The sequence below is a fragment of the Arachis hypogaea genome, chromosome 3, assembly GCF_003086295.3.
Source record: "Arachis hypogaea cultivar Tifrunner chromosome 3, arahy.Tifrunner.gnm2.J5K5, whole genome shotgun sequence".
In the NCBI taxonomy this organism is placed as follows: Eukaryota; Viridiplantae; Streptophyta; class Magnoliopsida; order Fabales; family Fabaceae; genus Arachis; species Arachis hypogaea.
Window position 1 is genome coordinate 120514473 of NC_092038.1, and position 72089 is coordinate 120586561.

The 72089-nt window shown below is 34.4% G+C and overlaps 1 protein-coding gene across 1 annotated transcript; it reads left to right on the forward strand.

The window, feature by feature from the left end:
* Nucleotides 1-2404: 2404 nt before the first annotated feature.
* LOC112780692 (callose synthase 5) lies at nucleotides 2405-33285 on the forward strand. Its single transcript, XM_025824522.3, has 42 exons — nucleotides 2405-2591; nucleotides 2699-2799; nucleotides 5989-6110; nucleotides 6293-6389; nucleotides 9110-9220; nucleotides 9298-9426; nucleotides 9537-9629; nucleotides 9735-9826; nucleotides 9923-10049; nucleotides 10192-10329; nucleotides 10418-10494; nucleotides 10694-10766; nucleotides 10866-10991; nucleotides 12409-12523; nucleotides 12637-12971; nucleotides 13432-13484; nucleotides 13573-13633; nucleotides 13730-13811; nucleotides 13920-13969; nucleotides 14073-14159; nucleotides 14742-14864; nucleotides 14944-15038; nucleotides 15151-15235; nucleotides 15300-15460; nucleotides 15603-15726; nucleotides 16078-16169; nucleotides 27708-27825; nucleotides 27912-28063; nucleotides 28377-28486; nucleotides 28658-28783; nucleotides 28857-28925; nucleotides 29031-29220; nucleotides 29339-29450; nucleotides 29536-29655; nucleotides 29738-29853; nucleotides 29930-30013; nucleotides 30446-30558; nucleotides 30697-30926; nucleotides 31141-31938; nucleotides 32214-32264; nucleotides 32418-32603; nucleotides 32787-33285. The coding sequence occupies exons 1-42, from the start codon at nucleotides 2405-2407 to the stop codon at nucleotides 33015-33017; spliced, it is 5742 nt and encodes a 1913-aa protein (XP_025680307.2). The 3' UTR covers nucleotides 33018-33285.
* The last annotated feature ends 38804 nt before the right edge of the window (nucleotides 33286-72089 follow it).

Here is a 72089-nt window from a genome sequence, read left to right on the forward strand (position 1 = left end):
AATTTATTAAAATTAAGCTCATGCTGAAAGATAACACTTTTAATATATAAAAAAAGGTTTACTAACTAGAATTTCTCTTTGTTGGTGATTGGTGAACCAAAATATATACAAAAAATATTAAAGACACACGGAGTCCAAACGATAGCGGTGCATATTGCATGACTGAAGGTTTATAATTTAGAATAAAGTTCTTCGTTTAAGTAAAATATCTATTTAAGTTTATCGAAATTGGTATAATAATTTTTTAAATTATGTGTTTTTTTTATTTATATTTCTTTTTTTTCTTCCTCTGATATTTTTTTTAATTTGTACAAATTCTTTTTTTTCTCTTTTTTTTCTTTTTCTTTTCTTCCAGCAAGCATACGCAGACTTCTTTTTTTTTTTCTAAATTTGTATATGTAAGTTTTTTTTCTTTTCTTTTTTTATCCTTTTTTTTATCGTCATGATCGATAACACCAACATTTCTAAACGTTTTTATTAACATTAATATCTTTTAATTTATTTCGGTTCATTTGTGTGTTAATTGTCTGTTCATTTGTATGTTAATTTCAGTTCATTTAATACTGCTTATAAGTTTGACCAAATTTTTTATTCATAAATGAACCAAAATTAACACACAAATGAACTGAAATTAATTCACAAATGAACCAAAATAAATTAAAAAATGAACTGAAATTATTTAATGATGGCACTAGAAAAAATCAGAACTAATAAAAATGTTAGCAAAATATTGATGTTGTTGGTGATAACGATAACGAAAGAGAAGAAAAAAAAGAATCTACATAAATTTAAAACAATAAAAAAAGAAGTGCGTATAATGACGTTCCTTTAATGAGAGTGATTTTTGTTAATGTTGAACCTATTTAAATAAATTTGAATGAAAAAATATTTGAATGTATAATAATTATATATAATTTATATATAAATAAATAATAAATAATAAATATTAAGAATTTATTATTTTTTGATATTATGTAGTCTAACTTAATTCTTTTAGAAAGTGTAGTTTTTAAATTCCTGAAAATCTTACATTGTAAAATAACATAATAAAAATTTGGTGTGTAAAGATTCCTATGAATGTAAACATTTTTTTAACCACACCTTCTCTTAGACATTTAATAATCTAATAATATATTTTATCTCAATTTTTAAATATTAATAATTTAAAAATAATAAAAAATAATAAATTTTAATAATTTTTTAATATTTTTGATAAATAAATAAAATGAACATCACCCATGATCGAACCCCTAACCTTTTGGATTTTGAATTCTAATATCATATCATGAAATCACTCATCCCAAAAGCGTAACTTAATAGAACAATGTAACACTAATAATTATATCTCTAATACTTTCTGAACCTCTATTGTACGCTTAAGCCATTGGCTCCCTGTACTTTCCTATTAGTAATAATTTATACTCATATTTATAAATATTTTACATACAAAAATATATAATTTTATCTATATTTATCAAAATTTGATATATATATATATATAAATTAATACAATTTATAACTATAATTTTTAAAATTTATACAAACGAATTAATAAAATTTATTTATTAAAAATACTAAAAGAAGCTGAATTTTTTCACGAATAATATTGGAGCAAAGAGTGACCAGTGACGTGAAGAATAACAGGATAACCGAACGTGGGATGGGTTGGCGTGTTAAGAGGAAAACGGATTTCCATTGAAATTGAAGTCCTTCCCTAAGACTAAGGGTTCAAACTCTTGTCAACGCGCGCTCACTCACTCTCTCACACTCTTCTCTCTCTCTTACCCTTGACCTCCGGAAACGGTGCTCTATCTTCCAATCATTCTCACTCTCACATCTATCTCACCGCACTTCTCTCTATACTCACCTCTATATTTCTGCTTCTTGCAGATTATTTTTCCTCTTTTCTCTTTCTTTCGGATTTCTGTTCTTGCGTCTTAGATCTCGCTTCAAAATATATAATGCGCGTACAGAGACTCTACCATCATCCAAAATCCACAATGTGATTCTCCGATCCCTTACCTTTGATCACAGGTACGAACAATAACGTGTGAATTTCTACAATAATCAATCCGAGATTTTATAAACATATTCAAACATTCTCACGTTCTTGGACGGTAGTAACCATTTCTTGCAATATAATGCATATTGATTGATATATGAGTCTCATTCCTATTATTAAAGGATAATAATTTGTGTTTAATTTGATTTTCCACATGAGGATCGGAGTTGAATTTTCCTAGATCGTATCTAGCTAGAGATTGTTAATTTAACTTGGATTTTGTGTTGGAGAAGCGAATTAATTAACTGAGTGGTTGAGTGAGAACTGCAGGAAGAAGAGGATACGGAATAGAGAGAGATATCTTTACGGTATAGACAGAGCGAGTCACGTACGTAAAGAAGAATGTCGCAACTAGACGGAGTAATGCCGCCGACCACGTTGGTGAGGCGGGGTTCAAGGAGTGCCTCCACCACCTTCAACATGGAGGTTTTCGACAACGAAGTGGTGCCGTCCTCACTCGCCTCCATTTCTCCCATTCTCCGTGTCGCCAACGAGATCGAAGCCGAGCGTCCCAGGGTTGCCTATCTATGTACGTAACGGATCGATCTTGATAATAATAATAGTGATTTTGTGTTATTGAATTTTGAAATATGATGTGCAAATTAATGTTGCTGAGCGCGTAATGATGATTGGCAGGTAGGTTCTATGCCTTCGAGAAAGCGCACAGGCTGGATCAGACCTCCACCGGCCGTGGCGTTAGGCAGTTCAAGACGCTGCTGCTGCAGCGATTAGAGAGGGTAAGCCTGTAGTTTCATTTGTTTCGATTTTCTCAACTAACTCTGCATTATGTATTTCATGCGTGAATGAGGACTGCTGAAGCCTGAGTGTGAGTATATATACCGTGCGTGAAACAAACACAGCACATGATAATGCTCTAATCTCCCTTCATGCAAGAAGTTCATGCATGCTCAATATTAGATTAATGGACTTTAATGATTTTTGTGAATAATACGAAGAATGAAGTTTAAAATTGGTTCAATAAAGTAAAAATATATTATATTTTTAAATTATTTATTTAAATATTAATATTAGAATAATTATATATACATTTAATAAATTGAACATCTAATATATTTATTGTTCACATTATTTAATAATTTTATTGTTTATCTATACTTTTACTAGATTAAATTGTGTGTTGTTCTCTAGTTTCAGTAGCTTTGTTGCATTTTTATTGTTGTTTTAAGTTACTATTTCTCTAATATTACCGTATAAAAAAACTTTTACCTTTTTCTAATTGAAAAAAAAGTTTATTCTATTAGTGATTAATAATGGTCTACTGGTGATCTTCCTCTCGCCCAAATTTTCACGGCTGTGGTGATAAATTTTCAACTAAAATCTCGTAGATGAGAGGTTTTTGTAACGAGCAATGCTAGGGGCCAGCAATTTTTGTGATTGTTAGCCATCAACTAGCCATCAATGATGATTTGATGGTGTGAGATTGGTGTAAGATTTCATCCAATGGCTCACCTTTCTCTGCTGGTTAAATGCTGGCCAAAATTCAACAAAACTGCTGGCTCCCTAGACTTTTCCTTTTGCAATGCTAGGGGGCCAGCAATTTTTGTGATTGTTAGTCATCAACTAGCCATCAATGATGATTTGATGGTGTGAGATTGGTGTAAGATTCTCACCTTTGTAATTATTATTATTATTATTTAACTAATACGCGTTCAAAAATTTGATTATATTAGAATTATTAATTAATTTAAAAAATAAGTAACATTTAAAATTTTAATATATTTATTATATTTTTATTAAAATAAAATTCTTAATAAATTTATTAATATTATGTTTATTATATACTTTTACTTATATTATTATTATTATTATTATTATTATTATTATTATTATTATTATTATTATTATTATGTGTTGTCTCTAATCGGCGGTGGCCATGGTTTTATCGTGGCTATGGTGGTCGAATGACGTGACATGCAGAAAAAGATGACATTTTGATGTATGTAATTAAATTGACCGCAATTATGATTTGCGGTTAATTAGCTAAGTACGGTAAATTTCACATGCTACTATAACAGTGGACAAGGGCTAGTAGAGGAAATTGAATTTTGATTGAGGAAGAAATTGTTGGAGATAAATAAAAAATTAGAGAAATTAGAATTAGAGTTTGAGGAAGAAAAAATTGTCAAAGGTTGGAGATGACAAGCAATGGTAGATGAATCTAGGAAATCGTCGCAATGGACGGAGTCCGTTAACTCATAACTGAGGTTGATTCGTGAGTTTCGACGGCACCAGACGGTATTTACCGGCCGTCATTTATTGCCGGAGTAAGATCTGGAGAGAAGTCATAGACGCTATTTCCACCCCCTCCTTATTGGCATGGTTGAGACTTGAGAGAAAGTCGTATTTACTATATTAGTGGGACTATGTGTACCAACCATCATCAAACTACCTTCTCCTATTTATCTTATTAATTTGTCAATCCTCTAATCCACCCTCACAAGACTCACCATTCATAACGTAAGATTAAACTTGCCATTTTAAGTTGAGATCTCTATCCCACCATATTTTCCAATTACAACTTACAAGTTTAACACCTTTCTTTTAATTCGGAGAACACATAACATAATATGGCATTACTCAAACAACATATTCATGATAAAACTAACAATATTCTTAGTAGCTTCCACCGTTCAAAGCAACCGACTCATAAGTGCTTATTTTTATTTTTATTTTTTTATTTTTTGTTATGCCTCGGAGAATTCATTAGCACGGGGTTTTATTGTCCTAGCCCTATCAACTTGGACTAATATTAATTTTTATTAGATGGGAAAGTATGAGAAGCCAATGAAATATTTATACAATATGTACAATGGAGGTTTATGGAGTATTAGAGATATAATCATTAGTGTTATATTTTTTTATCAGCTGAAGTTTTTGGAATGAGTGGTATCATAACATGATATTAGAATATTAGATCTGAAAAGTCAAGAGTTCGATCCTTTGTGAACTTAAATAATATATCCCTAGTTTCATTTTCACTCTTCTGGATTTTATTATCCGGTTGACCGGTTCCACCTGAGCTCAGACCATGTACACATCGTTTTCGGCCTTCAATTTTCAACTATGCCCTGCGAGGCTGCGATAATGACGCCAAATTTACCGCACCTGAAAACAGCCTAATTAGTAATTACCCATAACTCCATAAGTGCTTCTGATTACTAACGTAGTACAACCATGTGGTCAGGTGTCGTCAGACCTGTCAGCACTTAGCCATGGTTAGCCACCATAAGTTTGACGACCCAGCCTATTATTATTATTATTATTATTATTATTATTATTATTATTATTATTATTATTATTATGATGGGTGCAAATGTTGCGCATTATATATTTATGACATCTTATTTTAAAAGAATAATTACATTAAAAATTAGTTATTAAAATTAATTATCGATATAATATATATTAAAATATAAAATATATATTAAAAATTAATTAAATAAATATATTTTTATATATAAATATATAATAACTAATTTAATAATTAATTTTTTTATGTGTAAATAATATTTTGTTAAAAATATATATGATGGTAAATGTTATTTATATGAAGTCTAACTAAACATATCCACCACTCTAATATTTTATTTGTAGATATTAGTAGGTATCGTGTATTTTTAATCTATTTTACAAAAAACACATTATATAATTTATGAAAAACGATCTTACCTCTTCGAAGAATTTGTTTCGTGATAGCGATGGGATTCAGGAATTCCATCGGGTTTTTTGGGAAAATTCTTTTGGAATAGGGGAGGTCTTCTTAAGGAGTTGAAGCAATCAATTACTCTATTCCATGAATTGAAAATGGGAAAGGAAAATATTTGTAACGAGCAGCATTTCTTTTTCCGCGGAGAAGAGCTGCCATTTTATTATTACTGTAACTTACATAATTTCTCCAACATTAGGACAATGCAACTAGTCTTCCCTCTCGAGTTAAGAAGACAGATGCAAGAGAAATCCAGGCTTTCTATCAGCAATACTATGAACATTATGTCAGAACCCTTGATCAGGCTGATCAGGCAGACAGGTACATACATATAAGCCTTAGGAGTTTTCGTAGTTCTTATAATGAAGTATTAATTGTGCCTCTCTAATTGTTGCTTGTGGCGGATTTTGTAAGTCGCGTCTGATATCATGTTAGCTTTTACCTCCCCCTCCATAGTAAATAATTACTTCCCCATTGCCACTGAAATTGAAATTGTTTTGCAGAGCCCAGCTCAGTAAAGCTTATCAGACTGCCGGGGTGCTTTTTGAAGTGCTTTGTGCTGTTAATAAGACTGAGAAGGTCGAAGAAGTAGCTCCTGAGGTTGGTCTAGGTTCATATCCTTCGAATTTTTATGGATTATATATTACTAATTTTACAAAATGTGTTATATGTCATCTACCTGTTATAATTAAAATCAAATATTTTTTTTTAAAATAAAAGAATTTTTATTTTCTCTTTATTCTTTTATCTCTCTTATTTCTTTATTCACTCTATCTCTTATATATCATTATCAATGACTAATTACAAATTTCACAATCAAAATATACAATATAACATTCTCTAATTACATTTAAATTAAATTAAAATATAAAAATTGAAATATAGCTATATTATATACTATATTTATATATTATTAACTAATTTAATAACTAAAATATTCACATGACACTATTTTCTTAAAATTTAAAAGAAATAATAGTATTTTACCCGAAATTATAAAAATATAATTAGATATTAGCATGAAAATAATTATATTGAGTGTTATAAAATTAATTTAAAATTAATTTTTTTTAAACAATTGAATTTTGATTTTAACTTTTAATCATAACATTAGTATTCTCTTTAAATTATATTTAATAAATATTTTAAAAAAGAAAAAAAATATATATTAAAAAGATAAATAGTAAAAGTTTAAAACTAAATAAAAAAACTAAAATAATGTGTATATAAGAATAATAATATTTTTTATTTGAATTATATTATTTTGTTAATTTTATTTTTTGTAGAATATAAAGATAGAAAAAATAAAAAATGAGAGAAGAGAGAGAGAGAAAGATAAAGATGAAGACTGAGAGAGGAAATTTATTAATGTTGAAAGAAAAAATTTTATTTTAATTATAATAAAAAAATATTTGATGATATATTTTTATTTGTCAAATTATTAATATAAAATATAAATTATAAATTATATATAGAGTAGGAAGAGTAGAGAGAAACAGAAAGAGAGATAGTCACCAAAAGAAAAAAAAAAGAAAGAGAGAGACAGATGAGAGAATTTAAGAAGAGAGTTTATTAATTTTAGAAAAAAATATTTTTTTCTCAATTTGAATAAGAGAATGTTATGTACACATTTGATTATTAAATTAGATAATAATATATAGAGTGAGAATGGCAGAGAGAAATAGAAAAAAAGAGGAAAGATGTAGATGAGAGAATTTAAAAAGAAAGTTTAATTTTAGGAGAATTATTTTCTCTCAAATTTAATAAGAGTATCATGTGACCCATTTTGTTATTAGATTAGATAATAATATATAATATAATATATAATATAGCTATATTTTAATTTTAATATTTTAATTTTAATTTTGATATAATTAAAAAATTTCACGTTGCACATTTTGATTGTCAAATTTTTAATTATTCATTGATAATGATATATAAAAGAGATAGAGTGGTTGAAGGAATGAGAGGAATAGATAAAAGAAGAGACAGTTAGAGGAAAACTCTTTAATTTTGGAGGAAAAGATTTGATTTCAATTATAATGAAAAAATAACATCTGACATATTTTGGTTGTAAAATTAGTAGGGATAAAGGAAGAACTCTTTAATTTTGGAGGGAAAGATTTGATTTTAATTGTAATGTGGGAGTGACATGTGACATATTTTAGTTGTAAAATTAGTAGAAAAGAGGACAAGACTCTTTAATTTTGGTAGAAAAAATTTGATTTCAATTACAATGAAAAAATAACATGTGGCATATTTTAGTTGTAAAATTATATATATATATATATATATATATATATATATATATATATATATATATATATATAATAGAATATATAATAGATTTTTTTTTCAAAATTAGTAAATTATCTTTTTACCTTCTCTTATTTATCTCTCTCTTTTTCTATTTCTCTTTATCTTTCTCACTCTATATATAATTTATAATTTATAATTTATATTAATAGTTTGAAAAATCAAAATGTGTCACCAAATATTTTTTCATTATAATTAAATAATTTTTTTAACTTTCAAAATTAATAAACTATGATCCTTTTCTCATTCTTCTTCTTTATCTTTCTCTCTCTTTTATTTTATTCTCTATTTTTCTCTACCTATCTGTTCTACAAAAAAAAAAAAAATTAACAACATAATATAATTTAAATAAAAATATTATTATATGCATATTTTTTATTTAGTTTTAATTTTATTATTTATCTTTTTAATCTATATTTTTATTTTAAATATTTATTATATATAATTTAGAAAAAATACTTATGATTAAAAATTAGAATTAATATTCAATTATTTAAAAAAAATTGAGTTAATTTTACAACTATCATTATAAATTTTTTATGTTAATATCTAATTATATATTTATATATAAAAAAATATTATTTTTAAATAATAAACATAAAAATTAATTATTTTTATTTGTACAATAAATTTAACATCTAATCAAATATAAAAATATACACGTTAAATTCTTTTAAATTTTAGATAACAAATATTAAAATTAATTATTAGTAAAAAATTAAACTCTTTCACATAAAAATAATAACTAAAAATTTTATTATTTAATTTTTTTATCTATACTGATGGAGACTTTTGTCTCTTATGACTTTTTTGTAAAAATAATTTAATGTCATAAATTTTTTGTGTCGTAATCTATAATGATAAGATTAATATAATTTTAAAAGATTTATATTTTTGTAATATTATTAGCGAAAAAAATATTAATTTTGTTCTAAAATGGGAATTTCATCCCTCTTTTTATCATTTCAATATTCAGATCCTGGAGCGTAAATTTTCTTTTGCAGATTATCGCGGCTGCCAGAGATGTCCAGGAAAAAAAGGAAATTTATACACCTTATAATATCCTTCCTCTGGATTCTGCTGGTGCTTCTCTACCCATTATGCAATTTGAAGAGGTATTGCTTCTGTTGGTAGTGAAGTTTCGTTGTTGATTATGACTGCACTGAGTTCTTGGACTTTCTTTCCTTATTAGATTAAAGCTGCTGTTTCTGCGCTATGGAACACACAAGGCTTGAACTGGCCTAGTTCTTTCGAGCAACAAAGACAGAGAACAGGAGACTTAGACATGCTTGATTGGCTTAAAGCCATGTTTGGTTTCCAGGCATGTATTTTGACCAACACACAATGCTAGAGGAGAATGATTTATGATTCATTACATTTTTTTGTATAATCTGCTTAAATTGTTATTGCATATGGTAAATTTGTGTGCAGAGGGACAACGTCAGGAATCAGAGAGAGCATCTGATTCTGCTTCTTGCTAATTCTCATATAAGGCTACACCCTAAACCTGAGCCTCTAAACATGGCACGTACCTGTCTTGTATTTGGCTTTGGCCTAATAGTTTTTATTCTGCTGTTTCTTTCTATTTTTATTTTTATTTGTATTTTATCTTATTTGAATGAATTGCAGCTCGATGATCGTGCTGTTGATGAAGTGATGAAAGAGCTTTTTAAGAATTATAAAAAATGGTGCAAATTCTTGGGACGAAAACATAGTTTACGGTGAGGCATAACAGTATATGCATGAGTGAACACTTATGCTTCTTTTAGCTCATCATAAAAAATTTAATGATCACTTTATCATATTCTCTCACATAGACTTCCTCAAGGTCAGCAAGAGGTGCAACAGAGGAAGTTGCTTTATATGGGCTTGTACCTTCTCATCTGGGGTGAGGCGTCCAATGTTCGCTTCATGCCTGAGTGCCTATGCTACATATTTCACAACGTGAGTGTACAAATTAATCTGCGCATGGTTCATTTTGTTTGTGCTTGAATCTCATGTAAATGTGCTATCACTGTTTTTCTACTGTAATCCTTGTTTTTAAGTAATGTTTTGCTCTGCTAATAATGGTCAATTCTAACTTCAGATGGCATATGAACTACACGGTCTAATGGCTGGAAATGTCAGCATTGTTACGGGTGAAAATATCAAGCCTTCTTATGGTGGTGATGAAGAGGCATTTCTACGCAAGGTTATAACTCCCCTCTACCGAGTAATAGACACGGTATGCTTTTCTTTGAGACATTGCAATAGTCAAGTATTTATATTGTCTAGGTACCTGTGTCCCTTAGTAGCCCAGTTAATTAATACAGGAAGCCAAGAGGAGCAAAAATGGAACGGCTCCTCACTCAGCATGGTGCAACTATGACGATCTAAATGAGTATTTCTGGTTTGTTTCCTTTGTATTTTATCTTTGAATCAGACTTTTTGGCCCGTTTTGTCAGCATGGTTTGAATTTATTTGATCTAAATTCAAAATCTATAGATGATTTAATATGTTTGATTAAATTATTATTTAATAATTATTAATTATTAACTTCTCATAAATTTATTTTATTTTATTTATTTATTTTATGCACTGTGTTGCAGGTCACCTGATTGCTTTTCTCTTGGATGGCCAATGCGTGATGATGGTGAATTTTTTAAATCGACAAATGATCGGGTATAAACTGACTATAAAGTATACATAGTCTACGAAGTTACTGGTCCGATTGTAAAATACTACTTATTTAATTCTCAACTTATAAAAATGTAATATTAGGGAAAAAAGGGTGTTCCAAGAAAATCTGGAAAAACAGGGAAATCAAATTTTGTTGAGACGCGATCATTCTGGCACCTCTTCCACAGTTTCGATAGACTTTGGACCTTTTTTATTCTGGGTTTACAGGTATTTTTCTTTTTTTTTTTTTCAATAGAAGCAATTAAGGAAACGCTTAAGCAAGTATTTTTCCATATTTATTATAACATATAAGAGAGGACCCAAACTAATATTATAGTGAACAATTGATGTATAAGCTTTTAAGTTTTAACTTTAATATAAAACTGTCATGTCATTTATTTTATAATAACATAAAAAATTATATCTTAGAATTACATTTATATTATTATAAAAAATAACATCTTTATAATTGATTGAGTATTAATGTTCTAATTTCACATGCTAAAATATTTAATTTAAAAAAAATTATAATATAAAAATTGTTTGTTTATATGAATTGTAGACAATTTTAATATTATATATTTTATTGAAAAAAATTATTTTTTAAATTTTTTTTATCTATTTATCTATCAATTTATTATAATGTGTAAAAAAAATCACATACTGACACAATAAATTCTCAACATATTAGATATATTCTAATATTGCTACATAAATATTTTTGTAAAATTATTATTTTATAATGTTTTTAGTAGTACATTATTTTTTATTCTTCTATGTAGTGTTTATTCTTACTTGTTAATATATTTTATTGTTTATTTCTATGTAAGTTATTTTATGCCTTTAATATTAATGTTATTTTTTAATAAATATAAATTAGTTAATAAAATTTAATTTATTTTCTCTTTTTATTCTCACCTCTATTTATGTTTACTATATAAATTAATATTCACTTCACACATCTTCTTTATTTTCTCTCCCATAATTTTATGCTTCTCACTTTTTATCCTCTATTCTTGTTAATATTTTGCACAATTGTTTAAAAAATTTGGTTGATGGCCACATTTTTTTTATTTTAGTTTGCCAAATAATTTATTTCCTATATGTTGGGTGATGAATTCTTAAAATACTATAATAATGTATGATGTTTTTATAATATTTTTAAATTTTTTTATTTTTAATCTAATTAAATATTGTCTTTGTTATTTATATATTATTTTTTAACAGTTTATATTTTTAATATTATTTAATTGTATTAATAATAATAAAAATGTATGATGTCATGATTTATGAAAAAATAAATATTATTTTTATTAAATTGAAATATTATATTCATACTTATATTATATATGATAATTTTATTCTTGTACTATAATATTTAAGTTTACTCTATATATATATATATATATATATATATATATATATATATATATATATATATATATATATATATATGTATGTATGTGTATTAAGTAATAAACTCTTTCAAACATTAAAATATATAATGTTCTTATAATTATTTAAATTTAATATTAATTTTTAAAATTTTGTTTATATATCCAAATTAATTCTTTTAATTTCGCTCAACGCGCGGATTTAAATGTGGTTAATTTGGTTGCACAATGCTTTGGGATTCTTATTACAGGTGATGTTCATTATTGCATGGGATGGGATTTCACTGATGGATATCTTTCAGAAAGATGTCTTATTTAATCTCTCTAGTATCTTCATCACAGCATCCATTCTGCGCTTACTTCAAAGTTTGACACATTTACTTAAGTGGCTCTTAATTTTTTTTACTGTCCTATTTTTCTTCTTCCGCATTGTCATAGAAATTTACTATTTCTTGTCTTCATTTGTTATTTTGATTTAGGTATCCTGGACCTGCTCCTGAACTTTCCAGGCTATCATCGGTGGAAATTCACTGATGTGCTAAGAAATATTCTTAAAGTCATTGTCAGTCTTTGTTGGACTATCATTCTTTCAGCCTTCTACGTGCATGCCATCAAGGGTTCCCCTCAAGCTCTCAAGCAGCTGCTTTCCTTTCTTGATAAAATAGAGGGCATTCCACCGTTGTATCTCTTTGCAGTTGCATTGTATATGCTTCCAAATCTACTAGCAGCTATACTCTTTCTTTTCCCAATGCTCAGGCGTTGGATTGAAAACTCAGACTGGCACATAGTCAGACTCTTCTTGTGGTGGTCTCAGGTACTCATGTTGTCTTATTCTCTAACGTATTGAACTATTTCTGTTCGTTGTTAGATAATATATGTTGAAAATTTTCGGTTTGTAAGAAACTTCTCATGTAGTACGGTTTCTTAACTGAATATTATTGACATGGAAAAGGCTGATCTCTTTCATACGAAGAACATCAAGCTAATAGAAATATAAAATAATACTATACATTTAAGTCTTTTTGTTAATTAAGTCTAATTAAATTAGTCTAACATAACAAAAATCAGTTATAACTAACATTAATGTAAGTCTTATTGTTTATCTTTGTACTTCGTTTATAAAAAGACTTGGATGTGTATGTTTTGAATACACAAATACGATGAGCCAGTGACGGTTAGTCATATAAAAAACATATATTTGGCATAATAGGCTGGTCAAAGTAATTCCTCCCCCTTTCTCGTTTTCTAAATGATTTGTTTTTCTCCCCTTGCAGCCAAGAATATATGTTGGAAGAGGAATGCACGAAAATCAATTTGCTCTCCTAAAGTAAGTTTCATGCAAACTATTGGATTGTCCCCTTGTTTATTGTCTGAAAATTATTGTTCCATCATTTATGTTCATTCTTGAATGCCAGGTACACTATTTTCTGGGTCCTACTATTGGCTTCCAAATTTTCGTTCAGCTATTTTGTCCAAGTAAAAACCCTATATGTTCAGTACTTGTTAATTAAAACTAAGCTTATGAAGTTATTGGGCCTCTTTTAAGATTTTAACTGCTTTGTCTATATTCAGATAAAACCTCTGATTGAGCCAACAAAGTTAATAATGGCCATTAAACATGTTGACTATGGTTGGCACGAGTTTTTCCCCGATGGTATTCTCCTCCTCCTGCTTGTTTTCTTCTTTTTTTTCCCCTTCATGATTACCTTGTATTGTAGCATGCTATTCATTTTGTTGATCTAATATTTGCTGGTCTATGCAGCTCGGCATAACTATAGCGCAGTCGTTGCACTCTGGGCTCCTGTACTCATGGTGCTAATGCTATATTTTCATGTTTATGTTCATATATTAATCTTTCCACTTGTTCAGATGAGTTATCAGAAATTTTATGTCGTTATTTGAATTTTCAATACAGGTTTATTTCATGGATGCACAAATTTGGTACGCAGTCTTCTCAACTTTGTACGGTGGTGTTATTGGAGCCTTTGATCGTCTAGGAGAGGTCGTAATCAATTTTGTCATATTACTAGCAATGTCTGAGGAGTATTTGCGATAAACTAATGCAGACTTGCGCATCTAACTAAAAATTGAACTTATTTAATCAAGATGAAAAATGATTAGGATCCTTTGGGATACATAGTACTGGATCATCATCTGCTTATGTTTTTATGAACTTCTGAAGTATCCAATCTATAAAGAAACTTGGACCTTAATTTTCAGTTATGGACCAAAATCTAGGAGAGGCCGCTATCAATTTTATCCTTTCTTTAGCTTGCTATTTCTGAACAGGATTTGTGATACATAATCTTTTCTGCTTTCTACATTTTTGCAACACACACTCACATACTAACAATCAAACATACGTAATCAATTTGAGAAATTTAAAGGAGCAATTTGGAGACATATGATGCTGGATAATCATTTACAACAGTTTTATGAATTCCAAGTCTCCAACTTGTTGATAAACTTGGACTATCCTTTTCATTTAAGGGTGAACTTGAGATGGGAAAACTTTTTATGGAATAATCAGTTCACAGTAATGCTTTGATATTCAGTTAATGTTGTTATCCATTTGGTTATACAGATACACACTATGAGCATGCTGAGATCACGGTTCCAGTCATTGCCCGGTGCATTCAACACATACTTGGTTCCTTCCCAAAAGAAGCAAGGAAAGAAATTCTCTTTCTCAAAGAAATTTGATGAGGTCTACCTCATTTTCATTGCTTAGTACATTAAAAATAAATCTCGTTATTCTCTTCACTTCAATTTCCATGCTTGTATAGATTTCTGCTAGCAGAAGAAGTGAAGCTGCCAAATTTGCGCAATTATGGAATGAAATTATTTGCAGTTTTCGTGAGGAAGATCTCATTAGTGATAGGCAAGGCCTCAAAGAAAATGTCTTTAGTTGCTCTTACCTGGTTTCTATTACTTTCTCCTTGATCCTTATTTTCTATGCTCATCACTTATTACTAAGTGCTTGCAAAATCCAGGGAAATGGATCTTTTGCTGGTTCCTTACTCTTCAGATTCTCGTCTGAAAACAATTCAGTGGCCACCGTTTTTGCTTGCAAGCAAGGTCTGTATAACTGGATTTTAATATTTATGTTTGACCAGCTCGTGATTGACTGTAGCCTTTACAGATTCCTGTAGCTCTGGATATGGCAACTCAATTTCGAGGAAAGGACTCTGATCTTTGGAAGCGCATAAGTGCAGATCAATACATGAAGTGTGCTGTGATCGAATGTTATCAATCTCTTAAACATGTTCTTCGTGATTTGGTTGTCGGTGAAAATGAAAAGAGGTACCATTAAGGGTTCTTTTTTCTTTTCCTTTTTTTTTCCTTGTTGTTTTTATTTAGTAGCACATGTGATTGAAGATGCCTTATGAAATTTCATTAAAATTGAATCATTATCAGCACTTATGAATTTATTGTGCTGGAACAGGATAATTTCTATCATCACTAAAGAAGTTAAGAACAACATATCAAAGAATACACTTACTACCAATTTCCGAATGAGCTTTTTACCTTCCCTTTTTAAAAAGTTTGTGGAGCTTGTGGAAATCTTGGTGAGACATTTAGAATATGCATCTCTAATCTCTACTCTTTCTTATATAAAGCCTTTAGGCAACAATAACTGTATTTCATCACATTTTTTAACTTATTGAGAGAGACACATACTCAAGTCATTATTGGGGTCAATGTAAACCTTAATTTTCAATTTTTTTTCTCTCGCATCTCAGTTATTGGGAACTATTTTTTCTCAAATTAAGTTTTTTATTTAAGAGATAATAAAATTGTAAATCTCTAGGCATGAAGTTCCTACCAATTTGCTAATATAATATAATTCTGTAGCTTGTATTCTTGAATGGTGTCTTGACTTAGTATTTGGAAACTTGTGTCATGCTTTCTTGTCACAGAAAGATGCGGATCCATCCAAGCGAAATACAGTAGTAGTGTTGCTGCAAGACATCTTAGAAGTGGTTACTGATATGATGGTCAACGAAATCAGGTTGGTTTCACTTAAGTGAATTGAATTTCAAATATGTTAGTTATAAATTAATATGATAACAATGTTGAAACCGTACGAGTGTTGCTTGTCTTTTTGCAATAAAAATTAACATTGTTGGCTAGTAAAATAAAAGAAAGAAACGGTGCAAGTAGCCACCGAATTGAAAAAGAAAAAATTGGCACTAGAGCTGTATTGTAGCTGTGCTACAGTGCCCATTTTTTTTTCTATAAACAGAACCCTTCATACAGCATTGTTCCTCGTTCGAAACAGAAGCAATTCATAATTTCTATGAAATAATTCTCTTGTAGTGAGTGTAATATTAGAAAAGCTGTGTGATATAAAATTAGAGTGTTGAGGAATAAACACTAGATTTTAGGTAAAATTTTTAATATTCATTAGTCATTATAAATTATAGTAAAAGAGTGTTTTACTGTTATCACACTATTATAATTACTATTGAATATAGTGGATATTTTTTGGAGTTTGGTTGGTAAATTTTTTCGATAATTTTGGAGTTTTTACGTTAAATTGAGGGTGTTATTCTGTTGCTGACATAGTATACATATTGCAGTGTTCATTGTACGGGTACTGTTCACTATATAGTACTATTTACCTATATAGTTATCATTCACCTGTACGAAATTACAACGTTTACAATTTTACTTGTTGTATTTACTGGTGATATTCTACATCAGTTTTGGTGCGCTTCCACTCACCCTCATAGGGTTTAGTACGCTAGGAGTGTACCTGATTCCAATTATTCCCAACAAGTGATATTTGGTTTTAGGGTAAACATCAATCTGAATATGCTCTGTAATTGCAGTATTGTCTGATCTTTCACATAAGAAAAGAGTTGTTCTTTGTTATTAGAAAAATATTCTTGATTTCAAATCCAAGATGTCGGTACCAAAATTTGCAATGAAGAAACTTGACGGTTCAAATGATTTAGCTTGTGGAAGTTGAAGGCGGAGTCTCTACTAGACCATTATGGTATAGTAGATGCACTGCAAGCTGATGTAAATTGCCAGCGACATTTTCTTAAAAAGAAAAGAAAGAGGCAATGGCCAAAGCAAGGAGTACTATATGACTAAGTCTTGTAGACAATGCTTTGCGAGAGGATATGAAAGAAATAACTGTTTATTCTTTATGAAGACTTCAGAGAATAAATAGTCTATAAAGACCTTATCCAATAAGTTATATCAATAGGATCGATTGTACACCTTCAAGTATGCAGGAAACAAGGCAAACTCAGAACATATAGATGACTTCAATAGAATGATATCCAATGTTGGAGAATCTAGACTAATAGGAGAAGATGTTGATCAAGCCATAATCCTGTTGACGTCACTACCTTTCTCGTACGATAATTTTCATGATACCATGTTATAAGGTAGATATGAAATTACAGTACAAAATCAAAGATGCACCGATGACAAAAGAATATTAGATATTAGTGTCTGGATCCACTATTGAATCACCAGCAGATGAATTGTTCGTGACAAAAGGACGTAATAAAGAAAGAGGATCTACAAGCTTGAGTAAGAAAAGATCAAAGTCCAAGAAGCACAAGTCTGTGAAGTGCTTTCATTGCTAACAATTGGGACACATTAGAAGAAATTGCCCACAAAGGATGGAGAAATCAAAAGTTCTGCCAATATAATAATTGAAAGTTCTGATGACAATGATACTAGTTCTACTCTAATTGTATTTACTGATAACTACAGAGATGAGTGGATCATGGATTTTGGCGCATCCTTCCATATGACACCTAAGAAAGATCTTTTCACTTCCTACAAAAATAGAGAAGGAAAGGTTAGGTTGAGAGATAACAAACTATTCCAGTTATAGGTGAAGGAAAGGTATGAATCACATTAGATGATTGTACTAGTATATTGATTAATTCATGGCACCTACCAGAACTAGGTAAATATCTGACTTCCTTGAGTGCCCTTGTCAAAAAGGATTACAAATTCATTGGTGAAGGCAATTTCTTGAAAGTATTAAAAGGCTCAATGGTGCTAATGAAAGGAAAGCTTCATGGTAGGATCTATTTATTGTAGAAGACCATAGGTAGCGGAAATGCTGTTGTTTTATCCTCGAAGAAAGGTGATAACGATGCTACACGACTATGGCATATGAGACTTGTCACATGAGTGAGAAAAGAATATCCATACTTACTAGTAAAGGCATGCTGAAATGCCTGAAGATTTGTAAACTTGGTTTCTGTTAAAACTGTGTCTTTGGAAATCAAAACGAGTCAAGTTCAACTCCTATAAACATAATAGCAAGGGGATATTGGAATATGTCCACTCAGACGTTTGGGTTCCTCCCCTTGTCAACTCGCTAGGTGAAGCTCGTTATTTTCTCGCATTGATCGATGATTATACCAGAAAGGTCTAGATTTATTTTTTGAAGAAAAAAGATGAAGTGTTCGGCAAATTCAAGCAGTGAAAGGCCATGGTCGAGAAACAAATCAGGCGTTTAGTCAAGAGACTAAGAACCGCAATGGCGAAGAGTTTTTCCATCAAGAATTTGCAAAGCTCTATAGAAATACTACTATAGTGAGGCACCAAACTGTACCTCCACGGAAGTCACTCCCGCTGGGGAAGCCTCGGTTTTAGGTTGGTGAAGTATTTTGATATCCTTATTTTATATTTTTATATCTTATATTATGGAGAGTTTAAATATAATAGCTTAGAATAATAGGGGTGGTTCTAATAAGTTAGTTCGGGTAAATTATAAAGAGCTGGTTAAAAAATTTAAACATGTAATTTTTATTGTGGTTGAAATTCACTATCATTTTCAACACTTGAAACTGTTATGGGAAAGACTTGGTTATCACTCTATTAGTATAGTGGAGACGTCAGAACATAAGGGAGGTATCTGGTTCCTTTCTGCAATGCAGGGTGCTCACTGCAAATGGATTGATGCTTTCGATTAGTGTATTACAATTGAGGTTTAGGTAAATAATGTAATTTGGAGGTGCAGTGGTATCTATGGTAGTCCTCGGTTTAATACCAGAGTTCTGCTATTGGATTATCTTGTTATTCAGTCTTCGTCTTTATGTGGGCCATGGATTGTTCTTGGTGATTTTAATGAAGTACTATTCTCTCACGAATCTAAGGGTTGCCTCTTTTCGAGTTGCCATGCAGATTGGCTTGCTGCCTCTCTAGGGGATAGTGATCTATTTGATTTGAAAACTATTGGAAGACGATTTTCTTGGTACAGAAGGGTAAAAAAATGGTGTTGAGGTGGCAAAAAAATTTGATCGGGTCTATATCAACAGTGGATGGTTATCTCTCTTTCCAGAGGCTTATGCAAAAATTTTAAATAGGTTCAAGTCTGATCATTGTCCTATCCTAAAACGATGTACAGGTCGTCCCCAACCGAAAAAGAATAGACCTTTTCGGTTTATTGCAGCTTGGGCAACTCATCCGGGGTACAGAGCTAAATCCTTTTATAAACGCCTATTCTGGCAGTCGGAGGATGTAGATTTAGTTTGTCTTGGTGATGTGCCGCTACTTTCTCTGAATGATGAAGCTTGTTGTAGCCTCACAGTGCCAGTTACTCTGGAAGAAGTTAAGTCAGCTTTTTTCAGTATGCATTCTTTTAAGGCGTCGGGCCCTAATGGGTTTTAGGCTTTCTTCTTTAAAGAATACTGGGAGATTGTTGGTTTTGATGTTTGGACTATGGTTCGTCATACGTTTTCTGGTTTGGATATAGATCCAAGGATGATGGAAACTCTTGTGGTTCTTATTCTGAAAGTAGAAAATCCGATTTCCATGAAGGATTTTCGACCTATTAGTCTCTATAATGTGGTTTACAAAGTTATAACGAAGGTCCTAGTCAATAGACTTCGTCCCCATCTCAAAGAGATTGTTGGGTCCCTTCAAAAAGGATTTATCTCGGGGAGAGGAACCCCAGACAACATCATTGTAGCACAAGAGGTTCTCCATTTAATGAAGAAGACAAAGTCAAAGAAAGGCAACCTGGCTTTTAAGATTGATTTGGAGAAAGCATACGATAGAGTGGATTTGGGGTTTCTGAAACAAACCATTGTGAGTTTTGGCTTTCCTCCTCCGACAGTCAATATGATTATGCGTTGTGTCACTGCTTTCTCACTGTCTATCCTCTGAAATGGGGATAGATTAAATAGCTTCCCTCCGAGTAGGGGTCTTAGGTAAGGAGATCCCACTGTATCTGTTTGTGTTGTGTATGGAGAGATTGTTCTGTTCTATTAATCAACAAGTTGATAGGGACTTGTGGAAGCCAGTTGCGATTTCTAGAGGGTGTTCAAGAATTTCTCATTTCATATTTGCCGATGATTTGCTTTTTTTTCTGTAAAACCGAAAAATAGCAAGTTCAAACTGTGATGGTAACTTTGGAAAATTTTTGCAAAGCCTCTAGGATGAAGGTAAATATAGTGAAATCTAAAGCGCTATGCTCTAGGAATATTTCGACGACAAGAAAAGAGATTTTCATTGGAATGTCCTCCATCAGATTCGTCTAGAACTTGGGCAAGTATTTAGGGGTGAACCTTAATCACTCTCGGGTGACACGCATAACTTTCAATGATATTCTGGACAAGATTTGGGGGAGGCTAGCCAGCTGGAAAGGGAGATTTTTTAATAAGGCGGGCATACTCTGTTTGCTCAATTCAGTAGTGTCTGCGATTCCTACTTACTGCATGCAAGTATCTCTCTTTTTTAAAGGGGTAACTAATAAGATAGAATCAATGATGCAAAACTTTCTATGGAAGGGCCAAACTGATGGTAGAGGCTTGAATCTAGTTAACTCGAAGGTGTTGGTCACCTACCCGTAAGAAGTTTGGGAGTCTGAGAATTAAAGATCCTTTTTGTTCTAATATTGCTCTTCTTGAAAAGCTAGTTTGGCAACTTTTCCACCATCCTGCCAAGTTATGAATTCAACTGTTGACAGAGAAATACCATTCTTCTAAAGATGATTGTTTTAGTCGGTCTCGAAGAAGGGGATCTTCTATTTGGAAGAGTATATGTTGAGCTTGGGATATCCTAAAGGAAGGTTTTATTTGGTGCATTGGGATTTGAAATAGAACTTTTGGTTTTCTAAATGGAGAAGAGATGGGCGACTGTATCATGAGATGGATTATATTCACATTTCTGATTCGGATCTCAGGATCTTGGACCTTTGGTCATCTGGATAATGGAACCTTGAGAATATCTATTTTTCTGTGAAACAGTCTCTGGAGAGCAACATTAACTCTTACAACCCGGATGTTCAAGCTGGTTCAGAGGTCGGTTGGTGTTGGACTGGTACGGCTTCAAAAGTTTATGATACTCGTAGTGGTTATTTGTGGCTCAGTAAGAAGATGTTTAGTTGGGAGGATAGGGGTAATTGGCTTTGGCATTGGCGTCAACATGTTTCAGAAAAGCACAAATTTTTGGCCTGGCTATGTCTTCGGGAGGCTCTTCCTACTGCTACATTTCGTTTTAGGAGGGGCATTTCACACATGGATAGGTGTCCACGATGTTTCTCAGGTCAGGAATCAGTTTTACATTACATTCGGGATTGTCCAAAAGTCTAGCTAGTTTGGGAATCTTTGGGAATCTTTGGTCAACCAATGGATTTGATGAGTTGGTTCGTACATAATAGCAAACAACGCCCCTTTAGATTCTTTTCTGGTCTCTGGTGGATTTGGCATTCAAGGAATAATGATATCTTTCATCCTCACGAGCATTGGACTACAGACAAGGTGACTGGTATGGCTTTGTCCTTGGAAAAGGAGCTCCGAAATATTTTTGAGTTGCAACGAATGTCTATCCCCTCCACCATTAGTGGCTCTTGGATTCTCCCCTCAATGGGTACCTTTAAGATTAATTGTGATGCTAGCTATCCTAGCAATGGTGCTCCGGTTGGTTTTGTTTGTGTTAGCAGAGATTAGAATGGTATGTGGCAACGAGGCTATCTGGAAACAATTGAGAGTCGTAGCATTTTGCAAGAAGAGTTGTTTGCTATTTGGAGAGGCTTTCTTTTAGCATGAGATTCGGGACAAAGAGACATTATATGTGAGACAGACTGTGTGGAGGCCTTTACTATTGCCAATAATTTACAGGATTGCTCTGATTTTATTGATCCTTTGGTGTTAAAAATCTGAGATATCATGTCTTAGAAATGGCATGCTGATCTCCGGTTGATCTTAAGAGATGCATGTTGGGAACAATACACAATTTCCCCTTGAGAAAATACCTTTCACAGAGAAATAAAATAGACACAATCACAACACAAGAATTTAACGTGGAAACTCCAATTACTAGAGAAAAAACCACGGCCGTTGCCAAATGACAACTAGAGAATATCACTATGTGAAAATTGTTACAACACATAGACTTCTTTCTCTCTAACACCGGAACCCCAGTACACCCACACTCTCAAAGCAAATATTTAACTACACCTCACGACACTCTCTAATCAAAAGATATAGAGAAAAGAAAGGTCAGATACAAGCTTTAAGTGTTTCCGACTGGTGCAAAGAATATGGAGAACTTAGCCTCATATTTATAGCCTAGGCCACCCACTCCATTTGCTATCCTAAGCAATGTGAAACTAATTCAACCAAATCTTAACAATCTCCACCTTGATTGAAATAGTCACACATCTTCAGCTTCCATAGTCAACACCGACAATTCTTTGCTGCCATTGTCTATACCGACAATCATAGTTCAGAGAACTATCATACTCCACCATGAAAGTATACTCACTTGGAATTAGACCACTCCAAGCATTTCGCCTTGGTACAAATCGAAACTTTGCTGAAAATTCATGGTGCAACTTTCAAATTGGCTTTTCCTGGAAGTTCTTCAGCCATCGACATAACTCCGCCACACACCTTGCATCTCAACGCCAACCAATGCCAGTGTGCAATTGTGGACCCGATTGCCACAACTTATCCTTATCCATGGCAGTGCGGCAATACCATGAGGATACTTCTTATCTTCTAGAGAAAATCATCTTCTCCTTCAACGCCTTGTGCAAACCTGATTGTATCAACACATCCTTGACTTGTATTTGCCACAAGCCAAAATTGATTCTTCCATCAAATTTCTCTATTTCAAGCTTCACAGCACTTGAATATCCTAACATTGTTGCAACCGTATACTGGAATAGTATAACTCAACTGTAGACCGTGCACTAGGAAGGGTCTCCAGAAAAGAGAGGTGGGTCACAATGGACACACTTAAATACCAAGTCTTTCCTTAGCCAGAACCTTTCCAAACTGCACTCTCACAGTGTCACACTGCCTTTCAGTGGAAGGTCAGACTAGGCTGCAACCACAGAGCATACTAAGAATAAATCCTACCGAACCGAAGCTCTGATACCACTTGTTGGGAACAATACACCATTCCCCATTGAGAAAATACCTTTCACAAAGAAATAAAATAGACACAATCATAACACAAGAATTTAACGTGGAAACTCCAATTACTGGAGAAAAAACCACATCCGTTGCCAAATGACAACCAGAGAATATCACTATGTAAAAATTGTTACAACACATAGACTTCTTTCTCTCTAAGACCGGCACCCCAGTACACCCACACTCTCAAAGCAAATATTTAACTACACCTCACAACACTCTCTAATCAAAAGATATAGAGAAAAGAAAGGTCAGATACAAGCTTTAAGTGTTTCCGACTGGTGCAAAGAATATAGAGAACTTAGCCTCATATTTATAGCCTAGGCCACCCAATCCATTTGCTATCCTAAGCAATGTGGGACTAATTCAACCAAATCCTAATAATGCAAACACAGTAGCAGACATCATGACAAAGACTGCAATGAAAACCCTTTCTCCTCAAGTGGAGCTTCCGTTGCCTTGGAAGGAGTTTGAGAGTAGTATTTAGCGGAACTGTCTTTCTTAAGCAGTTTCTTGTTTATTTTTCTTTCTTTCTTTGTTGTTGGTTGTTTTCTTTTAAGTCACAAAAAAAACACTACAAAAAAATGGAGTTTCAAAATAGATGAACATAACACATCTGGAGCATGCATGATGCATGCGACTCAATGCTGGTCTTCCCAAATCATTTTGGGTTGAGCAGTCAATACAGCTGCATACCTGGTAAATCGATCTCCATCGATTTGAAGATATTTAGTTTCCCTGCATATGCTTGTGTGAGTGATGGTAAACTTGAGTTAATGGTAAAAAGATGCATATTACTAGTTTATACACGAGAGGTGAAAGACTACAATCTGTGGTGTACAGAGAAATCAGGTTCTCCTAAGATTATTGTCAGCAGAGATATCATTTTGACGAGGATGCAATGATAAATTAGAAGCATGAGTTTAAAGTAGATTAGGCAGACATAAATGATAGTGTCTAGAAGCAGGTGGAGTTAGAGTTTGACAATAGAAAAATAAAGCAAGAAAAAAAAATCAGCATAGTACCTCAGGTACTACTCAACCTGAAGTAGAACAACAACATGAATCCAATGATAGAGATAATGATGGAGAAATCAAAGAAGAAGAACCATACAGTATTGCAACCAGCAAAAAAAAAAGACAATCCATATGTTTCCTGTGCATATGTTCCAGCAGAGGCAGATCCTATAGCCTTTGCATTGGCTGTGACAAATGATGTGACAGGAGATGAATCTTCTTGCCATCATGAAGCAATTAATAGCAACGAGTCAAAGCAGTAGCTAGATACAATGAATGAGGAGATTGAATCTCTCCACAAAAAATCAGACATGGAAACTGGTGGAACTTCTAAAGGGGAACATAGTGATTGAATGCAAATAGATTTTCAAAAGAAAGAAAAAAAATCCTGGCATTGAATCTCCTAGGTTCAAGGCATGAGTAGTAGCAAAAGGCTATACTCAGAAGGAGGGTATCGATTTCAATGAGATATTCTCTCCTATTGCGAAGCATAGCTCTATCCAAGTCTTGTTAGCTACTATATAAGTATGCTTGACGAGTTTAAACAGTTTGATGTAAAAACACCTTTCTTACATGGTGAGTTAGAAGAAACAATCCACATCAGTCAACCAGAAGGATTTATAGATCCTACGAAGAAAAATCATGTTTGCTTGTTGAAAAAGTCACTATATGACTTGAATTCCCTAGGCAATGGAATAAAAGTTTTGAAGCTTTTATGATTATTGTTGGTTATAACATAAACTAATATGATAATTGCATCTACTCTAAGGATCTTCTAGATGGTTCGTGAATTTATCTGTTATTATATGTTGATGATATACTAATTGCAATGATAAAGCTAAAATTAGTATGTTAAAAACTCAATTGGAAAAGGAATTTGAGATGAAGGACTTGGGTGCAGTAGTAAAAAAAAAATCTGGAAATGGAGATTCATATGGAGAGGTATTGTGGTATATTGTATTTAACACAATAGGGTTACATTATAAAAATACTACAACGCTTCAATAAGAATCAAGTTAAACCAGTTAGAATCCCATTAGCTGTTCATTTTAAGTTATTCTCAAAAGAATGCCCAAAAAGTGAGGATGAGTTAGAGCTTATGTTTCGTGAACCATATTCTAGTGTTGTTGGTAGTCTCATGTATGTCATGGTATGCACTCGACCACATATTTCGCAGACAGTAAGTTTAGTCAGCAGATTTATAAACAATTCTGTAAAGGTACATTGAAAAGCTGTGAAATGGACTGAGGTATTTGAGAGATTCTACATATGTATGTTTGGTGTTAATGGTCAGAAAAATTGTGAAGTTGTCGGCTATGTTGATTTTGATTATGCAGGTGATCTAGATAAAAGGATATCAATGACAGGTTATATCTTTACAATTTTTGGATATACTATTAGTTGGAAGATGATGTTGCAATCTATGTTGCATTATCGACAACTGAAGCTAAGCATATGGCTAGTGGCGGAACTAGAAATTTTATATGAAGGACCAAATTAAAAATAAAATAAATTAAAATATAATATAATATAAGTTAACAAATTATAATTTATAATATGTATGTCAAGTCAATAATGATATTATAAAGTAGTTACATTCAGCAACATACCTTAAAACTTTAGTATTTATAAATTTTTTTGGTAATGCTTCATACAACTAAAATAATCCGTTATCATATTTGAAGTGAATTTTTAAATATTTTTTTAATATATAAAATGATGTAATTTGTTAAAAATGTATATTTCATTTTCGTTTAAAATACCTAAATATTTTTCATATCTACAAAAGCACATTTAGTTGTTGCTGTAGTATGAAGAAAAAAATTTAATTTTTTTAGGAAAAATGCATAAGAAAACAATGGCCCCCATAGATCCGCCACTCTATATGGCATTGTTGTCAAAGAAAGTATTTGGAGGTGTGGTCTTTTGAATAGTTTTGAATTGAGTCAAGAGGTTATTATGTACATTGTGATAGTCAAAGTATTACTCACTTGACTAAGAATCCAATCTATCATAAATCCACTGAGCACCTTGTTGTCGGACTTTATTTTATCCAAAAAAGTATTAACATTGGAGTTGTTATTTAGAAGATAGCTATAACTGAGAATCCATCAAACATGATGACCAAATCACTACCAATTAGCAAATTTAAAAATTGTTTAAACTTGGTCAATGTGTTCGGAGAAGATGAAGACTATTGCAAAATACAAGCCAAAGTGGAGATCGTGAAAACCGTGTGCGTGGCTTGTCTTTTTGCAATAAAAGTCAACATTATTGGCTAGTAAAATAAAAGGAAAAAACGGTGCAAATAGCCACTGAATTGAAGAAGAAAAAATTGGCACTACCAGCTGTTTTCAATTTTTTTCTATAAATAGAACCCTTCATATATAAAGCATTGTTGCTCCTCCAAAATAGAAGCAATTTATAGTTTCTGTGAAATAAATTCTCAGTAAGATCATGGTGAGTTAAAGAAAACAATTTACATGAGTCAGAAGGATTTATAGATTCAGAGAAGAACGATCATGTTTATTTGTTGAAAAAGTTATTATATGACTTAAAGTAATTTCCTAAGCAATGGAACAAGAATTTTGATGCTTTTATGATTATTGTTGGTTATAACAGAAAATCAATATGATAATTGTATCTACTCTAAAGAATTTTTAGATGGTTCGCAAATTTATCTGCTACTGTATGTTGATGATATGCTAATTGCAATGATAAAGTTGAAATTAGAGTGTTATGAGGAGTAAATACTGGATTTTTAGGTAGATTTTTTAGTATCCATTAATTACTACAAATTGTAATAAAAGAGTATTCTACTATGATCATACTATTTTAGAGTTACGATTGAATATAGTGAATATTTTTCGGAGTTTGGCCCATAGTTTTTCTCCGATAATTTTAAGATTTTCACGTTAAATTGAGAATGTTATTCGATTGGTGACATAGTATGTATTTGCTTATTGTATTTTCTGATGATACTCTAAATCAATTTTGGTGCGCTCATGTGCTCGTGCTAATAATGTTTAATAAGCCAGGCGGGTGTGTGACTCTAATTATCCCTAACAAACAATACTTATGACTCTTCCAATCAAAATAACAATCTCTTTTAATTGTGTTGCTCATAAGTGAGTTGGCAGAACTTAATCAAAGTAGCAAGGATACTGGACGACAAGTTTTTGCTGGTACTGAGATAAAACCTGCTATAGTGTACCCTCCTGTGGTTACAGCACAATGGGAGGAACAGGTACTTAGTAATGAAATCACCATCGAATTCTTTTTTTTCTTGATTATATGTATCATTATAAGCAATGATGATTACGGTTGTTTCAGATAAGACGGCTTTATCTAGTATTGACTGTGAGGGAATCTGCCAATGAGGTTCCAACAAACGGTGAAGTACGGAGAAGGATTGCATTCTTTTCCAATTCATTGTTCATGGAGATGCCACGTGCTCCACCTGTGCGTGAAATGCTCTCATTCAGGTCTGGTGCAGTTTCCTTAATATTTGGCCACAAAGATATATGTCCATCTTGTTCTTAGGGAAAATGATGCTCTTATTGTGCACACAAAACTACGCAAATTAAATGTCAACATACTCACATCTAAGCCATGTGTATCCATGTTATATGATGTTTTCCTTTAACTGTAATGACTTCAAATGTTGAAGGATTATCAGATATCTCAAATATCAGGCATAAAGTCTTTTATTTTTGAAGGAGCTATTGATGCATAAAATTCAAATGTGAGCACTCTAAGGCTGTCTTGTACTTATGGAGCTCTTTTTCTTCTTTCCAGTGTCCTAACGCCATACTATAGTGAAGAGACTGTATTTTCTAAGAATGACCTTGAGATTGAGAATGAAGATGGCGTGTCAATCATATATTACCTGCAAAAGATCTTCCCTGGTTTGTGATAATTCACAATATAACTTTGACTGTATTCATTCCATTTTCCATTTTTTGGGTAGATACTGTCTTTTGATATAAGTGAGGTGGATAACCTTTAGTTCTCACTTTAAAAACAAATCCCACTATAGAGGGTCTTTCTCCATTTTGATAATTTAGTAATTTTGCCAGATGAGTGGAATAACTTCATGGAGCGACTTGAGTGTAAGAAAGATAGTGAGGTATGGGAGAAAGATGAGAATGTATTGCAGTTACGTCACTGGGCGTCGTTGAGAGGACAAACTCTTAGTAGGACAGGTACATGATGATGACTCCCCTTCCCCGCCTCTCATGCTGGATTTCATCGACTAATATTTTTCACTTAATATAGTTAGGGGAATGATGTACTACCGGCGGGCTATAAAGCTCCAGGCATTTCTTGATATGGCTAACGAACAAGGTGATATTAAGTTTTTTTTTTCTTCTTCTAATCCGCTAGAAAGAAAAAGCAGTAGTTATCTCCCCAGGATGATTTCATGATTTTTTTTCTATGTCACGTGGGCAGAAATACTCGATGGCTATAAAGCTATTGCAGTTCCATCTGAGCAAGATAAAAAGAGTCAGAAATCCCTATATGGCAATTTAGAGGCCATGGCTGACATGAAATTCACATACGTTGCTACCTGTCAAAACTATGGGAATCAGAAGCGCAGTGGAGACCGTCGTGCAACAGATATCCTGAATTTGATGGTTAAGTATGTTCTCCTATCAATAAATTAAGTTGTGTCTCCTAAATCCAGTGTATATTTAGCTTTAATTTCCCAAATCCACTTCGCTTGATAACCTAATGTGTGCTTGCTTCTTCATTTGTAGCAATCCATCGCTTCGTGTTGCATATATTGACGAAGTTGAAGAAAGAGAGGGTGATAAAGTACAGAAAGTTTATTATTCTGTACTGATCAAAACTGTAGACAATCTTGACCAAGTAACAGCATCTTGATATAAAAAAAAGGTTTTGTTAATTACTGGTGGTTACTTTAGAATTAATTATTTCTGTATCTTCTCCAAAGGAAATATTTCGAATTAAACTTCCTGGTCCGGCAAAGATAGGAGAAGGAAAGCCTGAAAACCAAAATCATGCAGTTATTTTTACCAGGGGGGAAGCTCTTCAGACTATTGACATGAATCAGGTAAAACATTATACATTTTTTTGAAACTCGTTTACGGTTATTTGGGGCATTTTAAACCCGGGCATTTGAAAATCTACTCTAGGATAACTACTTAGAAGAAGCTCTGAAGATGCGTAACCTTCTGGAAGAATTTCATGAGGATCATGGAGTGCACCCACCTAGCATTTTAGGTGTACGTGAACATATTTTTACTGGCAGGTGATGAATGTTCTACTTTGAGCTAACACATTGCCATCTTCAGATCCATATTACTTAATTTCATGACCTGTTACAGTGTCTCCTCCTTGGCCTGGTTTATGTCAAATCAAGAAACTAGCTTTGTCACTATTGGTCAGAGAGTTCTTGCAAGACCCCTGAAGTAAGTTTTTATCTCCCCTGAAGTAAGTTTATGACAGGGCAAATTGGTGATTTGTAATCCATGTCACGTACTCCATCATAGTAGGAGAATGCTTAGTTGTTGTAGTAGCAGTTATTAACTTCTTTAACTGTTTGAAGTGCTTGTTTTCCCAGTGCGATAAATAAGCACCTTCTCACAAGCACATGGCTATTACCGCTTCACAAATTAAGGCAACATTTTATCTTACTGATGAACTTTGTGCTTCCTCCCTATGTCTTGTTTGATTTTCTTGTTTAAATGACATCTCCTTTGCTATTTGAACATTTGGAGACAATAATCATCAATATCTTCTACATTGTTGCATGCAAAGAAGGAATTTGGGGGTGGAAAAAAGGAATACATGTAATACAGAATACACATCATCCAGCTTATGATTTAGTTTTCCTATTGTAGGGTTCGGTTCCACTATGGTCATCCTGATGTTTTTGATAGAATTTTCCATTTCACCCGTGGAGGTTTCAGCAAGGCTTCTCGTGGCATCAATTTAAGTGAGGACATATTTGCTGGTAATGCTTTTGTAACATCTTTTTAGCAATGACTTATCTTTGTTTCTTTCTTCTTCTCCTTATTTTATTTTATCTTTTAGCTGGTATGTATTTGATATTTCTTTATTGGCCTTGTATCGTATGGCTTTGTCTATGTAGGATTCAACTCAACACTAAGACGTGGAAACGTTACTCATCATGAATATATCCAAGTTGGAAAGGGTAGAGATGTTGGCCTCAATCAAATTTCTCTTTTTGAAGCAAAAGTGGCCTGTGGCAATGGAGAGCAGACACTAAGCAGGGATATATACCGGCTGGGGCATCGATTTGATTTTTTCCGAATGCTATCATTCTATTTTACAACTGTCGGATTTTATGTCAGCTCTATGGTACTGCTTAATGCTTTGCTTTAGGATTAAGCATAAAATTATCAAACATCTTTCATATAAAAATAAGTCCAACTAATTTAAATAGATTATGGAAAATTTACTTCTGGTCACTGGCCTATACAATTTTCAGTTTTACACACCCCTAAATCTTATCCTTTTTGCTTAATTAGCTAAACCTGCATCTAGCACTAACGTTTTCTTCTGGTATTCACAGGCAGTGTCCCTTACAGTTTATGCTTTCCTATATGGAAAACTCTATCTGTCATTGAGTGGATTTGAAAATGCGATAGTTAAACTGGCAAAGAGAAAGGGTGACGATCCACTAAAGGCAGCAATGGCTTCACAAAGTCTTGTTCAAATAGGCCTTCTAATGACTCTGCCCATGGTCATGGAAATAGGATTAGAAAGAGGGTTCAGAACTGCTATAGGTGACCTCATAATAATGCAGCTGCAGCTAGCACCCGTTTTTTTCACTTTCTCACTAGGATCGAAGATGCACTACTTTGGGCGCACTCTGTTGCATGGAGGGGCAAAGTACAGAGCAACTGGGCGTGGTTTTGTAGTTCGTCATGAGAGGTTCGCAGAGAATTACAGGATGTACTCTAGGAGCCACTTTGTAAAAGGGTTAGAGCTTGCTGTATTGCTTATATGTTATAAGCTTTATGGATCAGCAGCTCCTGATTCAACTGCATATCTTCTTCTCTCAGGGTCAATGTGGTTTTTGGTTTGTTCTTGGTTGTTTAGTCCTTTCCTTTTCAATCCATCAGGATTTGAGTGGCAGAAGATAGTTGAGGACTGGGATGACTGGACAAAATGGATGAATAGTGGAGGTGGTATTGGTGTTCCTGCTACCAAGAGCTGGGAATCATGGTGGAATGAGGAACAAGAGCATTTGCAGTTTACTGGGTTTTTGGGGAGGACTTCGGAGGTGATTCTTGCCCTGCGTTTCTTTGTCTATCAGTATGGAATTGTGTATCATCTAAATATAGCTAGAGGTGACAAAAGCATCATGGTAATTTTGCTTTCCAATTCAATTTTATTTTACATTTTCATGTCAAACTCTTAGCATATGGACCTCAGGGCTTAACTGCTTTAACATCTATCTGCATGTTGGACCAATAAACTCCTTGGTTATAGGTGAATTTAGTCTTTTATCGAATAACACCCTCCCTGTTTACCCAATATAAATAAATAAATAACTCCCTCCCCGGGGCACAATGCAGAAAATGGAAAAGAAATACTAAACACAAACACAAGGAGATCTTTCTAACGTTCATTTCTCTCCAGGTTTATGGTCTGTCCTGGCTAGTCATAGTAGCTGTTATGATCATTTTGAAGGTTGGTATTTATTGAAATATATGAGAGTTCATTTTGAGTTAGTAGAGCATTTTCTATCAGTGCTTAAAATAATTAATATTTTCACTATTAGCAAACAGCTTGATAGTTATCTTTAGTAATTAACCAGTGGCATACTGGCATCTGAAATTGCAGATTGTGTCTATGGGTAGAAAGAAGTTCAGTGCTGATTTTCAGCTGATGTTTCGTCTTCTCAAAGTGCTTTTGTTCATTGGAAGCATTGTTGCTCTAGTCTTGATGTTTAATCTACTTAGTCTCACAGTTCAAGACATTCTTAGGAGCCTCCTAGCTTTTTTACCAACAGGATGGGCACTTATACAGGTGATTTGTTTTTAGTGGTCATTGCCTCTTGCTTTGTCTGCTGATGCTGAAAACATATTTGATTGCCTCAAAGTTATTTCTGTTTATATTAAATCCCAAAACCATCTAAGCTGACTTGATTAATTCATGCAATCAGAGAAGATTCTCTCGTGATTTATGTTGCTGTTATCTTTATATGAGCAGATATCTCAAGCATGTAGGCCATTGGTGAAGGCAATTGGAATGTGGGGGTCCGTCAAAGCTTTATCAAGAGGGTATGAATACGTGATGGGATTGCTTATCTTTGGACCAGTGGCCATACTAGCTTGGTTCCCGTTTGTTTCAGAATTCCAAACTCGGCTGCTATTCAATCAAGCGTTCAGCCGAGGACTTCAAATCCAGCGTATTCTGGCTGGTGGAAAGAAGCATAAATAATCCCTTGTAACATACACAGGATAATACCAAACAATACAAAAGACGACGGTACCATATCTCAGGTACCAGAGCAAGGTTTAGGCAATTATAACAGCAGATTTCAATATTGTGATTGTACAGTAGAATAATTCCTAATGTAAGCAGTAAGCAGTTAGATTTAAGCTTTTAGGCAGCAGTGTTGTTATGTTGTATTGTTGTTGTACCAACAAAGTGCAGTGGCATATATAATTTTGCGATATGATAGAGTCTCAAGTTCAACTCGGCCCAAGTAGTTTCGAATTTTCGATGCATTTTTTCTTCATCTTCTTGAGCTAATAATGCCTGTTTTCTAACCCCACGCAAATCCTTTTATCATACCAATTAACACGCTTACCCACATATATGGTCTATTTCTGTTATATCTCTATTATATAAATCTTATACCAATAATATCCCCCTATTCCGGAGAACATCGTTGATACATAATTAAACCGCCTTAAAGCAGCGTTTAATGTGTTGTCCTATGTGTCTTTTCTTTTTTGTTCGATTCTAAAAGCTACATTGTCCTTCGAGTTACCAAACAACTTGGCCTATGCCTGCATATATTCATAAAATGAGGAAGTTGAGCAAAATATGATTAGGAATTATTGAAGCTCTTCAGATAGTATGTAGTACAGTAATATCAAACAGAAATTTGCTAATTTTGGCTAACATTAGTTTGATTTTTCTCAAATTAAAGTACAATAAAGTCCAGACATGCTTTTGGTAACTTCTAGGTTAGAACTCATGAAACTTTTATATAATAAAATTGAAACTCTTCAAAATGAGTATGGTAACCGAATTTTGGAGAAGATGGCTCTTGAGGAGATGCGACTAATTTTTATACAAATTTATATAAGGATGATATGCTAGATGTTTCTTTTGTCCTTAAGTATGTGTTTCCTTCTCTTAGTTATTCTGAGTTTGCTAACCTCAATGCTAACGTCTCCATTGAAAAAAATCAGAGAATCATTATTTAGTATGGGATCCTTAAAGTTCTGGATAAAGATGGTATTCAACCATGCTTCTATCAAAATAAGTGGAATAAAGTGGAGGCTAACCTTTGCAATTTGATCAAAGACATTTTTGGGATTCTCTAAAAAATGGAAGAAATCAACGAAACTCTTATTACTCTTATCCTGAAAGTTGAACCGGTTGCCCTCCTTAAGCAGATGTGACCATTAGTCCGTGTAACGTTTCTTATAAGATTATTACAAAAATCTTATCTAGAAGACTAAGGAAGTTGGGAAAGTTAGTAATTCTTAATCAATGCAGCTTTGATATATAGGTCGTCATAGTTCTAATAACATTATCATATCTCAATAAGTCATTCACTCAATGAAAAGCAAGAAGGGAAAAAAAAAAAGGGTGGATGGCTGTCATGGCCTGAACCAAAATATAATTAGCGTTCGAGGAACAAGTCTCTTAGCAAGCCAACCAACAAAATTTACAAAATAATAGACAGAACTTCCTCTATTTTTAAGACTTTGTCAATTGAATATTATTTTTCTATATCAATAATAAACATCTATTTTTAACCGCAACAACAACATATTCTAAATATATTTACAAACCAAACATATCAAGAGTCGCATCATATATACTAAGTTGATAACTAAAACATATAGTTAAATCCATAAGTCTTATATAACCAAATCATAATTACTATCTAAATAGTTCGAGATTCAAATAATATAACTCACACGAGAACTTTGTTTGTGACATATGGACCATTAATATCATCTAGATTTTTGTACAAATGTTCTATTACATACAGATATATCCTTTAGATAGAAGAATGGCTCACTGTAATGACTAAGACCTACTGTGGAGTAGGTGGAATGGAACTTGAATTGATACCTGTAACTGAAAAACATGAAAATATGACTAGGTGAGTTTTACAACTTAGTGAGTAAACGTTATATCTATAGTCCACACAAGATGATACAAATTTTACCTTGAAAACTATATTTCCTTTTAGGTATAAGAAATTCATATTAGGTAAATATGCAAATAAATAAATAAGTAATTAAGCGAATGAACAAAAATGAGAGTTCTCATTCTAGAAGTCCAATAAAATCGAATGCCACACACTTAGGCGGCTCCACCTCTAATAGTAGCCCTTTTCTCTAGTGTACCCGTACAGTATAACAGATCCAACGTGTGACCTGTAACACTCCGTTACTGTAAACCTTACCTCTAGTCATAAAGCAAAGGAAAACAAAGTGCCACGACATTTCTAATGCTTATAATATATAATATATATATATATATACAAGATTTTATATAACTAGAAGTCCGATGAAAGAATAAAGTTCAAAGTCGCGTAAAGTAGAATTACGAAATGCGAAGCGTTCACACACAATAACTAAACGCGTAGGCACGGATAGAACAAGACATATATAAAACCTTGTAGATAGCTCCACGATACACAAGGTAGTACTTAAATTAAACAAGATATATATATATATATATATATATATATATATATATATATATATATATATATATATCCGTTTCTCTAGTGTACCCATACAGTATAACAGATCCAACGTGTGACCTGTAACACCCCGTTACTGTAAACCTTACCTCTAGTCATAAAGCAAAGGAAAACAAAGTGCCACGACAGTTCTAATGCTTATAATATAATATATATATATATATATATATATATATATATATATATATATATATATACAAGATTTTATATAACTAGAAGTCCGATGAAAGAATAAAGTTCAAAGTCGCGTAAAGTAGAATTACGAAATGCGAAGCGTTCACACACAATAACTAAACACGTAGGCACGGATAGAACAAGACATATATAAAACCTTGTAGATAGCTCCACAATACACAAGGTAGTACTTAAATTAAACAAGATATATATATATATATATATATATATATATATATATATATATATATATATATATATATATATATATACAAAAAGAGGACTAGTCACAGCTTGCGAAATTTAGGCCGGCTAGTCAAACTGAATACAACAGAGTTTTGAAGTTTAAAACAGCAACAACCTATCTCTCAAAGTTTTTAGAAATAAAGCCTCTAAGGTAACAAAATTAAAATACACAAAAGATGAGAGAATTACAACATAATAATCAAAATACAAAAAAGATAGCAAAAGATCCTCTACTCTGTCACCATCCCGCAACTCACCGAGGTGGGTTACGACCTGCATCTAAAAAGCAACAACAACATATGGTATGAGAACCAGAGATTCTCAGTATGGTAATAGTGCCCAATATGTAAGATGTAAGGTTCTGGGACACCAAATGTAATCCTAGAACTTCACACCAAACAGATATTCAAGCTTAACGAGAAAAATAACTTAAAATCATAAACAGGGTCATCTAAACGTAGGGAATTTCTAACTAATACTAAATCACACCACTGTATCCCACAGCCTTCGCCAACCTAACCTCCGTGCAATCACATCGCCACCGCCTACCTGACCTCATCAACACCAGACAAACACAAGTATATGCAAACAAGTAAAGTACAGGTAATATTCATGTATAGCAAGTAATTCAAGAAGCAAGTAGGCATATTATACACTTATGCAAACTGCAAGTAATCAAAGCAACCAAGCACATAACAGATGCATATGATGAATGCCTGTCCTATTGGCTGTGATACCACATGTCGTTTATAGTGCCAAACCCGACCCAAAATCCGGACGGCAACTCCTGGATTAGTCTCTCTATTGCGCATACTCAGGAGGAATAATTTCGAGGGATGAGTGCCCTACCACCTTCTCCTTTCAGAGGAAAATGTTTCAAGGGAGAGTGCCTGGTGCGGTATTTTATAACCCACACTACTAACCGGCAAGTGCACCGGGTCGTACCAAGTAATACCTTATGTGAGTAAGGGTCGATCCTACGAGGATTGAAGGATTAAGCAACAGTTATTGAGTGATAAGCTTAGTTAGGCAATCAGAAAATGGTTTTGAGATATTTAAAGAGCATTAAACAGCATTTTAAGAATTTCAGAAAGCAAACAGCAATTAGTTAGGAATAAAATATTTGAGAAAACAGTTAAGGTTTCAGAGTTATCTATTTTTCCGAATTTATTTTTCTTACTAACTATTTTAATCATGCAAGATTTAATTTCATGGCAAACTATATGTGACTAGACCCTAATTTCTTAGACCTTCCTAGTCTCCTCTAAAATTCATTAATTGCCAATTCCTTGGTCAATTAATTCCAATTAAAGGGTGATGATCAATTTCTAGTTTATATGCCAAAAGAATCCTAATTATCCACAATTAAGGAGATTATATGTCACGTATCCCGTTAAATACAAATAATTAAAAATTCAGTATAATATGTTTTCAAGCTGTTGTTCAAGTAAAGAGCTTTTCCAAGTTTTATAAGAACTCAATTAGAACATGGGTCATACTTCCGTTCCACCCATTATTCATGAAATAGAGAACAAAAACAATTATTGAAATATAAATCTAAACACGAATTAAATTAGAAAGATCAAACGAATAAATCTATACAAATAGATAGAACTCCTAACCTTAACAATGAAGGATTAGTTGCTCATTGTTCAGAGAAGAAAAATAAGGGTTCTTGTAACAATAAGGTACCTGTCTAAATGTACAGAGTTTCTATTTATAACTAATCCTAATAGATTTTAAAATCTAATTATCTAAAAATAAAAATAATATCTTTTCCTAAAAGATAAGATTTGAATTTAAATTCGAATTAATTAACAAGTCTTCAGCTGATGGGTGGGGACCACTTGCTTTGTCCATTCTACAGCTTCTAATCTGTGTTTTCTGGGCTGAAAACTGGTTCAAAAAGGCGGCCCAAAATCCACGTCAGCAATTTCTGTAAATTCTGCAGATCGCGCACGTCACGCGTACGCGTCAGTCATGCGTACGCGTCGCTGGTCTTTTTCGCAAGTCATGCGGACGCGTCGCTGAGCAAATCCTCAATTCACGCGTGCGCGTCAGTCACGCGCACGCGTCACCGTAGAAACTTCCAGATCACGCGCACGCGTCAAGCACGCATACGCGTCGATCCTTGCAGCCATCTCCTTTTATTCTTGTGCTGCGAAAACTCCATCAAATCTAGCCGAATGCTACCTGAAATAAATAAAATTACCCAAGACTCAAAATAGCATCCATAGTGGCTAAAATATAATTAATTCTTAATTAAACTCAACAATTTAAGTGCAAATTCACTAGGAAAAGATAGACAAGATGCTCACGCATCAGTGCCCTATCACATTCCTCTGGATGCCGCATGATTCCGAGGGATAGTGCCCTACCACCTTACAACTAGAGAGAAAACGCATACTCAGGAGGAATAATTCCGAAGGATGAGTGCCCTACCACCTTCTCCATGAGTGAGAAATGTGAGTGGGAACCCCAGTTTCAACCCTCATATCTGAACATAGGCGGAAGACTACCACAACATAGCCCTTACGACGAAGAATAAAGCATATCACAGTCAAATAATCCGTCTCATAGGCAACTGCTCATAGCATACTTCTATTCACACTCATTCTATTAACCATAATCCTTCGTTTTTAAGTTCCAATGTACTCATAACCATCATCAATTTTTCATTTTCATCATAATCATTCTCCTTTCTCAAAATCTTCTCAAAGACATACTGCACAACTCAACATACACTAATTTCGTCCACAACATTCCAGGACCTAAGTCATCGGCTCTAAACTCATGCATAAATTACCAATTTAGTTCACTAATCCATCTCTATTATTTTTAGGGCCTAATTACTAGGTAAAACTCTTAAACAGCATTTGAAGGAAGTTTGAAAAGTTAGAGAACCCTTAAAAATGAAGAAAATCATTTTTCAGTAAAACAGGATATATGCGTATGAATGCCAAATGTATGTGTACGCATACTTAAAATTTTCCCCATCTCGCGTACGCATACAAGAGTTCACATACACATAGGTGCCAAACAGAATGGCACGCTCGCGTATGGTGGGTTCGCGTACGCATACCCCTCTAAACTTGCAAAATTTTGTAAAGTTGCAGAAATCAGTTTTAAACACTAAACTTTAAACGTTCATAACTTCTTCTACAAAAATTCATTTCCATAAAACTTTATATCAATTTAAATCTCTTAAAATCATCTTTAATTTAAGATAAAAATTAATCAATTTTGAAAACTGAGGCTAAAGTTATGATCCACCAAAATTCACCAAAAATTAAGTTTTACACAGAACATCAACATTCTCTAATTTTCAAATTCCATAACCAAAACATATCCAAATATCATAAAACACTACCTCTTACATCAATTCACCGTTTCATAGCATTTTAATCAATTTCAACACCTATTCCCACTCATTCTCTTCCAACTCTTCCCACCACAAATCCAACACAATTCACAACTTCCAAATCAAAATATCAATATTAACCAATTTACACAATCCAATCATTCATAAATCCCATCTATCCTATGACACCTTCAATCCTCATAAATTATATCATTCAACATCAATATCAATCCTCAACATCATTCATTAACATTAACATCATAATATCGTCAAAGTCATCACATTCATCAAAATCATCATACATCATTAATCCACAATTTTCAATAACCAATTCAATCCTATCCTAAGGTCCACTAGTCTAAGTGTCCAGAAATATTACATATTACATAAAGAAAACCAAAATCATACTTGGCCAATTTCTAAAACACACCAAATACCAAAACAAAGTCACCAAGCTCGATCCAAAGCCTCAAACCAACTCCAACAAACACCAAAACTCAATCTAACATCATACAACATACCAACATCAAACCTAGGGATCACAAAAATAACTAAACACAAGGATTTAGTGAGATTTTACCTTACCCAATGAGATTAGGGGCAAAACCCAACAATATTCTAATCCTAGATCACCCATAAACAAATAAAATCACAAAATCTATTCAAAAATCAAACATAAAAATACGAAATTGATAGGACTGAAAAATGGAGCATAAGTTTCGAGTTCTTACCTACAAAACTTTGTTAGAAATGACAGGCTCGACGAGAGTTTCGTGTGGCCGCAAATGACTCGTCAATCGAAACATCGTAGCTCAAGTTATCACTCTCGGAAGGTGACAATGAATAGTGACACCCTTTTCTTCTCCCTTCTCTCTCAATCCGCATTTCTCTCTCTCTCTCTCTCTCTCTCTCTCTCTCTCTCTCTCTCTCTCTCTCTCTCTCTCTCTCTCTCTCTCTCTCTCTCTCTCTCTCTCTCTCTCTCTCTCTCTCTCTCTCTCTCTCTCTCTCTCTCTCTCTCTCTCTCTGGTGGTGAAAATGAGCCGAAAACTCATTTAATGAGCATATATATGTTTAGTCTTGGGCTCAGTTTGGACCCGGTCCAACCCGTTAGCGTTTTAGGTCTATTCGGCCCATTTTGGGCCAAAACCTTTAAAATTAGTGTCCGGCTTTTTATTCTAAATTATTTTCGCCTTTTCAAAATCTTATTTTCCAAAATACGTGGTACCGGACAGACTAGAGTCGGTACTGTCGGCTTAAGCACCGGTACGTATTTTTACAAAATTTTTTGCAAAAGATACATTTTCCCACTCAGAAAAATCCATTGAATTAAAATTTTACCTTTATATTTTAAAAATAACATTTCTACATTTTTGAACCTATTCTAGGTAATTAAATTATTATTTTATTCAAGCAGTTATTCCAGTTCTTACATGACCTACACGTTGATTCCAAAGAACTGGAAGCAACTCTGACTACGTCTCCGAACTGAATAACTCTATAACTCTAGAAATATGATAATAATAATATTTGTGAGCTAATAATATTGTCGATTAATACAATCTTATTCAACTTGGTAAAAGCCACAAATTTCTTAACCTAATAATCCTAATTTTGGATTTAAGGATATCAAGAAGTATAGCCATATATGGATGACAAAAATTAGAGATATAACAAATTATTGAGTTAAAGAGTCACCTTGAAGTATCAATAATAACCAAAACTAAAGAATTAAATGCTTCTTTCACTCATTAAACTGAAATTCCATAATTTAGGGTTATGAGAAATGAGATTTGAATCAACAGAAATAGAGTAGAGAAAGAAAAAGAAGTAAGATGAAGAATGTGAGTTTGATGGTATTGTAGTTGGGATGAAAATCTTTGAACAAGGACGATAGAATGGAAGAAGAGAAAAAAAGGGAAGAAGAGGGTTTGAGTTCTTTTATTTAGAAGAAAAAGAACGAAGGTGAGACAGAGAGTAATCGAGAGGGAATAAGGGGAGGAAAAAGTTTAAGTGGGGGCATGTGCCCCCTCCATCACATGCTATGCCCTCTTTTATTTCTATATATATATATATATATATATATATATATATATTAATTATTAATATGGGATCAAGATTGATCTTGAAAAATTGTATGATGGATCAAAATAAAGTTTTATTAAAGATACTTTGGAGGATATTGGTCTTCCCCAACACTTTATCCATCTAGTATATACTTGTATCACTACTGTAAGGATAGAGGTCTATACTATATCAACTTATTAATGTGGTCGTTGAGCATAATCTTTAAAAACTGAATTGCTTAAGTAGTGGTGGTCCTAACCTCTCTCACTTATGCTTTGTCAATGACCTTATCCTTTTTACCGAGGTTAGCATAGAGCATGATAAAGCGATAAATAGGGTGTTAAAAATTTTTTGTACTAGTTTTGGGCAATGAGTCAACAATGAGAATACCAGAATCTATTTTTTTGATAATGTGTATCATAATATTCGTACCAAGATTAGTGAAGTCTTGCAGTTTGTTAGAAAAAAAATTGAAAAATATCTTAGGATTCTCCTTCTTCAATCCAAGGTTAACAAAGATACTTATCAGGGGATCATTGACATCATGAACTCAAGGCTCAAAAATTAAAATTTCTCTCCTTTATCCTTAGAAGGGAAGAACCACTCTGGTGAGATCTATCACTTCTACTATTTTTATTTAGACTATGCAAATTGTTACTTTATCGGTCTCTACTTATGATAACATTGATTGAAAAGGCAGAATTTTATATGGTGTACTTCAGAATAGTCAAAGAAAGTACATCTCCTAAATTAAAAAAAGTAATGAGACCAAAAGTGACTGGTAGCTTGGGTATTCAACATGCGTGCTCTCTGAATCGAGCCTTTATAATAAAGATCGGCTGGGGACTAGAGAAACAGAAGAATAACCTGTGAGTTAGAGTTCTAAAAGCTAAGTATAGATGTGGAATGACATTATCTCAGATGTTAGAAGAAAAAAAAATGACTCCAATCATTGGATAGGAGTTTTGCAATTTGGAGTGATGTGGAAAGGAACTCTTTTTGGCGATTCGACAACGGCAAAAGAATCAACTTTTAAAAAAATAATTGGGTTCCTAGAGTTAGAAAGCTGAAAAAGCATGACATCTAACCTCTAAAATCTAGTGATTTGAATGTATCTCTAAATGATTTCTTATCCATTTCAGGTGGATCAGATGAAGATAGTCCAAAGAGCTAGTTGTTGACTGATTTGGTTGACAAGAATTTGTGCATCTTGCCACCGTCTCCCTGAAAGAATTCGGATAAGATTGCATGCGAGCTTTCTTCTTATGGTAGTTTCAACTTGAAGATTGCATATAAGTCACCAGAAGAAGCTTCTACTATCCTTGAGCGGATGTTTAAGCTAGTTTGGAGCTAGAAGGAGTCAGAGAGGGTTAGATCGTTTATATGGCTAACAAGTCAGATCATCTTTTTTAATATAGAGAGACGTAGAAGACATATGAGCCCCCTCAGTAACATGTCTTAAATGCGGCTAGGATAAAAAGACAACTCTTCATAATCTAAGGAATTATCCCTTTGTAACTATCATTTGGCAAGCGTTGGTGCCTCGTAGAAAGAATACTAATTTCTTCACTCACAACCTTCAAGGATTGGTTTTTCAGTAATCTCTCTTCCAAGAATCAATATTCCTATTTGTTTGGAGTGACTACTTCTTGTTTCTAACGCTTTTATAATAAAATGGTCTTTAAAAAAAATTACTATCCCGACATTCACTATTGCTAAATGAAAACCTGGACTAATGAGATTTCTAATCGCAAGAAATTGACTTACTCACCTAAAGACTAACTCGAAATCAGAATCCATCATTAAGTGGATATCTCCACAAGAGAATTACACTAAGTTCAATGTTGATAGATTGTACTATGGCAACAACAATAATATAGCAAGTGGAAAATTTTTTCGAAACTACTGTGGAAGGTTCATTGACTATAATATTGGGAGTTGCTCCATATCTCATGCTAAGATATGAGAGCTTTTTCAAGGACTTTAAATTGATGTGGCTAATGAGTTCCAATACATTGTTCTTGAGTTTGACTCTCTAGCGGCGATTAACGTAGTCAGAAGTGGTGCGCTTCCTTGCGCCCCTGTTACTTGCACCTTGAAGATATGTTAGAATTAATGCGGCTTGTATTCGAGATTTAGGGTTAGTTTGAATTGACTTTAGAAAAAAGTACTTATTTTTTATCTTTTTAAAAAAGATTTTTTTATCAAACAAAAATTATTTCACATGTGGATAAATATTTTAAATTTGTTTTGAAGTATTACAAATGTCTTTTAATTCTATTTATTTTAAAACAAGATATTGTTAATTTTTTAAAAAAATATTTTTAAATAAATTTTAAATAAAATAATTTTTTTTTATTTTTTAAAAAATTATTTTTTTACTAAAAAAACCAATCTAAACGAATACTTAAGCTGGCATCACACTTCGTAGAAAACTAATTGTGTTACTGATTTATTAGTTAAAAGAACAAAATCTCTCCTACACTCTCTACATTTTTTATATTCAATAATTTTAGATTTACATCATGCTCTGGTCTTTGATATTCTAAGAATCCTCTAATTGAGACAGATTGTTTAGTTTGATTTTTCTTTTTTTTTTACTTTTTTTCCTTTTTTTGGGAAATTTATAATTTCGATATCCAAAAAAAAAGTTAGTACTCATGAGAAAAAATATTAACTTAAATTTTTCTCAAGATAACAACTTTAAGAATTTATCATTCAAGTAACACATCTGTAATTTTTTTTCTCTAATTAATATCCATATACACATATATTAAAATACAATAAATACATTTTACGTCAAAATATTATATTTGATTTGGTACTTCAACAACATAGTTTAAAGATGGATGCTGACGATATTAAAAATGTCATGCTTGTTGTCTGTGTACTTTTGTGTATTTCTATGTACTGTTAGAGACGATGATAATGGCTTAAAAATAAGAATTTTTGAAAATTTAAAAGAAGTTTGCCTGGGTGCAGCAAACTCACTTTCACCCCAAAAAATTACATTTCTAAAAATTAGAATATTAGATTTAAAAAAATAATAATTCTTTTATTTTATTTCAGAAAAAATTTCCATAATCTTTCTATCGAATTCAAGTCTTATCTCTTGGGAAAATAAGATTCTAAAGTAATTTTTTGAACGCATAATCTAAACTAAACGCAGCCAAAGATAAAGAGATGCGCTTGGTTCTAACTTCGGAGGTTCCAAGGACATTCCTGATACACGCTAATCTCAGCGATCACATTGGGTAGTTTTTCGCTTGTCATTTTCCTCTTCAAAAAATACTTTAGAAGTTCTAAATCAGTAGGATTGAAATAAAATTTTGGAATTAATTTTCTTTTCTCAATATAATCCATAATTTGTCAATATACAAAAGGTCCAATTTTAATTTTTAAACTCTAAATCCTAATTTTAGACGAGAGAACAATCCTAAATTTGAAGACTATGAGAGAAAAATAGTCTGCCGTGAATCACATAGGAGAGAGGGTAGTCAAGATTAATAACTAGGTGCATTGTAAAGGATAATAATCATGGAAATAGTGTGAAACAGAACTGAAAAAAAAAAGAAGAAAAAGAGGAGAATCACAATTCACATATGTGAAAGAAAAGAAAAGAATGGGAAAGAATAGAGGAAGAGTGAAAAATAGGATTTCTGGATTTGCGCGTTGGTGTTGGCTTCAATAAGAAAACTGGAAAGAAATGTGGTTTTGATTTTTATGTAATTTGAACTTTGAGGTTTATTTTTATTCGCTCCTTGTTAAATATGGACTGTTACATGTTTTGTTAATATATTAAATTTGAATTCTTTATTTATTACATTTTATTTGAATGGTCTGAATTTTAAAAAATAACTTATTAATTCGGTTACTTATTTTTTTATAAATTTTGAATTTTTTTGTAAGTTTTATATATTGTACTAAAGTCTAAAACAAAAAATAGTATATGAATATTAAAAATAACATGTCTGTGCATAAAAAAAAAATTGGACTTTAGAATTAAAATAAATAATACATAAAAAATAAGTTAAAAATCTATTCACCAAACACAAAAAATGATATATTAGAATCTTAAAAAAATATTTTAGATATATATATATATTATGTAAATAATATAAAATTTAAATAAATTTTATTTTGTGTGAAACAAAATTATAATATTAAATATGAATACAATAATAAAATATTTTGTGTTATATAAATTTAATTAAAATATATATATATATATATATATATATATATATATTCCCGTAAAATATTGATCGATAACACATTCGGCGGCTCCACCTCTAATTAAAATAGGAGTTCTTGTAACACCCTAATTTTTAGCACGTCATGATCGTACCAAAAGTGAGGTGTTACTAACCTGTTTTTCTTATTTACTATTTAATATTAAGTCTTTAGTTCGATTTCGCGTTTCAATTTTATGAACATGCTGGAAATTTGTGTTTTTTATTAATCAAACCCAATCATCAAAGAACACCAAATAATAATAATCACATAATTATTAATAATAATAAATATTGTACAAAAAATAAAAAGAAACTCATATACAATTCCTGTCCGTCTGTATAAAAATAAAATCTTAATAACAAAGGCGAGAGAATTCTATGAAAGCAACTCAACACCTAACTTAACTCAAACAAAACTAATAACTGTTCGCAGCTTCAAACTGAGTCTTCGAACCTTTGTTATTGAAAATGTAGAAGATTTTTGGGGTGAGGTGTTCTCACGTTTTCAGTAGGGAATGGAAATGCTGTAAAAGTAATGAATAAAATACGAATAATTAACATACTCAAGGAAACTATAGTTTTATCAAACCTTTTAAAAATACTCTTGATTTTACTTTAGCTAATTAATTACCTCTTTCACAATCTCTAAACCCAAAACGAATTTTAAATCTAAGACTAGTCACGTTAACCATTTTTCAGCCACATAATCAATTTTCAATCAAAATGTCAATTCTTAATCACATTACATTCACAAACTAATAGTACAAGCAAGAGATTTAGTTCAAACATACAGACAAGTCACAATAAGACAAACAGCACAATCACAAAGAAATAATACAAGCAAACACAATCTAATGCAAATGTGAAAACAAAATGATGCATGTCTATTCCTAATGTAGGTCACAAGCTCATGTGTCGGTTGCCTACCCGCTCCCGACATTACCGGACACGAGTCGCAGATATGACTTTTCAGATGCATCCAATGTTCTTATAAGTCTTACGGCTAGGCCGCATACAATGTGACTTTTAATGTGCGTACATCTGGAAACAGTTCTCAGTGTGTGGGCGTCTCCACTATACATTTGGCACTAAGGCCCAAACAAAGTCGCATCTGCTCTCCTGTGGCAGACATTCCTTAAATCAATATATTCCTTTAATATTTGTTCTCTGCTCTCCTGTGGAAGAGATTCCTTTAATTATCTTTCATTTTTTTACTTTTCGTTCTTCTTCTTTTCTTTCTTATCAAAACGAATTCAAAACATAACTTAAATCAAATCCCTTCTCAGAAGATTGAGTTTAAAACATTATACTTTTCTTAATAAATCGAATAAAAAACAAAACTCTTTTTGTAATAAATCGAAATCAAATAATATTCTTAAATCATATTTGCTTTTAAATAACACTTTAAATAAAGTTTTAGAGTTTTATAAAAATTTGGCAGCATTTCCTCTAAAATTCGGGTTATGCCACCCTTTCAGGATCCCAACCAAACAATCTCTCAACCATTTCGAATATCAAATCCTTTGCTCTTGAATCAAACCAATATTTTTCTCAAATCAACAATCCAACCAAGACATTGACATAACCAGAGTTTTCAGCATCAATTACAGCCTCAATTCACACTTAATTTATATTTTCCATTCAACAAGCAATACCAAATCTATCACCATTAACAACCACAACTCAACAAATATTCATTATAACCAGCCATTAATTAGAATTTTCAGCATTTCTAAACAACAAGAAATCAAAATTTATTCATTAAATTTAGTCACAAAACAATTCAAATTTATCATTCAGTCATTCTAAAAAATCATAAATTATTTGAAAATATCCACTAAATTTTCATGGCATTCATAAATTAAAATAGTTAATTTCAAAATAAAATTCTCTATCTTCGTACAAAATCAGACGAAAATTTTGGAGAAACTTTCTGAACGAACTGCTGAAGAAGAAAATGTCAAAAATCGTCTATGCTTCTTAGAACTCCAATTGACCAAACTCAAAAAAAGAGAACTACGTCACTGTCAATTTTTATCGTACAAAAATAACGCTAATATGTAAAAAAAAATACAAACATTTTTATCGAACTAAATTTTTTATTGGAGTTACGAATTTCAAGAAATCAAAATCGGAAATTTATAACATCCATGGAATCATGTTCTTTTCTCTCTCTCGGATTTTCTCTCTTTTCCTTCAATAATAAACGCTTATGATGATGATAATTATCAATGGAAATTTAGCTTGCTTAATGTTTGGATGTCATGGGGAGGGGCGGCTCCACTTCTAATAGTAACAATTTTTTTAGTGTCTGTATGGTATAATAGATTCAATATGTGACCTACACATTGGGTTAGCAACACCCCAACTAACAGAGGTCTAAACCAGATGCATTTAGATTAACATGAGTCATATCCACCACTAACTACGGTTTTCTAGTCAGAGTCTCCCAAACCAATTCAAACCAATTCACTCATAACAAATCTCTAATGCTTGTAACATGTTACTAAATTTCATAATAAATAAAAGAGAAAAAGACAAATCAATTTATGACTTTTTAATCTGCGAATATTTAAATCTCTAAGAATTTAAAAATACATTTAAGTCGTTAATTTTTTCAAAATCTGGACACATCGATCCCTGAGTCTAATTTGTCCAATTTTAAAAACTCTCCCACGTGTACATCCGTATTGACCAGATCAGTACAACAGGAGTCACATTTGATTTTTTCGTTGGGTCTAACAGACCCAAGTGAACATGAGGAATCGATATGTCCAGGTTTTAAAAAGGTCAGAGGTTTAAATATATTTTCAAATCCTTGAAAACTTAAATGTTTACAGATCAAAAGGTCAAGAATCTATTTGTCATTTTTTCTAAATAAAATATATATAAGATTGCATACTAAATGTAATTAAAGTATAACAGAGTCAAACAAAAAAATATATACTTTTTAAAATATATGAATATCGTCTGTATTTTTATAAAATTATGAGTTTTTTAAAAATTAGTATTCATTCTAATAATTCAAAAACCACAACAATCAAATATTTTTAAATGTTAAAAATAATGATTGAATTGAAATATTGATAATAATACACTTAGAAATAATTATAGACATAACATCTACTCACAATTTGATTCCAAAGAACTGGAAGCAACTCTGACTACGTTTCCAAACTGAATAATTCTATAACTCTAGAAACATAATGATAATAATAATATTTGTGAGCTAATAATGTTGTCGATTAACACAATCTTACTCAACTTGGTAAAAGCCACAAATTTCTTAACCTAATAATCCTAATTTTAGATTTAAGTATATCCACAAGTATAGCCATATATGGATGACAATAATTAGAGATATAACTAATTATTGAGTTAAATAGTTATTTTGAAGTCTCAACAATAACCAAAACTCAAAAATTGAATGATTCTTTCGGTCATTAAATTGAAACTCCATGATTTAGAGTTATAAGAAATGATATTTAAATCAACAGAGATAGAGTAGAAAAGAAAAAAGAAGTAAGATGAAGAAAGTGAGTTTGATGATGATGTAGTTGGGATGAAAATATTGGAATAAGGACGATAGAATAGAAGAAGAGAAAAAAGGGGAGGAGAGGGTTTGAGTTCTTTTATTTAAAAGAAAAAGAACGAAGGAGAGACAGAGAGTAATCAACAGGAAATAAGGGGAGGAAAGAGTTTAAGTGGGAGGAAAGAGTTTAAGTGGGCGCTATGCCATATATATATATATATATATAATGGGATTAAGATTGATTTTGAAAAAGCATATGATGGATCAAAATAAAATTTTATCAAAGATACCTTAGAGGATATTGGTCTTCCCCAACACTTTATCTATCTAGTCTATACTTGTATCACTACTGCAAAGATGAAGGTCTTTTAGAATGGGAGAACTTTGGATTAATTTTTTTCTCTAAAGACATTTGTCAAGAAAATTCTATATTTTTGTACTATGTATAAAGCGGCTATCTCAACTTATTAATGTGGTCGTTGAGCATAATCTTTAAAAACTGAATTGCTTAAGTAGTAGTGGTCCTAACCTCTCTCACTTATGCTTTGCCAATGACCTTATCCTTTTTACCGAGATTAGCATAGAGCAAGATAAAGCGATAAATAGGGTATTAAAAGTTTTTTGTGCTAGTTCTCGATAATGAGTCAACAATGAGAATACCAGAATCTATTTTTTTGATAATGTGTATCATAATATTCATACCAATATTAGTGAAGTCTTACAGTTCGTTAGAAAAAAAATTTGAAAAATATCTTGGAATTCTCCTTCTTCATTCCAAGGTTAACAAGAATACTTATCAGGGAATCATTGACATCATGAACTCAATGCTCAAAAATTAAAATTTTTCTTATTTGTCCTTAGAAGGAAAAAACCACTCTAACGAGATCTATCACTTCTACTATTTCTATTTATACTATGCAAATTGCTGCTTTATCGGTCTCTACTTGTGATAACATTGATCAAAAATGCAGAATTTTATAGGTGTACTTTAGAACAGTGAAAGAATGTACATCTCCTAAATTAAAAAAGATAACGAGATCGAAAGTAGCTGGTAGCTTGGATATTGGTTTATAGATTTTAGGGGTTTGTACTTGTGACAAACAAATTTTTGTATGAAAGGATTATTGTTGGTTTAGAGACTATACTTTACAACGAGATTTCATTAGTGAAATTCTAAACCGTCAAAAATCCAATCATCAAAATGGCATTGTTTCTGGGGATTGCACATGAGTGCCATGTTTTTGGTTAATGTAAATATGTGAATATTGTAGATATATTTGTCTTTTGCTTGTTAGTTTTCATTAGATCTCCATTAGTTTTGTTCCTATTTGCCACTATGAATTCTCGTCCTTGTGATTTTGGATATGACTATGACTATGTTGTAGGCGAGAAAAACTTGAATGATGGCTCACATTATGGGAGAGATGAATTCTTAGGAAGGGAACCACATCCATATGAGCAATCATCATGGCAACCTTCCCCTTCAAGTTACTATGATGGTAATCCTTCTTATAATGCATATCATTCCTACGGATATGATGATTCTTATCATGGTTATACCACTCAACCACCATCATTCTATATACCATATTCTCAACCCACATCTTATTTCCACCAATTGCCTACATATGATCCAAGTCTATATTCCCCCTATGCATACCCTTGTGACGATTATGAACAAGCAACCCTTGAATCACCACCACTCCAACATCTTTACCCCCAACCCAAGTCCCCATGAATGATACACTTGGTATCATTCTTCAAGAGCAAGAAGAGCTCTAAACCGCACTCACGAGTTTCACCTCTACCCTCCAAGAATTTACGTCTCGTATAATTTCACCCTCTACCAATAACCAAAATAACTTCCCACCTCAAAGCTTTGATGAATCTCCTTTACAACTATATCATGATTTTCCCTCTCCGCCACAGACCTCCATGGAAGCATATCAATGTCCATTAATCCAAGAGCAATATGATCCTACTTATGTTAGTAAAGCGGAACAAAAATTAAGGGATCGCTTCAAGGAAGAAATGGATCGACTTCAAGCAACCATCCGTCAAAAGATAGATTCTTGGAATTCATACAACAAGCAAAGCATCTCAACGGATGAATATGAGAAATCAATCGAAGAGATGAGCATGAAGGAGATTTTAAGATCCCAACACGAGGACAAGGAGATAGGATATGTCTTGCAACAAGTGAAGGAGGAAGAAATCATTGAGAAAGAAGAAACGGTTGAAGAGTTAAAGGAAGTTAACCAAGAGGTGGATTTCAAGCTTGAGAACACTTCCACACCAAGTGATATTGTTGATGATCTTGTGGAAGTTGTTGAAGTCTCTCCCATTAAACTTGAAAATGATGTTGAGGATGATGATGCGCAACCTCCAAGGCATAGTATGAGTAATAAAAGATTGGAAGAGGTTGATCGAGAGATGGATTCAATCATTGAGAATTCCTTATCTACGACTGAATCCCCTCCCATGCCGTTGGTAAGCAATGAAGAAGAGAATGAATTGGAAAGAAGCCACCAAGAGGATGAGGTTGAATTTGAAGAAGCCATCAAGGAAGAGTACAAGGGAGTAGAGCTTGCAAGATCATTGGGACCACTCCTTCCTAAGTCACCATCCAACATAACATTCAAGTAGGTAAAATCCTTATCTCTAATCTTTACTTTTCCACTTGAATATGGTTTACTTAAGACGGATGGGCAACTTAGAGCTCTTTGTGGATTGAGGAGTAAGAAAGGGTCATGTAGTGGTTGGAAACATCACTCTAAGTTCATGATGGGCGCTTGCTCAAGGTTGAATGGCAATGGATGGTGTAGAACCAAATTGCGTGGGTCTAGGAGAATGTTTGGAGGCCTAATCGAGAATTCAATGAGTTTGCCACTCAAATGGAAGCATGAAGCTCAAGAAGAAAAGGGGTTGACAAATAAAGTATGGGACCCCGGAACATACATAGATCACTATCAAATTAGGGGTCTTGTTACTTGCTTAGGCCCCCTTGAAAGCCTTGTACGTTTAAGTTGGGACCCCGGAGGCCATTGGAAGTGCAAACACTGGTGGGGATTCGAAGAAGAGTTCAAGCATAAGCCACCCTAGCAAGGACTCTATCAAAATGTCCAACTTAAGGACTTAAACTAGAAGTGCTAGGTGGGAGACACCCCACCATGGTAAACTCTTTCCACTCTCTTCTAATTTTGTTTAATAAGTGATTTGAGTTACCATTGTAGGTAGTTTTTTTCATCTCATAATTAGCTTGTTTGTGTACATTAGTTGCTAGCATATTAACATGCATGTTGTGCTTAGTAGAAATAGAATAAATCTCAAAACCAACTTGCATTTTAGAAAGTATGTGGTTTTTGACTAAACAAGGTGTTGTAAACATCATGGGGAGTCTTTGGGCAATTTAGAGCTTTTAGTCATTTTCTAAAAAAAAAAAAAAGGGGAGTGGACGCGCACGCACAATGTACGCGCACGCGTCCATGAGCAGATGCATCATCACCCACATTCCAGAGAGTTGGGCCTCTCTTGGGAAAACACTACGCCCTGAGCCCAACACAATCCATGCTGAAGCGCACTATGTGCGTGCGCGCCGATCATGAGAACAGGGAAGTGCACGCGGACGCGTACCTGCCGCGCCCGCGTCGATCTGCTGCTGCAATTTTTTTGAGCCAAGCACCAGAGAGTTGAGCCGGATCTGGGCCGACTTTAAGCCCCCAGCCCAACTCGATTTGTGCGGACGTGCACTTACCGCGTGCGCGCCCATATGCCCAGGGGGGAACAGACGCGAGCGCACGCATCGCGCTAGCGCGCCTTATCACAAATTACCAACGTACGCGGACGCGCACTTGCCGTGCCCGTGTCCCTTACATGCTGCCGCCACTCTAGGCTTTTGCCCCGAGAGTTGGGCGTGCGTCAAGCCCACTCTAAGCATCAGGCCCAACCACATGTACGCGTACGCGCACTGTACGTGCACGCGCCGTTGCATAATCTGCCAATCCATGCTTGAGCGCACTGCACGCTCACGCGTGGGTCCCAAGTTTTCTCAATGTACGCGGACGCACAGGGTGCGTGCTCACGTAGATTCAAAAAAGGGGATAACCCTAATACGCGAAGAGTGTTGCGCAGTCGCGCACTCTCTCCTCTCTCACTCTCATCTTCCCCTTCCTTCAACTCCATCAACCACCATCATCGCCACCGGGCGCAGCCCCGTCACCACCGGCGACTGCGCCGCCGTCGCCACCCAACCCCTCTGCCTTCCTCTCCCTCTCAACCGCTCTACCTCGCCACCCACTCACTTCCCCCTCTGCTCTCCTCCACCACCGGCACGCCTCTGCTGGTCCGCCGGCCACCACCATCACACGGCCAGTCTCTCTCTCTCACCCACTCACTCTGCCCTCTGCTCTCTCGCACGACCCACACGCCGCCGCAGTCGCCGCCATCTTCACCGCCACCGTCCACGGCGGTGCAACTTCGGATTCTGCTGCCCCTGCCCTATCCTAATTCCCTTTCCATTCTCAGTTCTTCCCCGCTCCCAGGTTTCTGCTCAATTTCTATTTTTCTTTTTAACTGTTCATTTTTGTTAGCTTCTGTAATTTTCTTTTAGTTAATTTGGATTCAATTGTTGCATGTTAGGATTAGTTAGAAATAATTGCGGTTAGGTAGCTAGGACTGGATAGAGGATTCTAGGCCTGATAAGTGCTCCGTATGTGCATATTTTCTATTTGTTGATTTGTCTGATAAGTGCCAATTTTGAGCTGCTCTGTGTGCAATCTGTGTTGCCTGTATGCTATCTTTTTGCTGCTGTGATTAGTTGATATTGTAATCATGATAATTTGTGCTATGTTGCCATCCAGGAACATCCGATTTTAAGCCAGAATGCTGCCCAATTTTCAAGAAATCTATTTTCATTTGAGTCTCTATTGTAATTTGGGCTAATTTCCGTTTCCTTTCAACTTCCCGGATTTGCATCAATCATTGTGAACATGAACTGCAACTTCTCTTTTCTTTGAGCCTAAATATCATCATGCCACTAATCCACTTTTCTAACTTACTAATTTCTTTAACCATTTGACATTTACTCACATTTAACCCTCTTTAACCATTCTTTCAAAGGTATGATGATTTTATTGCTTAATGAGTAAGAGTTGTTGACTTTAGTGACCATAACATTGATGATTTCCTTTCAATTCATTGCACCCCGTTGCAATTTCATTTTCATCATCAATAATTACACCTCATTGTATGCATTTTGTGAATCCTTTTGTTAGGCAAGCTTTCTTTCATCATAACACTAAGTATCAATCTCATCTCTTACTTGCTAACTTGTCTAACCTACTGACTTCAGTTTTCTTTACTTAGCTCATTAACCATTCTTTTGAGTTTTGATGATGAATATGCCTATTCTTTAAGAATTGTGTACATTGTTGGATGTATTGATTTTTTTGGTTTATGCTTCCACTTATGGTTCTTTGCACACCAAGTTTTCAATACACATTATGATTACTTGTCATTCCTATTACATCTTGAAGTTGCTTTTAATTGCTATATGCTACATGTTTAATTGCTATCATAATTGTCTTTTTCAGGATGTCAGATAAAGGGAAAGCTATAGCCACCTCTTCCAAGAAAAGAAAACACTCTACACCCTCTATCCCCTCCATCTACAAGAATTATGCTAAGAATCCTTTGAATGACGAAGAAAAGGAAAATCAGTTATTACCTTCTACTGACCCAACCAAGTTTCCCAATCTTTACTGTGAGCTTCGCTTCCAAAAATATCGAACAACGAAGCTGAATACTGAGAAGAAATTACTCCTACCTAATGATGTGAGACGAGCCATTACTAGTCGCATCCTAGAGTTGGGTATGGACTTTGTTGATAGAGATTTAGGAGATATCAACATTTCGTGGGTTAAGGAATTCTATTGCAACTTCTTCCGTCCTACTTTGGATTTAGTTCAGGTGAGGGGTAGAGAGGTTATGATCACTGAGACTGCTATAGAGGAGGCATTACAGTGTCGGCACATTACTGATGACATGTGTGCCCATCAGCAGGCAGAGATGGCTATCCATACCATGACCTTTGACTATGAGGCGCTGAGGCGCATGATTGGTTTACCAGATGCCACTTGGGTCATGGACTCGGGCAACACAAAGCCCAAAGGGATGCTCTTTGCACACTTGAACAAGGAGGCCAAGACTTGGCAGATGATCTTCGCTCACTACGTCTTGCCCACCACTCACTTTTCTGAGATCCCTATGGAGATGCTACTCTTGATTGGTTGTGTTATGGAGGGAAAGGAAGTTTATTTTCCCCGATTGATCCGACAGAGCATGTGGCGAGCCCATATTCGTGGCCTCCTGCCTTTTCCTGTCCTGATTACCAGCATGGCATCACTGGCGGATGTTCCTAGCCATGATGATGATGTGATACCACCACTGCCAGAGGACGGTGCTAAGGAGATCACTATTCCTTGGGGCACTTGGGTGACTGAGAGACCCCCGGCTAGACGCCGATCTAGAGCTAGAGTGGTGGTAGGGACAGCCGGACCTTCGGCAGCCCCATCCGCTTCTACAGCAGCAACCCCATCTTCGACAGTCCCTTCTTCAGCACCTGAGCCGACTTATCTACTGGTCCATCGTCTGTTTCGGTTCTTAGAGCACGAGAGGCGCCATGTCAGAAGTCGACTGGATCGGATGGACCAGGCGCTCATTTCTCTGGGTGCTGAGTTACCTCCGCTTCCCGACTCTCCGGCCTCCGATGAGCAGGATCATCAGGAGGAGGATGCGGAGGCACCGACTCAGCAGGATGCCCCTCCAGATGCCCCAGACACCACAGAGACACATCAGACCCATGCGGAGCTGGTCTCACAGCCACAGCCAGAGCCAGAGCCTACCGTTGTACCTCCCACCGATCCTCCGGTTTAGCATCGAGGACGATGCTTGATCTTAAGTGTGGGGAGGGGACCGGTGAACTTTTCGGCTACTCTCCTAGTTATCTTATTTTGCATATCTTTTGCATATATTTTGATGCATTTTGAGTTTACTTTGGATACCTTTAATGCTTATTTTGGATTTTAGATATTTTGATGCTTTTGGATATCTTTAGATGTCTTAAAAGATAGATTTCACACTTTTAGTTGGATTTTTGCATATTTTTTCTTTTTAGTTTGTGGTTGTGATTAGAAATCATACTTTGAATTGCAAACACTTAGTCACCCTTTTTGCATAAGAAATTGGTTTTAAGCGGAAAAGGAAAGGGTAAACTAAGGAAAATTTTGAATTTTTTCAATCACAATAATGCTTAGTCAAATATTAAGATTTTTTCAAGAAATTTAATTATAGGGCACCAACCCAATTGATTGAAGAAAATTTTTGGTGAAACTTGCTTGAATTCATACTTTGTGAAGTATGTATTGAGCCTAGAACACAAGCTTGTGAGACTTGAGCCTATTGATGTGGTTACATTTTATAACCACTTATTTTCCATTCTTGTGTGAAATTGTTCTCTATCTATGATTGTGATCCTTGATTTGTTTGATTCTATATGTCCATTTATTTCTTGTATTCATGCATTTGTATGATTGAGGCCATTATTTCATTATCCCACTTACCCAAATAGCCAACCTTTTACTCTCCATTGTTAGCCAATTTTGAGCCTAAGCTTAACCAACTTATTCTCAATTTAGCACATTACAAGCCCAAGGCGGAAAACCAATGAAAAGTCCTTGTTTGGATCTTTGATTAGCCTAGGCTAATGAGAGTGCTCATTATTCAAAGTTGGTGAGGCTTGGGAACATTGGATGGAAAAAAAAGGGGTAGTACACTTTCATGTTTAGGAATTGGGTACATACTCATGTATTGATTAAATGTATAGACCTTATGCATTGATGTTCTTGTGTATAGTTTGAAAGAAAAAAGAAAAATGAAAAGAAAAAAAGAAATAAAAGTGAAAATGAGAAAAACAAAAGAATAGAAAAGAAAAAAAAAGAAAGAAAAAGGAAGAAAAATAATAAAAGGGGACAAAATGCCCCAAGGTGAAGTTCAACAAAAGGGAATCAATGCATAAGTGTTATGAATCAAGAAATAAGATGCATGAATATGTAAGAAAAAAGGTGAAGAATGGGTAGTTAGAGTAGTTTGAATTTGTATAGGTCATTATATAGGTTAGGTGGGAAAGTCTATACTAATCCAAGATCCAAACTCTAGTCCACTTAACCATAAATGAACCTACCTTGACCCTAACCCCATTACAACCTAAATGAAAGACCTCATGATAAATGTATGCATGCGTTGAATAAGTGTTGATTGTTAGAAGAAAATCAAATTTTGAAAAGCATGATTAGAAGAGAATTGAGTGAATTAACCCTTAAACACTTGAGTGAATAGAGCGGATACACATCCGGTGAGGGTTCAAAAGTTCAATTACATGTATTCACCCATATTATCTATATTCTTGCAAGCTTGAATTTCTTTTTGATAATTCAATACAATTGTGGTTTGGACTTAACTCCTATTGCCCTAACTATTGTGCTTATACATGTTCTCTTGGGAATTGATTTGTTTGAACTAAGCATTTCCAATTGCTTTAGGTAGTTGCATTTAGATGGATTCATATAGTTCAGTGCATTCGAATGAATGCCATACCCCTTAGTTCCTTCTTATTTTAGCATGAGGACATGCTAAGGTCTAAGTGTGGGGAGGTTGATAAACCCCATTTTTAGGGTTTATCTTGTATTGAATTTAGAGTATTTTGATAACCTTTTCTCGCATTTAACCTATGAATTGGCATGGTTTTGTAATCTCTCCCGTATTTGTGCTTAAGTGTAAAAACATGCTTTTTAAGCCTTTAATTTGATAATTTTAGTTCATCCTTGATTCCATAAGATGCCTTGATGTGTTTGCTAGTAATTCCAGGGTTGAAATAGGCTAGGCATGGATCAAAGGAAGCAAGGAAGGAAGCATGCAAGTGGAGAGAAGCACAAAAAGCCAAAGAATTGATCTCGGCCAAGCATGCGTACGCGCACAAGGCGCTCGCGCGCACATCGCAGAATTAGCCATGGGCGCGCACGCGTACCGTGCGCGCACGCGTCGTAGTCCGCACGTGATTCTGTTATTGCAACACGAGCCTGGCAATTTTGGAAGGTTTCAGCAACCAACTTTGGCGCCAAATTGCATATAAGAACCAAGGATTGAAGGGGATTGACACACATTCACATCCATAGACTCATTTTACAAGTTTTTCTTAGATATTTTTAGTTAGTTACATTTGTAGAGAGAGAAACTCCAACCTCTCTCTAGGATTCATCTTCATTTTCTCAATTCTCAACCATTCCTTGGTAAGATCTATTGCAACTTTCAATTTACTTTGTTCATGTTGTAGATCCTCTTCTCTAATCTCAATTAGTGTTTGTAATTGTTCAATTCTCATAGGTCTTAGATTTAACTTTGTTGTTTGGATTCTATTAATTCATTGAAGATCTCATTTTCACTGTTGTTCATTATTGATTGTTGTTAATCTCTTGTGTTGAATTACTTTGATTCTCAATTTCTTCTCAATTTTACTATGTCTTTCATTCTTGCTCACCAAATGTTTGAGAAAATTCCAACTTTAGATATGGAGTAGCATCCTTTCACTTGGCCTAGTGGTTGAGTCATTGGAGACACTTGAAGAATGGATATCAATTGTTGATTAAGAATTGAGAATTGCTAATTGACTTAGAGTGCACTAAAGCTAGACTTCCCTAAGGTAAGACTAGGACTTGTGACTCAAGTTAGTTACTTTTACTTGACTTTTCTCTATGATTAGGGGTTAACTAAGTGAAGCAACACTCCTTTGTTATCACAATTGAAGGAAGCTATAGTGATGGAACTTCCAATGTTCAACCTTGGCCAAGGCTTTTACTATTGATTGATTGTTGTTTTCTTTTATTAGCACTTTTATGCCACACACTTCAAGCCACAAAAGACTACTTAACCAATAGCATGCATCCTTGTAGCATTCCTAGGGAAGAACGACTCGGGACTAATACTCTCGGTTATAGATTGTAGATTTGTTTGATGATGGATTTTGCGTCGGTTTAGACTATACTACGATTGATTATTTGATAATTTCTATACCGGCAAAAATTCATTTATCACGTGCTCTCTTAATCGAGCTTTTATAACAAAGATCGGTTGGGAACTACAGAAATAAAAGAATAACTTGTGGGTTAGAATTCTAAGAGCCAAGTATAGATGTGAAAATAACATTATCTCAGATGTCAAAAGGAAAAAAATGACTCCAATCATTGGATAGGAGTTTTGTAGCTTGGAGGGATGTGGAAAGGAACTCCTTTTGACGTATCGGCAACGGCAAAAGAATCAACTTTTGAAAAAATAACTGGGTTCTTAAAGTTAGAAATCAGAAAAATCATGACATCCAACCTCCAAACTCTAGTGATTTGAATATATCTCTAAATAATTCCTTATCCATTTCAGGTTGATGGGATGAAGATAGTCCAAAGAGCTAGCTGTCGGTTGATTTGGTTGACAAGATTTTGTGCATCTCTTCACTGTCTCCCTAAAAGAATTCGGATAAGATTGCATGGGATCTTTCCTCTGATGGTAGTTTCAACTTCAGGATTCATATAAGTCACCGAAAGAAGTCCCTACTATCCTTGAGCAGATGTTTAAGCTGGTTTAGAACTGGAAGGAGTCAGAGAGGGTTAGGGCGTTTATATAGCTAACAAGTCAGAACATCTTTTTTAATGTAGAGAGACGTAAAAGACATATGAGCCCCTTAGTAACATGTCTTAAATGTGGCTAGGATGAAAAGGCAACTCTTCATATTCTAAGGAATTGTCTCTTTGCAACTGTCATTTGGCAAGCGTTGATGCCTCGCAGCAAGAATACTAATTTCTTCACTCACAACCTTCAAGGATTGGTTTCTCAGTAACCTCTCTTCCAAGAATCAATGGTCCTATTTGTTTGGAGTGACTACTTCTTGTTTCTAGCGCTTTTATAATAAACTGGTCTTCGAAAAAAAATGCTATCCCGACATTCACTATTGCTTCTTGAAAACCTTGACTAATGAGATTTCTAATTGCATGAAATTGAGTTACTCACCTAAAGACTAACTCAAAATCAGAATTCATCATTAAGTGGATATCTCCACAAGAGAATTACATTAAGTTCAATGTTGATAGATCGTACTATGGCAACAACAATGATGCAGCGACTGAAAAATGTTTTCGAGACTATTGTGAAAGGTTCATCGAAGTCTTCTCCTATAATATTGGGAGTTTCTCCATAACCCATGCTGAGATATAAGAGATTATTCAAGGACTTCAGATTGATGTGGCTAATGAGTTCCAATACATTGTTCTTAAGTTTGACTCTCTAGTGGCGATTAACCTAGCCAGAAGTGGTGCACTTCCTCGAGCCCCTGTTACTTGCTCCTTGAAGATATGTCAGAGTTAATGCGACTTGTATTTGAAATTTAGGGTCAGTTTGAATTTACTTTAGAAAAAAAATACTTTTTTTATCTTTTAAAAAAGATCTTTTTTTATTAGACAAAAATTATTTCACATGTGAATAAACTTTTTAAAAAGAGTTTTCAAGCATTAAAAATGTCTTTTACTTCTATTTTTTTTGAAAATAAGATATTGTTACTTTTTTTAAAAAATATTTTAAGAAAATATTTTCAAATAAATTTTAAATTAAATAAAAATTTTTATTTTTAAAAAAATTATTTTTTTTACTAAAAACCAATCCAAACCAATACTTAAGCTAGCATCACACCTTGTAGAAAACTAATTGTGTTATTGATTTCATGCTCTACTCTTTGATACTGTGAAAAGCCTCCAGTTGAGACGGATTGCATAGTTTTTTTTTTTTACTTTTTTCCCTTTTTTGCGGTTTATAACTTCGACATCCAAAAAAAATAGTACTCAAGAGAAAAAATATTAACTTAAATTTTTCTCAAGATAACAACTTTAAGAATTTATCATTCAAGTAACACATCTGTAGTTTTCTTTTTCTTTAATTAATATCCATACACACATATATTAAAATACGTTAAATACATCTTACGTCAAAATATTATATTTTAGGTTTTGATACACTATTATATTTGATTTAGTTCTTGGTGGTGAATTATTTTTAACCACAAATTAACCAGCAAGTGCACCGAGTCGTACTAAGTAATACCTTAGGTGAGTGAGGATCGATCCCACGAGGATTGATGGATCAAGCACCAATTATTGAGTGATAGGCTTAGTCAGACAAACAAAAAATATTGTTGGAAGTTCAAAGAGCATTAAACGTAAATTTAGAATATTAAAGACAGACAGATAAATAAGTTGGGAATAAAATATTGAGAAAATAGTTAAGACTTCAGAGTTATCTATTTTTCCGGATTGATTTTTTTTACTAACTATTTTAATCATGCAAGATTTAATTCATGGCAAACTATATGTGACTAGACCCTAATTCCTTAGACCTTCCTAGTCTCCTCCAAAATTCATTAACTGCCAATTCCTTGGTCAATTAATTTCAATTAGAGGGTGATGATCAATTTCTAGTTTATATGCCAAAAGAATCCTAATTATCCAAAAATAAAGGGATTATATATCACGTATCCTGTTAAATACAAACAATTAGAAATTCAGTATAATATGTTTTCAAGCTGTTGTTCAAGTAAAGAGATTTTCCAAGTTTTACAAGAACTCAATTAGAACATGGGTCATACTTCCGTTCCACCCATATTCATAAAATAAAGAGCGAAAACAATTATTGAAATATAAATCAAAACATTGATTAAATTAGAAAGATCAAACGAATCAATCCATACAAATAGACATAGCTCATAACCTTAACAGTGGAGGTTTAGTTGCTCATGGAATATGGAATGTAAATTTGTATAGAATTCCCTAATAGAATCCCCCTAATGGAACCTCTTAATAGAAGAGAAGTCTCTCTTTTTTATAACTAATCCTAATTAATTTAAAATCTAATATCTAAAATTAAGATAATATATTTTCCTATTTTAAAATCAAATTTGAATTTAAATCAGAATTAACTAACTACTCCGCATCTTATAACATGGGGACCACTTGGTTTCACTGGATCCGCGCCTAACTTGGGTGCTAAAATGGGGCCCAGAAATCACCCCTAGCGTTTTCTGCATTTTCTGCACGTGGCGCATGTCACGCGTACGCGTCAGTCACGCGTACGCATCGATGGTCTTTTTTGCAAGTCACACGGACGCGTCGCTGAGCAAATCTTCAAATCACGCATACGCATCAGTCACGCACACGCGTCGCCGTGGAAAGCTCCAAATCACACGTACGCGTCGCTCCTCGCTACTGTCTCCTTTAATTCTTGAGCTGTAGAAACTCCATCAAATCCAGTCGAATGCTACCTAAAATAAACAAAATTGCAAAAGACTCAAAGTAGCATTCATATTGGCTAAAATATAATTAATTCTTTATTAAACTCAACAAATTAGATGCAAATTCACTAGGAAAAGATAGAAAAGATGCTCACGCATTACAACACCAAACTTAAACTGTTGCTTATCCTCAAGCAACCAAAACTAATATAAGTTTAGGATGTGAATTTGCATGAGAATGAGAGTTTGATTAAGCTCATATCTCTTTTTATTTTGGGGTTTATAACTGTAATCCTGAATAGTTTTGGCATTTCACTTTCCTTTGAATCAGGAGGATGTCATTGTCATTCGGAATTAGAATCCAGATAATATTATGATTCTCTGATCTTTACTTTTCAGTTCAATCATTGAACACAGCAAAATTGAATTTAATTTATTTTTTCTTTGGTGCTTTGCACCTTGAGCCTAGCCGTAACTTTAAATACTTTGTCTCAAGGATTACTTGACACAGAAACACCACAAGCACTTAACTGGAGGACTCTCTTTGAGTCCTGATTTTTCTTTCAGTTACTCCCAGACAGTGGTGCTCAAAACCTTTGGCATACTCTGTTAAACACACTTGGTCTCGACTCTAAGTGTTCTGTCTCAAGGATTACTTGACACAATCACACCACAAGCATATGATTAGGAAAACAACTCTTTGAACTTTTAATCATGTCTGACCTCCCTAGTCATTGATGCTCAGAACCTTGGACCTTACTTTTATTATTTATTTATTTATTTATTTTTCTTTTGCTGTTTCTTTTGCTTCAAGGATTAAATTTTTGTTTATTTCAGAGAAGTCATAATAATTCTCTAAATTCCTATTCCTTATACATCAACATCCCTTAATTCAATTTTAAATATGCACTGTTCATATCATGCATTCAAAAATCACAGAAAGTACCACCACATTTAAGTAAATAAGACTACTCTTAAAATTAACTCAATTTCTCATGTAATACATCAATTATATATTTTTTTTCAAGCTCAGTGGGTAATACATGAGACATCTTTTCAGAATTAAAGCATTTAAGGGAAAACTAAACTAGACATAGGATTCTCACTAATAAAGGATCATGCAACAAACAAAGCAAAATAGCAGAAAACCAGAACGTAACATAGAAAAAGAGGGGAGGAATAAAAAAATGAAAAGAACTCAACCACCTTAGTTATCCTAGTGGTCGCTTTATTCTTCAGGTTGTGCTCCTCTATGAAGATGACTCGCCTCCCTTTTGGTGCCATAGGAATAAACAGAAAAGCTTTAAGCGAAGCATCAACACCAAACTTAAATGTTTGCTTGTCCTCAAGCAAAGAAAATCTGAAAACAAAAATAAATAATGAGATGAAAGAAAAATAAAAGGATAATGGAACACGAGAGAATTAGGATTGGAAGAGAGAGAAAGAAAATTAAAACTGGGCGGCGAACTAGTATAATTGTGCGGCGCAGGCGACGCGTACGTGTGGGGCGCGAAATTTTCTTACTGACGCGTAAGCGTCAGGCACGCGTCCGCGTGCCCTTGGTTTTGCGCGATTCGCGTGAAGCCAGCCGCATGCACGCACAACTCTCTGCCGAAACATATATTTACGCCATTTTTCCAGGTCACGCGTACGCGTATGTGACGCGTACGCGTGGTGTGCCAAAATCACCAATGACGCGCACGCGTGGGGTACGCGTTCGCGTGATCTTGTTTGTGCGAAAGGCTTCATTCTGACGCCACTCCCGCGCAACTCTCTGTTCATATTTATTTTTCACGCACATGCATATGACGCGTACGCGTCAGCGACGCTTGCGCGTCATATGCTCCTCTTCTCTTTTTTTTTTTTAATTATCCGGTTTCTATTCTAAAATAGTTGCATGATCAGAAAATTAGTAAGAACTCAATAAAAATCAAATAAGAAAGAAAACTAGTACTATGAAAAATATCTAAGAATGAAAAGGAACGATCATACCACGGTGGATTGTCTCCCACCAAGCACTTTTAGTTAAAGTCCTTAAGTTGGACATGTGGTGAGCTCCTTGTCATGGTGGCTTGTGCTTGTACTGATCCAGGAATCTCCACCAATGTTTGTAATTCCAATGGCTACCGAGATCCCAAACTAGGCGCATAACGCCTTCGAGCAAGTTGAAACAAGTGACAGGGCCCCAAGAGTGTTGATTGCGGGAATGAATTCCAGGGTACCAAACCTTGCTTTTACACCCGTCTTCTTGTGGATCACCATTGCTTTTACCAATCCTTGCACTTCAATTTGGAGCATGCAACCATATTGAACCTTGCTTGACATCTCTTACTACTAACCATCTTCCTCTTACTCTTAATGCCACAAAGAGCTCTAAATTGACCATCCGTCTCTAGTAGCCCATATTCAAGTGGGAAAGCAAAGGTTAAGGATAGCAATTTTACCCACTTAAATGTTGTATTGGATGGTGATGGCTTTGGAAGAGATCTTGTAAGCTCCACTCCCTTGTGCTCTCCTTTGAATTCTTCTACCTCTTTGCAAGCTTCCTCAATTTCAACCTCTTCCTCTTGGTAGCTTTCTTCTAATTCAATCTCTTCTTCAATTCTTACCAAGGGCATGGGAGGTTGTGCATCTTCCTCTTCTTCCATATGTGAGGGTGGAAAGTTCTCTAATTCACTAGAGTATAAATTTCTTTGATTAGTTTCCACACTTTCTTCTATAGGATCTTGCATTGTATCTCTTGGAAAGGAATTTGCTTGTTTTCCTTCCTGGTTCTTGATCATCATCTGCACATAATTCTCTACATTTTTGACACTCGTCTTTATATCATGTAGGAATTCTTTCATAAGGAGCTCAAGATCTGATGGTATTTGAGATGAATAAGGAGATTGTGGCTCTTGATATGAATAAGAAGGAGATGATGGTTCTTAATATGAATACAAAGATGGTGGCTCTTGGTATGGGTAGAAAGATGATGGTTCTTGATATGAATATTGAGATGGTAGTTCTTGATATGAATATGGAGGTGGTGGCTCTTGATAGTTGGAACATGGAGCATTGAAGTCTCTTTGGTTTTGACCTTGCCAACCAAAATTTGAATAGCTCCTCCATCCACCATAATATGAATCACTACTCAAGCGTGAGTAGTAACCCATGTGATCTCTTTCCATTATTTTTCCTTAGCACAAAACACCAAACAGAATTAAACGCACCATGTGGTAAACAGGAAAGCAAAGAAGACAAAACAGAATTTTTTTAAAATAGATTTTAATAAAATTAAAAATAAAATGCCTAATCTAAGCAATCAAACAACTAATAGTTGTTAATCACTATCAATCCCCGGCAACGGCGCCAAAAACTTGGTGGTGAATTATTTCTAACCACAGACTAACCGGCAAGTGCACCGGGTCGTACCAAGTAATACCTCAGGTGAGTGATGCACAAAATTGTGATCATCAACAATGGCGCCAAAGACTTGGTAGCGCTCTCAAACGTGAATCACACTTTGTCACAACTTCGCACAACTAACCAGCAAGTGCACTGGGTCGTCCAAGTAATAAACCTTATGTGAGTAAGGGTCGATCCCACGGAGATTGTTGGTATGAAGCAAGCTATGGTCATCTTGTAAATCTCAGTCAGGCAGATTATAATGGTTATAAAGGTTTTCGAAAATTAATAATAAATAAAGCATAAAATAAAGATAGAGATACTTATGTAAATCGTTGGTGGGAATTTCAGATAAGTGTATGGAGATACTTTGTCCCTGTTGAATCTTTGCTTTCCTACTACCTTCCTTCAATCCTTCATACTCCTTTCCATGGCAAGCTGTATGTAGGGCATCACCGTTGTCAATGGCTACTTTCCATCCTCTCAGTGAAAATAGTTCAAATGCTCTGTCACAGCACGGCTAATCATCTATCAGTTATCGATCATGTCAGAATAGAATCCGTTGATTCTTTTTCGTCTGTCACCATGCCCAACAATCGCGAGTTTGAAGCTCGTCACAGTCATTCAATCCCTGAATCCTACTCGGAATATAACAGAAAAGGTTTAGATTTTCTGGATTCTCAAGAGTGACCGCCAATAATTATAGCTTATACCACGAAGATTCTGATTAAGGAATCCAAGAGATATTCGCTCGTCTAAGGTAGAACGGAAGTGGTTGTTAGGCACGCGTTCATAGGTGAGAATGATGATGAGTGTCATGGATCATCACATTCATCATGTTGAATTGCAATGAATATTTAGAATAAGAATAAGCTGAATTGAATAAAAGATAGTAGTAATTATATTAAAACTTGAGGTACAGCAGAGCTCCACACCCTTAATCTATGGTGTGCAGAAACTCCACCGTTGAAAATACATAAGTGATAATGGTTCAGGTATGGCTGAATGGCCAGCCCCCAAATGTGATATGAATTAGAAAATAGGGAAAAGGACCCCTTAATACAATAGTAAAAAGTCCTATTTATACTAGACTAGCTACTAGGGTTTACAGAAATAAGTCTAAGTGCAGAAATTCACTTCCGGGGCCCACTTTGATGTGTGCTTGGGTTGAACTTGAGCTTTACACATGCAGAGGCTTCTCTTGGAGTTAAACGCCAAGTTGTAACGTGTTTTTGGCGTTTAACTCTGGTTTGTGACGTGTTTCTGGCGTTTTACTCCAGAATGCAGCATGGAACTGGCGTTGAATGCCAGTTTGCGTCATCTAAACTCGAAAAAAGTATGGATAATTATATATTGCTGGAAAGCTCTGGATGTCTAATTTCCAAAGTCGTTGAGAGCGTGCCATTTGGAGTTCTGTAGCTCTAGAAAATCCATTTCGAATACAGGGAGGTCAGAATCCAACAACATCAGCAGTCCTTTTTCAGCCTAAATCAGATTGTTGCTCAGGTCCCTCGATTTCAGCCAGAAAATACCTGAAATCACAGAAAAATACACAAACTCATAGTAAAGTCCAGAAATGTGAATTTTCCATAAAAACTAATGAAAACATCCCTAAAAGTAGCTAGATCATACTAATAACTACCTAAAAACGATGCCAAAAAGCGTATAAATTATCCGCTCATCACAACACCAAACTTAAATTGTTGCTCATCCCCAAGCAACTGAAAATCAATTAGGATAAAAAGAAGAGAATATACTATAAATCTCAAAACATCAATGAATATTAGTTCTAACTAGATGAGCGGGACTTGTAGCTTTTTGCTTCTGAACAGTTTTGGCATCTCACTTTATCCTTTGAAGTCTAGAATGATTGGCATCTATAGAAACTCAGAATTCAGATATTGTTATTGATTCTCCTAGTTAAGTATGTTAATTCTTGAATATAGCTACTTTAATGAGTCTTGGCCGTGGCCCTAAGCACTTTGTTTTCCAGTATTACCACCGGATACATAAATGCCACAGACACATGACTGGGTAAAACTTTTTAGATTGTGACTCAGCTTTGCTAAAGTCCCCAGTTAGAGGTGTCCAGAGCTCTTAAGTACACTCTTTTGCTTTGGATCATGACTTTAACCACTCAGTCTCAAGCTTTTCACTTGGACCTGCATGCCACAAGTACATGGTTAGGGACAGCTTGATTTAGCCCCTTAGGCCTGGATTTATTTCCTTGGGCCCTCCTATCCATTGATGCTCAAAGCCTTGGATCCTTTTTACCCTTGCCTTTTGGTTTCAAGGGCTATTGGCTTTTTGCTTGCTTTTTCTTTTTCTTTCTAATTTTTTTCCACTTTTTTTCGCAAGCTTCTTCTTTTTCACTGCTTTTTCTTGCTTCAAGAATCAATTTTATGATTTTCCAGATTATCAATAACATTTCTCTTTTTCATCATTCTTTCAAGAGCCAACAATTTTAACATTCATAAACAACAAGATAAAAAATATGCATTGTTCAAGCATTCATTCAGAAAAACAAAAAGTATTATCACCACATCAATATAATTAAATTAATTTCAAGGATAAATTCGAAACTCATGTACTTCTTGTTCTTTTATATTAAAAACATTTTTCATTTAAGAGAGGTGAATGACTCATGGATTTATTCATAGCCTTAAGACATAGACTAAACACCAATGATCATGTAGTAAAGACACAAATATAGATAAACATGAAGCTTAAAACCGAAAAACAGAGAAATAGGAACAAGGAAGTTAAGGAATAAGTCCACCTTAGTGATGGTGGCGTCTTCTTCTTGAAGGACCAATGATGTCATTGAGCTCCTCTATGTCTCTTCCTTGCATTTGTTGCTCCTCCATCATAGCTCTTTGATTTTCTATAATCTCATGGAGAATGATGGAGTGCTCTTGGTGCTCCACCCTTAATTGGTTCATATCATGACTCAATCCTTCTAGAGAAGTGTTGAGTTGTTCCCAATAATTGTTTAGAGGAAAGTGCATCCCTTGAGGCATCTCAGGGATTTCTTGATGATGAGCTTCCTCATGCGTCTCTTGAGATCCATGGATGGCCTCTCTTGTTTGCTCCATCCTCTTCTTAGTGATGGGCTTGTCCTCTTCAATGAGAGTGTCTCCTTCTATGACAACTCCAGCTGAGTAGCATAGATGGCAGATAAGATGAGGAAAAGCTAACCTTGCCATGGTGGAGGAATTTTCGGCTACTTTGTAGAATTCAAGAGAGATGACTTCATGAACTTCTACTTCCTCTCCAATCATGATGCTATGGATCATGATGGCCCGATCCACAGTAACTTCGGATCGGTTGCTAGTGGGGATGATGGAGCGTTGGATAAACTCCAACCATCCTCTAGCCACAGGCTTAAAGTCCAGTCTTCTCAATTGAACCGGCTTGCCTTTTGAGTCTCTTTTTCATTGAGCTCCTTCCACACATATGTCCATAAGGACTTGGTCCAACCTTTGATCAGAGTTGACCCTTCTAGTGTAAGGGCGTGCATCTTCTTGCATCATAGGCAAGTTGAATGCTAACCTTACATTTTTCGGACTGAAATCTAAGTATTTTCCCCGAACCATTGTAAGATAATTCTTTGGATTCGGGTTTATACTTTGATCATGGTTCCTAGTGCCATGCATTGGCATAGAAATCTTGAACTATTAAAATTCTGACTTGTTGAATAGGGTTGGTAAGAACTTCCCAACCTCTTCTTTGGATCTCATGTCGGATCTCCAGATACTCATTTTTCTTGAGCATGAAGGGGACCTCAGGGATCACCTTCTTCTTTGTCACAACTTCATAGAAGTGGTCTTGATGGACCTTTGAGATGAATCTCTCCATCTCTCATGACTCAGAGGTGGAAGCTTTTGTCTTTCCTTTCCCTTTTCTAGAGGTTTCTCCGGCCTTAGGTGCCATAAGTGGTTATGGAAAAACAAAAAAAGCTATGCTTTTACCACACCAAACTTAGAATGTTTCTCGCCCTCGAGCAAAAGAAGAAAGAAGAGAAGAAGAAGAAGAAAAAAATGGAGGAGAGGGAGAGAGGTGTGTATTCGGTCAAGGGGGAGAAGAGAGGGTTGTGTTGTGTGAAAATGAAGAAGGATATAGGGGTTTATATAGTGGAGGGAGAGGGGTTAAGGTTCGGCCATATTGGGTGGGTTTGGGTGGGAAAGGGATTTTGAATTTGAAGGTAGGTGGGGTTTATGGGGAAGAGTGGATGGATGTGAGTGGTGAAGAGGTGATGGGAAAGAGAGATTGAGGTGATTGGTGAAGGGTTTTTGGAAAAGAGTGTTATTGGATTATGTGAAGAAAAGAAAAGGTAAATTGAGGTAGGTAGGGATCCTGTGGGGTCCACAGATCCTGAGATGATCCTGTGGGGTCCACAGATCCTGAGGTGTCAAGGATTATCATCCCTGCACCAATGGGGCATGTAAAATGCCCTCTGCATGCAATCCTGGCATTTAACTCCAGATTGATGCTTGTTTCTGGCGTTAAATGCCAGTTCTATGCTTGTTTTGGGCGTTCAACGCCAGTCTGCAGCATGTTTCTGGCGTTGAATGCCAGTTCCATGCTTGTTTCTGGTGTTTAATGCTAGCTCTCCTCAGGATGTAATCCTGGCATTTAAATGCTAGATTATTTCTTGTTTTTGGCATTCAACGCCAGATTCATGCTCTGTTCTGACGTTGAATGCTAGCCAGATGCTCCTTACTGGCATTCAAATGCCAGTAAGCTCTTCCTCCAGGGTGTGTTGTTTCTTCTGTTATTTTTTATTCTGTTTTTAATTTTAGTATTTGTTTTGTGACTCCACATGATCATGAACCTAATAAAACATAAAAGAAAAAATAAAATAAAAATAAAATTAGATAAATAAAAATTGGATTACCTCCCAATAAGCACTTCTTTAATGTCACTAGCTTGACAGTGTGCTCTCATGGAGCTTCACAGGTGATCAGGTCAATGTTGTGGACTCCCAACACCAAGCTTAGAGTTTGAATGTGGGGGTTCAATACCAAACTTAGAGTTTGGTTGTGGCCTCCCAACATCAAACTTAGAGTTTGATTATGGGGGCTTTGTTTGACTCTGTATTAAGAGAAGCCTTTCATGCTTCCTCTCCATGGTTGCAGAGGAATATCCTTGAGCTTTAAACACAAGGTAGTCCCCATTTAATTGAAGGACTAGCTCTCCTCTATCAATATCAATCACAGCTCCTGCTGTGGCTAGAAAGGGTCTTCTAAGGATGATGCATTCATCCTCCTCCTTCCTAGTGTCTAAGATTATGAAATCAGTAGGGATGTAAAGGCCTTTAACCTTTACTAACACGTCCTCTACCAATCCATAAGCTTGTCTTACTGACTTGTCTGCCATCTGTAATGAGAATGTGGCAGCATGTACCTCAAAGATCCCTAGTTTCTCCATTACAGAGAGTGGCATAAGTTTTATACCTGACCCTAGGTCACACAGAGCCTTCTCAAAGGTCATGGTGCCTATGGTACAGGATATTAGAAATTTACCAGGATCTTGTTTCTTTTGAGGTAAAATTTGCTGAACCCATGTATCTAGTTCACTAATGAGCAAGGGAGGTGCATCTTCCCAAGTCTCATTACCAAACAACTTGGCATTCAGCTTCATGATAGCTCCTAGATATTGAGCAACTTGCTCTCCAGTTACGTCTTCATCCTCTTCAGAGGAAGAATAGTTTTCAGAGCTCATGAATGGCAGAAGGAGGTTTAAAGGAATCTCTATGGTCTCTATATGAGTCTCAGATTCCTTTAGGTCCTCAATAGGGAACTCCTTCTTGTCTGGGAGACGTCCCATGAGGTCTTCCTCATTGGGATTCACATCCTCCCCTTCCTCTCTAGGTTCGGCCATTTTGATTATATCAATGGCCTTGCACTCTCTTTTTGGATTCTCTTCAGTATTGCTTGGGAGAGTACTAGAAGGAGTTTCAGTGATTTTCTTACTCAGCTGGCCCGCTTGTGCCTCCAAATTTCTGATGGAGGACCTTGTTTCACTCATGAAACTTAAAGTGGCCTTAGACAGATCAGAGACTATATTTGCTAAGCTAGAGGAGCTCTGCTCAGAATTCTCTGTCTGTTACTGAGAAGATGATGGAAAAGGCTTGCTATTGTTAAGCCTATTTCTTCCACCATTATTAAAGCCTTG

Coding starts and splice junctions, on each gene's coding strand:
- LOC112780692 (XM_025824522.3), top strand. CDS start 2,405: ATGTCGCAACTAGACGGAGTAATGCCGCCGACCACGTTGGTGAGGCGG. Junction 29,451..29,535: donor CTGTAGACAATCTTGACCAA/GTAACAGCATCT, acceptor TCTTCTCCAAAG/GAAATATTTCGAATTAAACT. Junction 32,604..32,786: donor CAGGATGGGCACTTATACAG/GTGATTTGTTTT, acceptor TTATATGAGCAG/ATATCTCAAGCATGTAGGCC.